Here is a 72,089-nt window from a genome sequence, read left to right as displayed (position 1 = left end):
TACACTCAGAGTCATTTTATTCTTCAGTTTCATGCACTCACAGAAAAAAAGAAAAAGCCAGTTTCACTCAAGAATGTCCTTGATGAAACTATAAAAATTTGCATAATTAAATCAACAATGAGTACTTCTGTTTTCAAGATTCTGTGTGAGAAAATGAGAAGTACAAAAAACATTTGTGTTGTATATTGTAGTACAATGCAAATCTGAAAGAAAACCACTGTATGAGTTGTTTTTTCTTTTAGTTCAACAGGTCAGTCCATCCTTTATTAGGGAAGTGTAATACCACCAAAATGACAGGGATGTTTGATGGTGCTTACAGGGGATCATGACAAGATCCTTTTAAAACAATTTTTTTCTTCTAGTTTTATTGAGATACAAATGAATACAGCACTGTAGGTGTATAGCACAATGATTTGACCTACATACATCATGAAATGATGATTACAATAAGTTTAGTGAACATCCATCATCTTGTATAAATATAAAATTAAATAGAGGGCTTCCCTGGTGGCACAGTGGTTAAGAATCCACCTGCCAATGCAGGGGACACAGGTTCGAGCACTGGTCCCAGAAGATCCCACATGCTGCAGAGCAACTAAGTCTGTGAGCCACAACTACTGAGCCTGCGTGCCACAACTACTGAGCTTGCGCACCACAACTACTGAGCCTGCACGCCACAACTACTGAGCCTGAGCTATAGAGCCCACGAGCCACAACTTCTGAGCCCACGTGCCACAACTACTGAAGCCCATGCACCTAGATCCCGTGCTCCACAACGAGAAGCCACTGCAATGAGAAGCCTGCACACCACAACAAAGAGTAGCCCCCACTTGCCGCAACTAGAGAAAGCCCGTGTGCAGCAGCGAAGACCCAACACAGCCAAAAATAAATAAATTTTTAAAAAAATTAAATAGAAAAAGAATTTTTTCCTAGTGATAAGCACTCTTTAGGGTTTTCTCTCTCAACAACTTTCATATACAACATAGAGCAGTGTTCATTATATCTATCATGTTGTATATTATATCCCTAGTAATTATTTATAACTGTAAGTCTGAGTTTTAAGTATTTTTTTTTAATAAAACAAGATGTTTACTTGATAGAATGACAGAAAAACTACAGTTATTCAGACTTGGGTATTTGTCAGTCATTCTCTTACAAATATATGATGTGAGCCTGCAACCTCTAGTAAAACAACTGCCAATATTTACTGCCAATAATAACGTTTGAGCTTTCAATTGAAAATCAGAATTTTGGAAAACTAATATTCACCATTATTAGCTTGACTGCTTCCAAATTCTTAAATACTATTCTGATGAGATCAGAAGTGATAACAAGTATGATTTCATAAAGTACTGTATAATGAAATATATCAGTGTTTGAAAGTTGTGAATAATGTAGTATGATTTCATAAAGTACTGCATAATGAAATATATCAGTGTTTGAAAGTTGTGAATAATGTAGTGTGAGCCAATATTTTCCAGACAACTCATCTCATTAATTGTGTTATAAGATCATTTATGTTTACAGGGGAAAGAGCTATTCACAGTACAAGATGACCGATGTATTTTAATGTAACAACAACATATAAAAAGTTTACTGATACAGTTTCAGATTTCACACTGGAGCTAAACTTTAATAAACAACCCCTTGTTAAGGTTTGGTGTAATAGTAAAAAAGAATATCCAAAGTTATCTGAAAAGATTACTAAAGCACTCTTTCCTTTTTTAACCCATGTCTGAGTGAGACCAGAATTTTTTAAGATACTTCAACCAGAACAGTACTGTTTTGAAAGCAGAAGCAGATATGAGGATCCAGCTATCCTATTAAGCCAGACATTAAAGACATTTACAAAACTGTAAAATAATGCCATCCTTTTCATGGATTTTTTTAATTTGGAAAATATAGTTATGGTTTCATAAATATACATTTCTGTAGTGGCTTTGTTACTGATATTTTAAACTAAAATTAGTAACTTTAAATATCTGTATTAATTTCTAATGTGGCAAATTTGAAGGAAAAACTAAGAACAAGCACTTGTGCTCCCAATAATTTTAAAGAGTGTAATGGGGCCAGAGACCAAACAGCTTAAAAACAGTCACTCTAAGTCTATACTTTCATCAGACACAAATTGACTGATTATAACAACCTCTTGAAGAGGTCTCCCTGCTCCCATTCTCATTCTAATCTACCCAGGCTATTATCAGATTGGCATTTGTAATCCACACAACTCATACTCACCAGTAAGGAACCTTTTAATAATGGCTCTCTATACCTATAGGTAAAAGCTCTAACTCTGTGACAAGGTTTAAAAGTCCATCTTGGGCTTCCCTGGTGGTGCAGTGGTTGAGAGTCCGCCTGCCGAGACAGGGGACACGGGTTTGTGCCCCGGTCCGGGAGGATCCCACATGCCGTGGAGCAGCTGGGCCCGTGAGCCATGGTCGCTGAGCCTGCGTGTCCAGAGCCCTGTGCTCTGCAACGTGAGAGGCCACAGCAGGGAGAGGCCCGCGTACCGCAAAAAAAAAAAAAAAAAAAAAAAAAGTCCATGTTGATCAAGTGCCTGACTACCTCTAATATTCACTGCAACTCTCCTCCTCCACCGCTAGACAGAATGGCCTGCCAAAAACTCCTGTCCCCCCCTCTCTCTCTCTTGCCCTCACAGCTATTTACCTGAAATAGCCTTTCTTGTCCCATCCACCATCCTACACATCTCACCACAGGCATTCACCTTCTCCACTTCAGGACTTTTACAAGTATCATCTACAGGAAGTCTTTCCTGCTATTCTTGATGCCTTCTTGCTTCCTAATAAGTTTCTGTCATAGTATCTCTAACCCTGTACCTACTGCACATGAACACACAGATCAATGTGTTCCCCATAATTTGGGGGAAGGAAACTTTGCCATCAATATTGCCATGAGTGGATTGTGGTTTTCAGTTGCTGTTATTCTTATGTAGCTGAATATGTGTATATAGGTATATATGTGTGTACATATATATGTAGTCATTTAGATACTGTCTTCAAGACACAAAACTGCTGTTCTTGCTCTATTCCACTCTATAAACCACAGTTCTGCTTCACCATCTGGCTCCCTATTAGACTCTGATGTTCAGCACATTTTTAAAGATAAACACTTCTCAGGCTTTTCTATGCCTTTGGTCAAATTCCAAAATGCTGAAATAGTTGTTCCTGTCCACTTAGTGTAGCCTTAGAGTTGCTTTTGGGGAGAGTATTTATGGATCTCCTCATTTGGTCACAGCCAAAAGTCCTACTCTCTGATACTTATTTTAAAATTATTATTGATTTGTTACCTTTTTAACATTGACGAAGTACTCAAGTGTGTTTAGGTCATTGCCATATTATCAATTGCATCACTGTATATAATCATTAAATGGTGCTCTTATGTGTGTAGTGCACATCCTGATAAGGCATGTCTGGGTGCTGCGAGCTTTGCATTGTGAGGTAGGCACCTGGCATGTCTTCTCTAGGGAGCATGTAAATAGTATCCTGTGCTTTGGAGTACAATTATGGTGAATTATATTATTATTTGAGTACAGCAGCAGATGAGGTCAAACACAAACATAAGGGAGTTCAGAATAGCCATAAAACTAATAAGGGAAATGAAAGGGGAGTTTTAAAAGGATATTTGGCAGAATCATATTAATTAAGAAATGAGTGGAGTAATTTCTTTTAATAAGTTAAGTAGAGGTTCTAGGAATTAGAATGTCCATACAACTCAATAGCAAAAAAAAAAAAAAAAAAATCTGATTGAAAACTAGGCAGAAGATCTCAATAGACATTTTACCAAACAAGATATACAGATGGCCAACAGGTACATGAAACAATGCTCAGCATCGCTAACCCCCGGGGAGATGCAAATCAAAACCACAGTGAGATATTATCTCACACCTGTTAGAATGGCTATTATCAAAAAGGTAAGAAATAACAAGCATTGGTGAGGGTGTGGAGAAAAGGGAACCCTCATGCACTGTTGTGGGGAATGTAGATTGGTGCAGCCACTATGGAAAACAGTATGGAATTTCCTCAAAAACTAAAAAATAGAACTGCCATACAATCTAGCGATTCCACTTCTGGGTATTTACCCAAAGAAAATGAAAACACTTATTTGAACAGATATCCGCATCCCCATATTCACTGAAGCATTATTTACAAAGCCAATATACAGAAACAACCTAAGTGTCCATCAGTGGATAAATGGGTAAAGAATATATGGTATATACATACAACAGAATACTATCCGGCCATAGAAAAGAATGAAATCTTGCCATTTGAAACACCATGGGTGGACCTTGAGGGCACTGTGCTAAGTGAAATAAGTCAGACAGAGAAAGACAAATACTGTATGATCTCATTTATATGTGGACTCTAAAAAACAAAACAAAACAAAACACCAAGCTTCCAGAGAAAAAATATTGATGGTTGCCAGAGGAGTTGGGGTGGGAGGTGGGAGGGGGAAATAGGTGAAGGGGGTCAAAAGTACAAACTTCCAGTTATAAAATAAGTCATAAGAATGTAATGTACAGCATTGTGACTACAGTTAATAGTACCATATTGCATATTTGAAAGTTGGTAAGAGAGTAAATCTTAAAAGTCCTCACATAAGAAAAGAAAAAAATTTTGTAACTATGTATGGCAACAGATGGTAACTAGACTTATTGTGGTGATCATTCTGCAATATCAAATCATTATATTGTATGTCTGAAACTAATATGTCTATTATACCTCAATAAAAAAATCCATTAATTCAGTTTAAAAAAAGAAATTAAAATGCCCATTTCTCTTTGCTATCACATGAAAAATATAATAGGACAGTCTGAGCATATATTGTTCATGCATCTAGAATCAATGCACCCCTGAAATACTGAAACCCATATATTACATACCTGCAGATTTTCGATGTATGATGCTTTAAAGAGAATAAAAACTGTACTACTGTTTAAATGGCTATTTGAGAATGAAGGAGGATTTCAGATCCAGATTTCCCAATAGAATGAGCAAAGACTGCTCCATGCAAACATCCTATAAGGTCATGCTAGGACTCAAAGATTTGATATAGAAAAGGAATGTTGTTATAGATTTTTCTAAATCAAAGCTATCTGTACCACATTCTCTATCTCACATAGCTATCTTCTCTATGAAGTATACCGGATATTTTCCTGTCCCCATTAATCAAGCTCTTAGTGTACCTTGATCCTCATCTATTTTCCAGGTTGTCCTGTAAACCCTAATGATTTACAGAGATCTTGGTGGGAACTCTCACTTCTGTGTCTAAACCAACTGAGAGAAGATAATGGTTTGATGACTCTGCTTTCACTGTAAAAACAACAGTGGACTATAGGCTTCAGCTTGAAGCTAAGGCTGAAATGTTTTTCTTCCTTTCTATGAAATGAATTGATGAAGCCATCGCATAGGGAAGGAACGGAACAGCTGGAGGGATACAGTCCCTACTTATTCCCAAGTATAAAAGAAGCCTTGTCCTAAGGATATATTAAGTAATTACAAGCAGCCTGAGCAAGAGTAAGTGAGAGCTAGAACAAAAGTGAGAGAGAGAGAAGAAATCAGAGAAGACTAGAAGAAAAAGGGCCATACCAGGATTGTGACCGTGAACTCATCATGCAAGTAGATATATTGTAATAGTAGACATAATTGGAATCAGTTCAACAGATTTTCCAACATATTTCCTTCCTCTTGGATATGGGTGGAAATTATACCCATTTTTCTGGATTAGGAATTGAAAATTCTCTCTCTTCAAGGGCCTAGGCAAGGGTCCAATATTTCAGGGAAATGCACAGAAGCAAAATCCATCTATCTCTGGAAGAAGGGAAGGAAAACTCTTGGCCTAAGATCCTGCATAAGTGTGCTATCACTGAGGGATAAGTTGAAATTCTCTTCCAACCAAGAAACATTATGCACAGAAGACACAGACATCATTCCATGATGGTTGCAGGAGAGCTGAGACAGCTAGACCCTTGAGGCCCAGGCTCACAGAGTCTAACACTGAGGCTAAACCAGGAGAACAGAGATACCCCTGTCTCCACTATGAGATTAGCACCTATTAGCAAACAACACTAGTTTACTGCTGGGGTCTGGGCAAGACTGAGGCGAGTGCTACTCTGTGTGGCTCAGGCACGGAAGGAGTGCTACTGTCATGGCAGCAGAAACAACTGAGAAAAACCCTCTGTTCCACAGACACCATAATACACAAAAGGGAATAGCAGCTCACCACTGGAAGAACTTGAAGTCTGCGGAAATTATAACAATGAAACCCAAATCCATCTCAAGTCCTGAATAGACTGATTCAATGCCACAAAGTTGTAGCCTGATTGAAGAGGAAACGAGCCCATTTCTGTGTGAAGACTGATTTGAAACACAAATATCACAATAAGGAAGAAAAAAAATATTTTTATTGAGTAAAATTTCTAATTGTACACAGAGATGTGATATATATTTTAAATTCATTTCAAGCAAATTTGCAGTACCCTATCCTCTTTCACAGGTCCTTAAGGGGCCAAAGATAATATGAATTTGCTTTGGAGTCATTCTGATGAGTATTTTCATAAAAGAAATGTTAATTATACATATCCAAAAAATTTTAAATCTACAGTCTATAATATATCATTTGTTGACCAGTATTTCTTTCTGTGTTTTTATAGTAACTTTGAAGTGTGATGTTTTGTTTCTGGTAGTACTTTATATTACATAATCTATACAAATCCATAAAAGAGTACCTGGTATAGGGTAAAGTTTCAATAAATGGTAGATATCTACTGTATTGTACAAGTTACTCTTAATTATATATTATATTCATACAATGCATTGATTGTATATGACTGTCTTAAATTCCATGAGGACAATGCTCCATCCATTATTATCACTATTTTATCCCCAGCATCCAACATAGTGCCTTGCACACAGAAAGCACTCAACTGTAAGGAATGAATGCATGCATGAATAACTATAGAGGTGATAAAACTCAACAATGATTGATCTCATCATTTAATTTTGGATGTCATAACATCTCACCACACTTTTCTTATCATAAAAATGAATAAGTCACTTAAACTCTCAATACAATATGAAGTCAATAGTAAATACACAGAGCTTTGCAAAGTATCTCTATGTTCTATTAAAATCTTATGATCTGGGACTCCCTCATTTGCCAAGATGGTATAGCCAACTTTCTCCCAGATCCTGTCCCTTACAACTAAAGATCTCTGGATGTACCATAACAAAGAAGCATAGGAAGTCTCTGAAAGGTTGAAAGAACAGGGTGAGCCACCTATGGACGTCAGGGCTTAAGGAACAACTTGGCAGTAAGTTCCTTGGCTTGTCTTATTGCCTCCCAAAAACATGGGACAGAGCACTGCATACCATCCAACCTGGAACTGCCAGCAGGCACAGAAAGATAATCCCCCGGAAAATCCTGGTCCCTCTAGCCAAAGGACCAAAACCAGAAAAACTTTTTGACAATACCCACCCTACTCCAGCCAAATATCAACAGAAAAAGAGTCCCTCTCCTTGACAGGAGAGAATCTTCAAGATGTAGGGCTAGGCAAAGATTTCTTAGACTTGACATAAAAAGCACAATCCATAAATGGAAAAAAGTGATATATTGGACTTATAAAAGTTAAAACTTTGGCTTTGTGAAAGACTCTCTGAAGAGGATGAAAAGCCAAGCTACCAACTGGTAGAAAAAGTTTGCAGACCACACATCCAACAAAGGGTTAATATCTAGAGTATATACAGAGCTCTCAAACCTCAACACTGGGTTGGAAAAAGCAACTCAGTTAGAAAATGAGCAAAAGGTATGAATAGATGTTTCATCAAAAAGGGTATACAGATGAATAATAAGCACACCATTAGGCATTAGGGGAGTGCAAATTAAAACTTCTTTGTTAATGTGTGTGTTCAAATCTTTTGCCCATTTTTGATTCCGTATTGTTTCTTTATTGTTGCATTGTGAGAGTTTTTTTTTGAGAGGTTTTGTTTTGTTTTCCATTCTGAAAATGTCCTTGACCAGATATGTGTCTTGCAACGATTTTCTCTCCTTCTGTAGCTTGTCTTTTCATTTACAGCGTCTTTTGAAAAGGTTTTTAATGTTTCTGCAGTCCAATTTACCATTTATTTTTCTTTGTGAATTGTGTTTGGATTTGTATTTGAGAAATCTTGATTTAATCCAGCATCAGAGTTGTTTCGATATTTTGTTATACATTTTTTATAAGTTTAAGTTTTTCAGTAAGTTTATTTTACATATATAAGGTATGAATTACAATCTTTTTCTCTTTTTTTTTTGGCCTAACCCCCCCATGCTCCCTGTGATGGAAGTTCAGAGTCCTAACCACTGGACCACTAGGGAATTCCTTACAATCCATTTTTAAAACATTTTTGTCTATTTCAGCATATGTGTGAAGGAATAATTTAGAGGTCTTATTTAAAAGCATTTAACTCTCTTCCACAGAACAAAACCTTTTCTTTTTGAATCTAAAATAACGTAAACCCATGAATGCAACAGACATCCGTTGTCCTGTAATAAGAAAAAATACTTTTTGTACTGAATCACCAAGTCCTCCATTAGCTTCATCAAACATTTCCATTATTTACTTAGTAGCCTCATTAGATTTCCTAAAGATAAATCAGGTTGGGATTTCTCTGCTCAACACTGAAAGTCTCTAATATCCACAATGTTTTGATATTTATCATCCTAAAATACATTGAGTGTTTAATAGAAACATATCTATGGTGCCATGCTTGTTTCATGATGTATGTACTTTAATTATGTTGCCCTACGTTAACTGTTTCCTTACTTTCCTTAATATAATGCAGCTGAGTCAGAACTCTGTTTCTGGCCTATTTTTTTTTTTCCCTAACATATCACAGAGTATTGAAGCAAATTCTCGGTTTCCTATGGGCAAGACTTTCCAATGATGTGGATTTCAGAGACATAAGCTCAGGAATTCAAGCATGTTCAATTTTCCAAAGCTACCTGGTAGCCAGAAGGAGAAGACAGATAAAAAGGGATATTGTAAAGATTGATTTTTATTCTGATTCATATTTCTGAGGCATGCATTTTCTTGTTGAAGCTGGTGGCTTAATACAGAAAGGCACCTGTTGCACTCTCTGCAGTGAAACCTTTGCTATTTTTAAGGGCTAATACCCCATCTGACTAAGGCCAATGAGTGAAACTTGAAGTATTAAGTCAAAACAGCATCTGATATGTACTACTACCAAAAAACTTAAGTATGAAGTTAATGGTATAACATTGAACAGACTTCATTACTGACAATGGAGGCTTTGAAGACAAGCAGTTCGTAAAAGATGTGGCAACTAGTTTGTGACACAGAGTTAATTTAATGGATGTTAAGCCTATGCTCTTTATTTCACCTGACTCTTCTAATAGCAGTGCCTTTAATCAATGTTTTGATTTTGATCTATTTATTTTGTTTCCTCTCTCAGTAGTTCAATTAAACAAACATTTTGTGTTAGGCAACACTGATCACAGACTAGAGGAGTACAAGGACTGTAGAGACTTTCATTGGGGGACAATGAAGTTTTCTGGGAGAAAGGAATTGAGTTTGGATTTGAAGTATGAGTTCTGGAGAAACATGCAAGTGTTTTGGCATTAAAGAGGACATTCCAGGCAAAGAAAACAGGAGCAACACACTGAAAAATTATAAAAATTTTCCATTATCTTAAATCATAAATTGTCATATATTTTTGTAGCTGGGAAGGACCTTGGAGGTCAATGATTCCATTGTCTACCAATCATGTGACATATCCCTGGAGTTGGCCCATGTGACCCTAGTTCCATGAAAACAAAAAAGAGGCAGATTATATTTCTTGGCTGTATATTGTGCTAAAGTTAAAATGTCAAAATCAGCGGTCTCTCCCAATCACTTTATTTTACATATAAGAAAGTAGCACAATGGCAGCTTTACGTACATACATATTTTAAACAGAACAGAAAACCGCATGCTATAAATTCCACTGTTAGGCTACGTTTACAAGATGTGCTGAAAGTCTAGGGAAAAGATCCATTTTCCAATAATACTTAAGAAAGGAAAAATAAAAGTCCTTTCAAGGTCAAGTGCTACTGTGAGAATAACAAGACTAATTTCCCAAGGTCATTTTATATAAAGGAAAAATATGGTTTATAAAACACAGTTCAAAACATTACAATTTCACCACCATCAAGAAAAGAAATAAAGATCTACGGACCAAATTAAAACCACTATGCTGAGGAAATACATTTCTGAATGTTATGATAGAAATAGATTTATTGTCAGTCTTTGGAAGTACATTCATTATCTATCTTTTGAAAGGCAATAAAGGGAGGGATACCTTCTAAGGGGACTAACAATGGAAGAAAACTTCACAACTAAAGATTGGAAACTGAAAGAATTCTCCTAAGTTATACAAATAATTAAGGTGACTGAGATATATGATTCTAGAAATTTTATCATGGAAACACACTGAGTTTCTTTTTCACTTATGAGGACCCTAGATTAAGTATTTCATTTTAATCAGTCAAATAAAATAACTGATTTTATTTCCTTCCAGATTTGGTTAGTGATTGGACTAAATTGCTCTCCATCAGGTCAAAATACATGCAATCCTTGCTACTCAGAGTTTCCCCTTCCTAATAAAGATCTACTTATTTTGCAATTATGAAAATGGTAGCCAGAAGCAAAGAAAAGTTTAAATTCATACTTTCTTTCAAATTGTGCAGAAGATATAAAATACTGGCTTTTGAACAATAAAGTTCTGTTATGTAGCCAGCTATGTGAAAAGGAGTGTTCCAGTTTAATAAATATTCTGGTTAACTTAGAAAACTATCAATAATAAATATACACTGAACTTTAAATATTCAGGGGTCTCTTTATTTTGTTTTCAAAGTTAAATTCCACTGGTATATACACCTGTTAAAAGACAGGTTTGTGCATCTTCCTGTTTACAAATTATACCTTAATAAAGTACTGAAAGCATTAAAAAAAAAAGTTAAATTCAGGAAACTATTTTTACCTATGTTAATCTAATTTTCACCAAAAAATGCACTGGAAGATCTTTTCAACAATGGCTTACTTTTCTTGCCATTTTCCATTATATATTTAAAGCACAGGAAACTATATTCAGTATCTTATAACAACCTATAATGGAATCAAATCTGAAAAAAATAACTGAATCACTTTGCTGTACACTTGAAACTAACACAATATTATAAATCAACCATATTTCAGTTAAACATTAAAAAATAAAAATCTCTATTGCAGTGTGAATTTGGCAGAGTACTATTTAAAAATCCAAGATATATTTTTCCAGTATATTGCTAAAGGATTTACCATATTTTTTTAATCTCACAGCTTTCCTGCTTTACCCTTAAAATAACTGTTTCGATATTTAATTTTCAATCTGTGCAAATTTGATACTTGCACCTGAACTTACACTTCTAACTGGGTTGGGTTCAAATTATAAAAAAAACTATAACATTAAGTTTAGTTTAATTAGCAAAAAGTTAAGCAAGCTCAGGTGACATTTATTATACCAAATCTTACATATAATAAGTACTCTAATTAGTTGAACTGATTATTTATTCAGAAAGGAATACTCCTAGAGATTTAATTATAGTGTAAAACTAAGTATTTTCAGATTTATGCTATATCAGAAAAGATGAACCTATCTTAATTCAAATATCATCCATTTACTATGTGCATATATTGGCATATACAGAAGGCTCTATGCATATATGAGCCTCGAATATTTTGGCTCAGAAAAGAGGCTATTTATAGCTGACACCTACATTCATGATTAAAATTATTTATAAAAGATTTGATTTTATCATCAGCTGTGGGAAAATGCCATAAGCGTACTAACTCCATTCGTATCATAATTATCTTTCCCTCCACTGATGACTTCTTTCTTAAGAGTTTTACTGTGACCTTATCAGTTACTACTTATATTTATTAGCTGTTTTCTTATCTCCCTGACCTCTACATCTGACTAGATTTAAACCTGTGCAAATTCAAAAAAAGTATCTTTATGCTTTAATATCCCAACAGACACACTTTACTCATGTTAACAATATGCAATTCAGCAATGCAGCAGTTTGGGAGGTAAGCTAATGCCTGATGAAACATTCATCACCTTATTATCTTCCTCTTCACTAATTCTGCTCTGCCATGTGTTTTACTTTATTCATCTCTTGTTCTATGTATTTTATTATCTAATATTCTTTGTTCAAAACTGAGATAAAATTGTAACTTAGTAGCAAGGTTTCTGAGACAAAACCCACTAAAGACAACTGAAAATATATAGGATAGGAAAGATTTTTTAAATTGTTCTAAAATTTAGAAGATAGATTTTTCTTTATTTTTTAAGTTTTTTAATATTCTTGTGAAAAATGCTTTGTTTTCTCTCTGATTAAACATAAATACAGTTTGAAGGAAAGAATGAAATAATTATTTAAGAAATATTTTTCGAAAGATGCACATAAAATAGTCCAGCATAAGGCAGTAAATCAAAGGACAGACACTTACAAATTAAATTGAAATCCTAATTATGATACCTTGCACTGCAAACATGCCAGGTTTTGTGAAGCTAATTAGTCTTCTAGATTGGAAAACAGTGTAATTGAGTCTATATGGTTATGAGAGATGAAATTGAAAACAATTGCATATTTCCTGACATCTATATTCCTAAATTGTCAAACATAATTTTTTTATTTTTGCAGGTAACTGACTTGTAATTTTTATAGTTATTGGAATATGTTCTTGCTTTGAGAACTTTTCATAATCCATATTCAAACAACTTCATTTCAAAGGCATCAGAATGTGTTACTGTTTTATCCCATTAGTTAGCTCCAATAATTTTTTTTTTTTTTTTACTAAAAAGGATACACTTTATGGATAAGCTAATAAAATATTTCATCACACTTTCTGATGGATGGCAACGATCTTGTTTTATTATAAAATCAATATAACTATTTCAGACATACCTAAAACAGGAGAGGGGACCCTTACATCAACAAATCTGAAATGACATTATAACATTATTCTATTATTGAAACTTTTGTATGGTATTTTATATAGCTGTATATATAGTTTTATATTATGTTTGTCACTTTCAAATATGAAAAATATGAGGATTTAAAAAAACTAAAAGAATATCACCTATTCAAAAAGACCCAGGAAAAAAGGGAATAAAATATTAGTACATGTTTTGAATTCACAGATGATCAAATTAAGTAATTTATGTGTGAAGAAAAATAGGGCAAAATTTGAGAGAGAAAGAGAGAGAGAGAAAAAGAGAGAGAAAATTGTTTGGTTAAATTGGCAAGTGAAATATTGTCAAGTACTGTTTGTTCAACTAATGGGTGAGTTGAACCTGTAAAATATCAGTCAGTTTCGGTCCAAAAAATTCCAAATCACAGCGGGAAATTTGAACAGATGTTTATTTTGCATTTTCCCTACCCATGTAGTGCATGTCCTGACTGACTCTGCCCCCACACAATCGCACAGAAACCCAAGCTGATGGGAGCTATGCTACCTTGTATTTTTTATCTGGAACATGAGGCCATTTTGTTCATTGTAACAGAAGAAAACAGAGAATTCCCCCAATTAAAAGCTCTATTCCAAAAGTAAAGCTTATCACTTCTTCTCACAGCCTATTGGACAGAATTCATTATCTGTCTCTGGCTTTCCATCAAGAAGCTGCAAAATATATTCATCTTTATATATCCAGAAGGAGAAGAAAATTAGATATTAGGGAGCACTAGTGTTGTGCACTGGATAAAAATAGAGGTATTTCTGTTATATTTCAGCTAATTAGCATTCTCTATCTTAATATTTAACTAGATTCAAGTACTTAAATTTTAATTTAGATTGCTTCATTTTAATGATGAATCCATTTCTTCAGCATCCTAAGTAATTTTCTTCTTTTATGAAATGTTATGATAAAATGATACTACTGAAATATATTTCTATTTGAATATGCTATTTCAGATATAGATTGTTCCTCTAAAGTTGTTGCTCTTCATTTTGTAACTATTTCGGAAAGGACAATTCTTATTGTAAGGCTAATTTAGTAAAAATAATGACTTGGGATCCAAACTTCAAAATTCTGCTGTATGACAATATGCAAAGAACTTTCCTGAGCTTCCCTGGTGGTGCAGTGATTGAGAGTCCGCCTGCCAATGCAGGAGACACAGGTTCGTGCCCCGGTCCAGGAAGATCCAACATGCCACGGAACAGCTGGGCCCGTGAGCCATGGCTGCTGAGCCTGCGCGTCCAGAGCCTGTGCTCCGCAACGGGAGAGGCCACAACAGTGAGAGGCCCGCGTAAAGAACTTTCCTTTCTGAACTTCATCAACAAAATGATAATAATATCTACTTTTTAGGCTGGTGATGTGTATTAAACAGAATAAAATGTTCAAATTGGCTCATGTTCTCTGGTATGCCAGAGTTAGTAAAAATCTATTTGAATTAAAATGTAATCAATCATACATTTTGATAATGGCCATATAAATTAGTATTACCTTTCAGAAAAATCAGATTTTACTTACATATCAAAATCCATTTATCATATGAGTGTATAATCGTATCAAAATTTTTAACTCAAAAGATATTCTGGCATAAATATCTTTATTTACACATTATTATCGTTTGTATGTGGAATCTTAAAAAGCCAAACTTTTAAAAACAGGAAGTAAAATGGGGTTACCAGGGGACAGGAGGTGGGAAAGACGGGACAGATGTTGTTTAAGAGTACAAACTTGCAACAACTAGTACAGAAGTCCTAGAGATCCAACGGATAGTACAGTGAATATAGACTACAATATTCTATTCTTATCAAACTTGCTAAGAAAGTAGAACTTAATTATTCCAAGCACTAAAAGGAAATGAGAATTATGTACCATGATGGAGGGACTAATTATTGCTACAATGGCAAGCATATTACAATATACAAGTGTATCAAATTAACATTGTACACCTTAAATTTACACAATGTTGTATGTTAAATATATTTACATTTTTTAAAATATAAAAAATAATGAAAAAGTGAAATGAAAAAGTAAATTATTACTCCATTCGAAAAATTCTATGCAGCTATTAAAATTATGAAAATTTAATTGAAAATATAAGGTTTGTTTATAGAGTAAACATTAAGTTGGAATTAACTGAAATATACAGCTGCATAGATATGGAAAAGATTTGGGAAGGAATTCAGAAAAAAAATAAATGTATTTAATGAGTCAGAGTGGTCGAATTGTAAATGAATTTTAGTTTTTTTAAGTGTCTTTTTGGTATGATGCTTGTATAATGAAATGATATAAAATACTTCATAATGTGTTGATAGTTCTGAGTATATTTGTTTGTTAGGCACTGATGAAAGTTTTATCAACTCTACCAGTACTTTCTATGAAGCATAGTGATGAAGACCCAATCAATAACATTTACTGAGTGATTACTATCTCAAGCACTTTAAATGTAGTATCTTAAAAGTGTTAACTTATTTAACATTTAATGTAACATAGTAAGGTTACTTCTATTATTACTCTATATGAATGAGAAAACTGAGCTGCAGACAGCTTCAGAGACATGTCCAAGGTTGCCAGGTTAGTAGGTGCTGGATCTGGGCATGAATACAGTATGTTCTCTTCACTACTGTGCACATTATTTCCCATAACTACTAAAAACAGAGTGACAGAAGTCTGTATTAAAAGGAAAAGTATCCAAAATAAAAATAAGAAGGATGAGGAGAAGGAAGAAGGAAAAGGAAAGGAAGGTACGGAGGAGAAACAGGAGATTCAAGAAATAGAAAAATATATTGATTAGATAGAAATCATAGTAAAACTATGATATTGTATGATTTCAATGGAGTATTATCCAATATAAAATGGAAAGTTATATTATTTAATGTATACTAAAATGTGTCTTTTTCTGGAAGATTTAATTCATAGTCATAGCTCATTTTATTGTGCTTTGCAGATATTGCATTTTTTACAAATTGAAGGTAGTGACAATCCTGCATGTAGCAAGCATTTGCTCACTTCGTATCTCTGTTTCACATTTTGATAATTCTCGCAAATTTCAAACCTTTTCATTATTATTACATTTGTTATCATGATCTGTGATCAGTGATCTTTGATGTTACCACTACAACTCATTGAAGGCTCAGATGATGTTTAGCATTTTTTAACAATAAATATTTGTTAAACAATAACTAAAGTATTTTTAAATTAAGGCATATACTTTTTTAGGCATAATGCTACTACACATTTACCATGCTACAGTATATTTTATATATAACTTTTATATGCACAGAAATTCATATGACTCACTTTATTGTGATATTCACTTTACTGCAAGAGCCTGGAACTGAACCCATAATATCTCCAAGGTATGCCTGTATTTAAGATTTGATATTGTTTCTTTCAGGAAAAAAGAAAATCTACCTCATTTAACTTAGTCCTAGTAACATCAGATTTAGTATTTCATCATTATTTTTTTAAATTTTAATGGTACATACACAATCTTTTTGAACGAGTCTCAGACTTCTAATTCTCACCGCCACATTGTAATGCAGACCGCAAATCTTATTTCTTGCTTACATTATTATAAATGCCTTCCAATTGCCCCGTCTGCCTCTATTTCCCCTTCACAACCCCACCATACACACAGACTATTGGTCTTGGTCTCTGTTTCTCTCTCGTCTCTCTTCATACACACACTCAACACAAGTTCATCCTGAACTCTTTCTGAAACACACTTTCAAATGGGTAATTTGCTACATGAAAAATTTTAATGTCTTTTTTATTTCTTGCTACATTAAGTAAAAATGTAATTTGGCATTTTTCATCTTTTGATCCTTACCCCTAAACCTAGAATCTCCTTCTACCTCCATTTTAGCTCTCTCAATGTCCAGCTAGAAATGAGGAAGCAGGTTTTGCCCAGTATATTAACTTCATCAGGCTGTGACAAGTAATAATTTGCATATTGCATATGCCAGATTGTGTCTTTTGTGCTTATTTTTATAGTAAAGAGAGTATCAAATAAGAAAAATACATTGCTGTGTCAGTTAGCAATTTCTTCATACTAAATGACCCAAAACGTAGTGGTTTAAATTATCTCATAATTCTGTGTTTAACTGGGTGCTTTTATAATGCAGATGATCTTGGATTGGGCTCTATTGAAACCTCTCTTGTCTACTGTCAGCTGCTCAGTCATGAGGTAGCTGGAGGATTTAATATGTCTTCACTCACATGTATGGCAATTGGCAAACCAGGTGCATTGGTTTCCCTCCACAGGTCTTCTCACTGTCCAGCAGGCCCTAGATTATTTACTTGGTGGTTTAAGTTTTCCACATCCAACAACAAAACAGCCTCAATGAGCCTCTCTGCCTCTGCCACTTTTACTAAAGTCCCCCCTGCCTAGGAAATCCCATGGCCAATCCAGATACAAGGGCTGATGAAGTTGGATCCACCTCTTGATAGAAGGTTGAGACAGTATTGTAATTTATGTCTGTCTGGAAATTTCTCCATTTCATCCAAGTTGTCAGTTTTTTGGCTAAAGATGTTCAAAACATCCCTTTATAATATAGGTGATATTATTATGGTGATTTACTCTATTTTCAAAGATTGGTATATTTTAACTCTATGGAAACAAAAGAATTATAATTAATCCCATTTATTATATTAACTGAAATTACTTTGTGGGACATAAAACAAAAAAGTACTGGAGCAGTTTTAAAGTAGTGTGGTAAAATATGTAATAAACACAAATAAGTCTGTATACAGATGTACACGTTATTCAAGATCACCATAAGTAGGGCTTCCCTGGTAGCGCCAGTGGTTGAGAGTCCGCCTGCCGATGCAGGGGACACGGGTTCGTGCCCCGGTCCAGGAAGATCCCACATGCTGTGGAGCGGCTAGGCCCATGAGCCATGGCCGCTGAGCCTGCGCATCTGGAGCCTCTGCTCCACAACGGGAGAGGTCACAACAGTGAGAGGCCCGCGTACCACAAAAAAAAAAAAAAAAAATCACCATAAGCTACTTCCAGGGTTACTATATAGTTAATAGGTTGAAATCTGATGAATGAATTCTGCTCTCACTACTAAGACTACATGCTGAGTGCTGAAGACACACAAAGACAGATACGACTGCTTCAGTGAAGCAGAGCTCTCTACCTGTAGCCCACATCCAAGAAATGTTTTATTAATGAATCCTTATTCAATTCAATCCACTTATTGTGACTCATTACTCATGTCCATGCACTGTTAGGAAGGAAGAATGACAGTTGGTTCAGAGTGCTATTAAGTTTAATGATTTTCTAAACCAGGATAAGAAAACATGGGGTACTGACAAGAAAGTCTGGTCAATTTTCTCATGTTCATCTCTATTTTATAATAAGATGGACCATTCATTATAGGTGCAGAGACATTTTTACACTGGCACAAAATTGCATAATTAAAAAAATCGTATCTTTTCCAAATTCTTATGAAGTGCCTCACTAGAAGCACACATACATGTGAACTCTTCCATCCCATTTTTTAAAATTTTTCATGATCAAAAGATGATATTCATTTTATATCTATATTTGTCCACACACATTTTATTTGTCTTTTCATACATATGTTGTATAATGCTTTTTACAGTTGTAGTTCGCAAGGTTATTTGCTTACGAAATTAACAGAAATAGACATGACGTACCAGATAACTGAACTCGTGCTATGTTGCTCAGGCTATGAATTCTTTTCTAAGGATGTTTTCTTTTAATATTTATTTATTTATTTGGTTTCACTGGGTCTTAGTTGTGGCAGGTGGGCTCCTTAGTTGCAGCTCGCCGACTCAGTTGTGGCATGTGAACTCTTAGTTGTGGCATGCATGTGGGAGCTAGTTCCCTGACCAGGAATCGAATCCCGGCCCCCTACATTGGGAGCACAGAGTCCCAATCACTGCACCACCAGGGAAGTCCCTCTAAGGATGATTTATGCATCTATGATTTTACAAAATACTAAGATACTATGATAAGAAAGTATATTTTATTAAAGACAATCTTTTGATTTACTGAACCATTATGAGTGTATAAACTATAGATATGGTCTGAATATTTGTATAGATAGAGAGAGATATAGACACACATGGGGGATTGGGGCAGAGGTGGAAGAATGGGTACACATGTCTGTGTAAAACATTTGCATACCCTTTAAGACAATGAAATAATTTTGTTTGATGAACTCAGACTAGCTGGGAACAAAGGATGTTATTTTTATATCCATATTCCATTTCCATAAAAATAAATTATTTTTGCATACTTTCAAAGATATTTGATATAGTTATGCTAAAAAACTGGACTTTTGTATGATTTCTATTCAAAGAAAAGTGTTTCAGTGAATCACATAAGTAAATTGATATGTGGTACTCTATTAGAAGAAAACCAATAGTCTAGTTAAACTTATTCACAGAATATAAGTCTGAATCTTCCTCACCATTCTTATCTACAGCTGACACCCTTCCCCTTGAGCTTAACGCTCTTGTCACCACTGTTTTAGGACTTATCTTTTGGTCATCTCATATGAATCTCAAATTCAAACTATCCATATAAGAGTTCTTCTGACCTACAAACACTGCCTCACTTGCTGTGCTCCCAGTCTGAGTTAATGACTTCACCATCAACATGCTCAGTGAAGATAGAAACCTCTATAGATGCTTAAAATCATCTGAGATTCCTCCCTATCTGAAAAATAAAGTACAAATTCCTTAAAATCAGCTCTGACCAGCATTCCCATCCATACAGATGCACATGCATTCTCTGTTTCAACCACATAATACCATCTGAAATCATTTCAGTAAGCCATGTACTCACTTCTTTGCCTTGGTGGGCAAAATACATTCATTATTTATTGGAGGTCTGCCATATTTCAGACATTGCTCAAGTAATTGAGATACACAAGTAAACAAAAAGAAAGCAAAAATAATTGCCTGCATGGAACTCATTAGGTTTAGTCTGGAGTTCAAGAGAAAGGTGTAGGCTGGAGATGTGAATTGGGTATCATCAGCATATACATATGTAAATACATAAGATGAAATGAAATAACTCAAGGGTATGAGTGCAGATGGAGAAAAGAAAAAGCATAGGCTTGAGGAAGAGAAAAGGAAGGGCCAGCAATAAGACTGGTAGGCTCAACAAATGGGAGGACAATAAGGCCAATAGATTGCTGGATGTGCAATTCAAGGATTATATGGAAATGAGATTATGAAGAGGTTACGTGTGTAAAGATTGACCTGGTCTAGGGGATAGGAGAGAGTGGCTAAGATAAGTGATGGCCAAGCTTTCTGCAGGAGAGCACTTAAAGGAAAAGAATGGCCAAAGGCTTGGCAGGATTATCTCTGTATATATTCAAATCACCAAGAAATAAGACATAAGTAGATTTGAAGAGAAAAACAATAAGAGAGAAAGTGAGTGCCTGGATATTTTTAGATGACAATACAATGATGAACAGTAGTGATGTACTGTAAGACAGTAAAAGAAAAAAAGTAATCAATATTGTTTGTTTCGGGGCAAGTAGAAGGAGAAAGATATGGAATTATCAATGACAGATATGGAATTATCAAGTAGAAGGACAGAGATATGGAATTATCAATTTCCAAAAGGAAATATACTCCAACTTTAAGCACAGATCTTAGAGGTGTGAAAGAAAAACAAGTACCACTTGAGATGGCTTCAGGAAGAAAAGCTTCATCAGGGAGATCCAGGTTTCTGTTCCAGTAAATGGTTAAGGAAATGCTCAGAAAAGAGGTTGACAATATAGGAGATTTTGCTATTGATGAACCATGAATTCTAAAGGGTTTTTTTTGGGGGGGGTGCGGGTAGAGGGGCTTGGGGTGACATTGAGACTAAAAAGGGCATGTGCAAGGTTAGATGACATTCAGGAGATGACCCAGGAAGTATGAGTAAGGCTGGGGCTTCCTGTGGTAATTGCAGAAATATCACGTATTCATTCAATCCTCACAGATCAAGTTATACAGTTTAAGCAAAAATGTGATTGTTGCGGGGCATGATGCAGTGAGTATCCCAGTGCACAGGGGCAACGATCCTGTCAGAGGCTAAACGGACCTGCTCTGACCATGCAGGACCATGTAGATGGAATTAAAGAGCTCATGGGAAATTTGTTTGACTCTTAAGTAGATACATACTTCTGATGAAAGTTTAAAGGCTTGGGGAATACTCCCCATCTTTGAAGGCCTAGTTGAAATGTCAACCTTTCTATCTTCTCTGATCACCATAAGGGAGCAGACTTCTTGTTTCCTTAGCACTCCGTTTATCCAACTATCACCATATGTGCCTTCCTGGCTTTCCTACTAGAGTGTGAGAGACTCTTTGGTGACAAAACAGTTTATTTTAATATTCACAGTATCTAACATAGGTTCTGGCATACATACAGTACTCAGGAAGGTGCCAGAGTTGGTGGATGAAAGCATAATTTCTAAATCAGGACTTTTCAAACTGTAATGTGCACATAGATCACACTGGGATGTCTGGGTGGGGCCCAAGGTTGTTTGTATTTAACAAGAGCTCAGGTGTCGCTGCTGCTGCTGGTCCTTAACCACACTGTGAATTGCTAGGTTCTAAAGTATCAAATGGTAGGCACTTAGACATTACAACTTTTATTATAATACACTGCTCCCTGGGTCATTAAACAAAAAGTATCCCGTTTTGCTGATTTGTTATCAATAGACTTTTTTCTTACCTTTTAAATTTTGCTTTGCTACAATCTTTACTAAACCTTTATATTTAATGTTGAACTCCAGGTAAAATTACATTATAGTCCCCAGGAGATTGATTCAGGGAAACTAACCATATGAAGTTTTCTGAAGAAGAGCAAAGTAGTGGCTAGAAGTCTATTTGAATAATACCTTCTGATAAACTGGTGTTTTGTCCTTAGTGGTCAAGGGCACACAGGATCTGAAGAACTGGTCTAATGTGAAAGCATTTAACCTTGCATCTCAGGACCCAAGACGCCATTTGGACCAGGAGCTTTCACTAGGCTGTGGCTTTGCTAAGTAAGATGGTCATTTTGTTAAACAGTTTAGTTTCTTAGTAGTGGTATCTTATTAAATATACAGTACAGATTTGTGTTTAGAGGACATTCACTGTTAATATCTTGTAAACAATATTTTGAACATTTTCTGGGAAAAGTGATCTAAGATCTTACCTAGTTGAACTCATTCAGGGATAAAGTACAGGAATGTTGATTTTCAGAGTGGGAAAATAATCCTATTCCATAACAACATTGAATCCAGTCTGTTTCTAGACTGAATATAAAGCAGATTTATTAGTTAATCTGATTTGGAATTAACTTTGTGAATTTAGAGTTTCTTACATTTATGTTAAGGAAAAAAAAGCAATATTTTTTCTAAAAGTAACACATTTTTTTAGTCATAAATATATATGTATATATTTTTCTGCATTAATTTTAATTCAATAAAAGTATAATAAAATCAGGGAAAGGGTATGATATCAAGCCTTTTGTGATAAAACTAAAAAAATAAACATTTTATACATTTGCTTACAAACTTGAAGATACATATACTGATGAAAATTTCACTGAAGTAACACCACATTATTGACATCATATCTTTAGAAATGTGTCAACTTGTTAATCACTACATTTCAACCTGCTAGGACACAGGATTTTATGCAATTGCTTAGCTCTGCAGAGCTTTTAGAGCCTGATGTTTCCACAATTCCTGTTTATAGAATATTATAGAAACCTAGTTAAAGCTTTATATGTACTCACAAAATAGAAAAATCTTGAAGCATTAGATAGTAAGAAATTTGCAGTGGTAATGGAAACCAAACTCCTTTATCACTTCACTCAATTAGGTTTGATAGATGGATTTTATAATTAAAACTACGGTTTAGGATTTCCTTTCTTATATGACTTTCAAAGTAAAGACATTTAAAATCTCCATTAGAAAAACTAGCAATTTTAAGGATATGTATCTATTAGCTGAACAGTTGGTGCTAGATGATCTTTCTGATTAACTACTTGTAAATTATGAAGTAAAAATTTTGAAATATATAAACCAAATTTATATACTGAAGATTTCCCACAGTGTTAAGTTTTAAAAATATACTAATACTGGAAATGAAATACAGATTATATAAAGATAAAACTTTGTTTTAAAAATATCTTTGGCTGTACAGAAATATTGATATATAATGTAGCCATCTCCATACTCTAAACAAGTTATTATTCTTCGAATGAAGTTAAAAAGAAGTCAGCGTAATTTCTTATGATCATTTAAAAATTCATTTATCCAGTAAACACAAAAAATATAAAAGTATCAAAGAGTGCTTAGGCCTTGTATTTTTTTTTCAAGCAAATGTTTAAATATTACATGCTGGAAAATAGTTCTTCCAGATTTATTTAAGAAATAGTTTATGTTAAATAAGTTGGTGGGGAGAGGTAATCAGTAGGCAGGTAGCCTTTCACTAGAGTAAAGATATAGCCAGTTATTTTAGTAAAATCAGTTTATGGCTTGGCTAGAGGTACCCATCGAAATCAAGAAGAAAGCATTCTTCTTTTCCCAAGAAAGAGTCGCTATTTACTTATTTTCCTCCAATTTATTAAACTTAATCCCTGACTACAGCCTATAGTATTTCCACCCTATCTGAACAGCAGATTTTACTGTCCTTATTCAAAATCCACCTTTCATTTTATTTGATCAAATTACTTATAATTTTGTATAATTCTCACTTCTCAAACTTCTGATCTGGAACCAAAAAAACTTCATTCTCATGATATGTGCTTTATGAAGCACTTAATGAAGATAAAATCTTCTGTCTCCAAACTTATCTTTCTTTTATTTAGGAGGAAAAAGAGCACTTTCATTTCTTCAGATAAATTTTAGCACATGGGCTTCAACCCCCTTCGATTTTTTTGCTCCAAAAAATGGTACAGCCACATTCATTTTCTCCTTTATTCTCTTTTGCTAATAGTTTCCTATTTAAAGATATCATTTATATATTTTCATATATATAATATATAGATCATGCATATCTTATAAGATACCTATTATTATATCTTATATATCTTATATCCATCTTATATATAGTATATGATATATAATTATCACATAATACATATATATCTTAAGAATTAAAACAAAATCAAAGAATTCTATCTTGACTTTAATGCTTTTTCTAATTTATGTCCCTGACCCAAAAATTATATTTGACCTATATTTAGTTTATATATTTTATTCTTTCTTTATTCAAGCCCCTAATTACTTTAATCCCTATGGAATTATGAAGCATACATTTTCAGAGATCATAAGAACAGTTTCTTTTTCACATAGGCCACTTTCAGACTCTTTTCCTGTCTATTTCTTCCCTTACCATTGAATTTACAACCTTTGGTATTAAATTTTGTTCTCCAGCCCAGCCTTCTTAAATGTCTCTCTGGCTTTTTTAACACTCCAATGTCCTGAACTTCCTACCTTTTCTGTTGATACTTTTCTTTCCCTCATATCCTATTTTCCTTTAAAATGTAAATTCAATAAATCTCAAACTAAACTCATTTATTTTTCAATACCAAACTACTTCTTTGTTTCAGTATCAATTTTTCTATTATGAAAATATGAAAAACTTGATGTCAACAAATTTGAAAATTTATGTTTAATAGACCAATTCATGCAGCATCAATAAGATAAATGGCTAACTTCACACAAGAAAATGGCTGAAATCCCACAAGAAACAATGTAGACAAGAAGGAACTGGAATGGTTTCCCACTAAAATCTGGAGCAAAGCAAGGGTATCCTATTGGTAACTTCTATTAGATATTGTACTAAAGGGCCTAGGTAGTGGAAAATATTGTTTTAAGTTAATAAATTAAAGGCATAAGACCAGAAAGATAAAAGGAAAAATGTCTTCATTTGCAGGTAACATGATCCAGTATGTAGAAAATCCAAAGGGTGAAAAAATGACTAGAACTAATAAATGAGTTTAACAGATTCACAAGATACAAGAGCAATATTCAAAATCTATTTATCTTTATATACTAGCAGTAAACAATCTAAAATAAAATTAGAAAATTGTTCTATTAATATTAGCATCAGAAAGAATAAACTATTTTGGAATGAATTTAATAAAAGAAGCATAAGACTTATGTATTGAAAATTATAAACCATTGTGAAGAGGAAGATATAAATAGATGGAGAGACATTCCATGTTCATTGACTGGAAGACTCAATATTGTCACAATGGCAATTACCACCAAGTTGATCTATAAATTCAATGCAATCTCTATCAAAATCTCCACAGGCTTATTTATAGAAATTGAAAACTTCACCCTAAAATGCATATTGTAAAGCAAAATAACTAGAATAGCTAAAATACATCATAAAAAACACATTTGAAAAATTACAGTATTTGATTTCAACTTATTTTTTTTAACATCTTTATTGGAGTATAATTGCTTTACAATGGTGTATTAGTTTCTGCTTTATAACAAAGTGAATCAGCTATACACATACATATATCCCCACATCTCCTCCCTCTTGCGTCTCCCTCCCACCCTCCCTATCCCACCCCTCTAGGTGGTCACAAAGCACCACAGTAATGAAGACAGTGTATAATCAGGGCATGGACAAGCATACAGATCAGTGGGCTGGAATTGAGAGTCCATAAATAAACCCCTACTTTAAAGTCATTTATTTTCAACAAAGATGCCGAACAATTTAAAGGGGAAAGGGTATTCTTTTGCAAATGATGCTGGGGCAACTGGATATTCATATGCAAGAAAGAAAAAAAGGAGAAGGAAAAGAAGATAGACCCTTACGCACACCATACACAAAATTTAACTCAAAATGAATCATAAACCCAGAAATTCTACTTCTAAGAGTCTACCCAAGATAACTTTTTTCAATGTGCACACAAAGACACATATGCAAATGTCCACAGCAACGTTAACTTTTTGTAAGAATCTGAACTGGAAACAATTCAAATGGCTGTTAAGTGATGAGTTGGAGGGGAAAAAAGAGGAATATGTCCATAAAATTAAAAATTTAGTAATTGAAAGGAAAGAAATACTGATACATGCTACAACATGGATGAACCTCAAAAACATATTCTAAGTAAAAGAACTGAGATTCAAAATAATATTATTACATGTTTCTTTTTATATGAAATGTTTAGAAAAGGCAAGTTTATAGAAACAGCAGAGGAGTGATTTTCCTATGGCTGAGAATGGGAGTCAGATTAATTGTAAACAGATATGAGACCACTTTCAGGATGATTAAAATGTAGCAAATAACCAACCACTTGGATTTGTCTCAGAAGAAAATGTTTCCCCAGATGTGGGACTTTCAGTGTTAATTTACTAAAGTTATTGAATTGTACACCTACAACAACAGAAGCTTATAATATGTAAATTAATAAACAGCTAAATAGGGCTTCCCGGTGGCACAGTGGCTGAGAGTCTGCCGCCGATGCAGGGGACACGGGTTTGTGCCCCGGTCCGGGAAGATCCCACATGCCATGGAGCGGCTAGGCCCATGAGCCATGGCCGCTGAGCCTGCGTGTCTGGAGCCTGTGCTCCTCAACGGGAGAGGCCACAACAGTGAGAGGCCTGCGTACCGCAAAAAAACAAAAAAAAAAACAAAAAAACAGCTAAATAAAGCTGTTTAAATAACAGAATAATAAAAATACTAGATATACTTCACAAGTAGTGTTTTGATTACTAAGGTAAACATACAAGTTTAAGATATATATTGGGAAACTGTAAATGTCAAAAAAAGGGAAAAAGTTTCTTAATTTACTGAAAAACAAATTATAAACAAAATTTTATATTTTTTATTGTATTCATTTCTGAAGGTTAGAAAATTGTGTATAAAATTTTCAAAGAAAAGGCAAATTTACTGTTTAGGTTATGAAAAAATAAAAATGAACTTTTCAGTCCAATGATAAATTAAAGACATTACTGTTTGTAGGGCAAGTTGACAGTTAAGAGACTCTCTCTAGATTTACCCATCTTCCTGGCTGGGGATATACATTTTGTTAAAAAAAAAAAAAGTGTTGAAATTTTAACTTCCTTTTTTTCTATGTAAATATAACATGTACAAAGCAGAATTGGCCTTAGTGAGCCATTTTATTAATGGCTTATCAATGAAAATATTGATAAGCATCAATAATGTTTATCAATGAAAATATTTTCTTCTTTAATATAAAAGCAAACAATGATATTTTTAAATAGTTTTATTTTATTCCTTAATGAGGAGAGGTTAGAGGATGTAAGCATACTTCATTTCCCACTACTCTACACATCTCTAAGAGATTATGAAGAATTATAGCCAGAGGCATTTCACAGTTTTAGGATACCAGAAGGAAAGCATGTGCATCTCCACCAGAACTTTATTCTAACCTCCCAGAGCAGAGCTTAATTAGTGCCCTTTTTCAAGGAATCCCTTTTTTCCCAACCACAGGGATACTAAAATAACCACCCAATAAAAAGTAGAAGTGGGGGGACTTCCCTGGTGGCGCAGTGGATGGGAATCCATGCTCCCAATGCAGGAGGCCCAGGTTGAGTCCCTAGTTGGGGAACTGGATCCCGCGTGCATGCTGCAACTAAGAGTTCGCATGCCACAACTGGGGAGCCCACCTGCTGCAACTAAGGAGCCGGTGAACTGCAACTAAGACCAAGTGCAGCCAAATAAATAAATAATTAAAAAAAAAAAAGTAGAGGGGGAATTAGAGGAGAGAAAGGAGTTAGACCAACTACTTCTCATCCCTACTACCTCCAGAATGAGATTGAAGAGGCTGTAGAAACACCTAAATAGGTTAGGGAGAACCTAGTAGAGTCTGAAAACATTTCTAGAGGATTGAGAAACTTGCAAATCTATTTGTGAGTCTCTGCATCCAGCCTAGCACTGGAGTATCCCTGAGCTTACAGTTCAGAAAAAGCTGAGAGAGTCACTGACATTAATAGAGACAAAAGAAAAAAACAATTTCCTTTGCTAAGATTTCTTTTGGCTAGAAACATGGAAGACAGAACAGTCTGTAACACTGAATGCTTACCAAAAAGCTGTACTATAAATGGATTAATCCAAATGACATTCTTTAAAGTAATGGATAAATTTATTTCCTTCCACTCTCCCCCTAACCTGCCTTCAGCAAGATTAAATCTTGAAAGAAAGAAAGAGGGGAGACAGGGGGAACTAGCTCTAGAAAGTAAAGATGATATATTTTTTGATATTTGAATATTATGTACAAATTTTCAACTACAAAATTTTTCAAGTCTTAGAACACGTGCTGCAATGCTTTTAAGAAGTTTTTTTTCTGTAAAGGAGAAAAGAGAACATGGTAGTAGAAGCAGGAGGGGTTAAGGCATTTATTTTCTTTTGCTGATAACATTATGATTTTTCTCTTTTAAGTCATATATTGCCTAAGTCAATAAATTCCTTCCCCAAACAAGTATTTACTTTTAGTGGTTAAAAATTCTTATCTTTCCAACTTACATATTTTTCTCTCTGTTACTTTTTATGGTATCCCTGGCTAAATCTCTCTCCCATTCCTCCCTTAAACTGTATCAACTATAGTATAAACTTTCATGGGAAATTTTTATTAAACAGGATATTCTAACAAAAGACTCATTTATAGTTTGACATAACTCAGAAAAAAATCTCTGAGGAGATGAGTGAATGTATGTTCCTATTTTGCATCACAAGGTGCATGGGAAAAGATAAGATGGGGTCAAACTGGGTCTTCTCCAGACTTCTAGAAAGTTCACTGGCAATATGTAGAACCCTGTGAAACTGGTAGTGAAGAATCAGACCCAAAGTTATTTTGCATTTCTTGCCTAACCTATAGACAAACATGCACCTGTGTTTTTCTTCTCTCTTAGCCTAACATTAATTTATAGTTACTATGTTTCTGTTCCTTTTGACATTTGATAGTTCCTTTCTTTAACCAGATAGAAATTCTTAAAAGCACACCCAGTAACGTTTGTCCTTCTCCAGATATACATGTTACAAAAAGCTGAGCTAAAAAGATGTCGTGTTTTAAAATTTGTTTTTAACTGAGTTAAACATTCATTTGTATTCTCTGAACTGGAATTATGCACCTATTCATTCAAATTAAACTGCACATATTGAAGCAAATCAGTGAGGTAAAACTTAACATTATGAAACATACTATGAAAATGCCTAAAATTTTCTGTGACCTAAAAAATACTCTCCTAAAGTCAGCAATCAACAGATTAGTTGTAAAAATACTCAAAAATCTCTCATTTTAATGAGGGTAATATGCTATACTGCCTTTAGGAACTAGTGGCAGTTTTGTTCATTATTTTATCAGTTGTATCAAGAGACATATTTACCTCAAATTTCATTCAAGTCATGTTATGTGTCTTCACTATTATAAGAAATTCAGGATAAAATATCTGTGCCTTGTCAAAAAAAATAAGGATTGAACACTCTAATGTATCATAGTGTAATCTATATACTTCATGGTATTGCCTGTGTCTGATGGAACTTTGAAGAGTCAAATAACTAACAGGTAAAAATATGCTGTAAATAACACACCGATAAATGCCCATGGGAAGAAAAGAAAACCTGAAGAACAGGGTAGAATTCAATTATTTTCTCTTCTAATGAGTAGGCTGTCATCAATGATATTACAAAGGAGACAGAATTCTAACTCAACAGGACTAATATACAAGCTGACTGACACAAACATCCATAATGCAAAACAAACTGCTTCAGACAGATTTATGCAGTAGCTAGAATGTCTATTTCGAGCGTCTTCAGCTTTTATCTTCTGTATACTGTATGTTAGAATGCAGATCTTGCTACTATATTTCCAATTCAACAAACGACAGATAACAGGGTTCACTATTTTTAAATGCAAGTTAAAGAGCAAACAAAATGAAGCAAACCAGAGACCTATATTATGCATTTAGATAGTAATAAACTGTTGTGTTGCAAATGCAAGTAAATACAAGGATGATTAAATTAAAGAAGGGCAACTTCTGGGCACTTAAATACTTGTGTGTTTAAGAATGAAGGCATTCTCCTATGTAATCAAAGTACAATTATCAAAATCAGAAAATTTAATGTTGATACAATGCCATTATCTAATCTGTAGTCCATAGATAAATTTCACACACTGTTGCAAAAACGTCTATTATAATTTTTTTTCCCAGTCTGAAATCCCACCCAGGATTATACATTAAATGTTGTTGTCATGTTTCTTCAGTCTACTTTATCTGGAGTAATCTTTTAGCCTTTTTTGTAATAAATGACCTTAATATTTTTAAAAAGTACAAATAAATAATTTTATTGAGTGTCCCTCAATTTGGGCTTAAGTGATATTTCCTCTTGTTCAGATTTAGGTTTTTCTTTTTGGCAGGAATACAGAGAAGTGATGTTGCATCTCTGTCAGTTTGTCCCAAAATTGGTTCCCCCATCCTACCACCATAAAGTTACTACTTTTCCCTTTGTAATTAACATGTAACTGGTAGGAGATACTCTGTGATTCTATAAAAATCCTATTCATAATTAAATATTCACCCACTAGTTACAGTATCAAGATGAGTCTTGCTTGAATTATTGTACTGACAGTCACCAAATGGTGAATTTTATATATTTGACAAGATGTAGCTTTGTTCCAGTAAAGAGCTATTATTACATTTCATTTCCATAGTTCTTATTTTTCCGAAGTGCTACCAGTGGACAGATTCTGCGACCATAAATAAACATATTGTACTAATATCTATAACGCATATAAAGAGTATTTTCCTAAAAGCAGTCTCTTTAACAACAAAATTTAAAGAAAGGTGCTTTTTGTTTTTCCTTCTCAAGTGATTTTATTTCATCCTGAGGTTGGCACATCCTGAGGTTTAAATATTTATTTAAAGATAAATAGTATTTTTAGCATATGCTTTTGCTGCCAACATTTTCTACTTTCTAGTAACATGTTTATTTCATTTTTTGCAGATTGTTTTCAAAGACCACATTCTCCTTTGCCCACAAAGCTACAAACATTTTCATATGTATCTAGAATCACTTCCGATGTTTTCACTTAACTCAAAATACATGTTATTACCAATAATGATATTAAGCCTACAAATGATAGCTTCTTGCACTGATATGAAACCTGCTATAAATCAGTAAAAGATTTTTCCATATTTGCAGCAATTCTGGAACATAAGCAAGGTAAAAACTAGCTTTCCTTCTTTCATATAAAACAAAGATAAGGTTATTGCTGACATGGAATTGAGAGCTGATAGAGTAAATGCAAAGCTTAAAATTGATGGAAATATTTCAATAGGAAATATTTCCTAAGGAAAAGGTCCAAATCCAATGAAGAAACTTACATACTGCCATTTTAAAACTAAGTAGTCAATATGAAAAGCAATTTGCAAAAAAAAAAAAAAAAGTTGCTCAGGTCATTTAAAAGCAAAGATTTGTGTTCATTCAGGAAATGAAATATTTTGCTTCACATTCTAATCATGCACTAAAAACCCTAATGATTTTCTACTTGAAATTTATGGAATTTCAAACTATTAGAGAAGCCCAACATACAATAATTTACTATCATTATTTTACTTGTGTTTTCCATGAATTGTTATCACTACTCTATTTGGTCTGAGCACAAGTTATAATAGGAAAAATATCCAAGTATGTTATAATCACTTATTATTGAACTGAAAAAGTCATGTTCTCCTCAGCAACATTATTCTGGGATATCTATCCATGAGTTCATTTTGATCAGATATCTATAGATCTAGAACAGATTTCTATCTTATACCAAAAGATTTCTGTCTAAAATTCAGTTAAGCATAGATCTCTTTGACAAAGTAGTTACATACACACACACCACACATTATTTTCTAATATGGCACCTATGTTCCCTGCCTATGATCAATTATTACAAACTATTTCATTTCCTTATATGTAAACTTATGTACTGATCATGATCCTCATTAGAATATAAATTTTAAAATGGTAAAAATTGTGTCTACTCTATTTACCACTTCTTTCTACCACCTAGTACAATGTCCTGACACCTTTTGGTGTTCAATAAATGAATTCAATGAATTCACTAAAATAAAGTCAAACTTTTGTGGAAAATGTTGTAGGCTAATTCTGTATCATGCAAAAGTCACTTCAGTGCATTAGCTAATACGTTTAATCCCTTAGATTGCTTAGGTCAGATGCTGTTCTGTTTTTAAATATCCATAAGTCATTTTTTTTAAAGTGCTTGAGACCTGCATGATATTTCATTTGCATTGTCCCACCTCGTGGGACATGTTACTGGCCAAAAAAGATAGAGCCTGAATTAAAATAATACCAAACATAACTATAATAAGGTCTATCAGATCCATAACTGAATCTCCCGTGACCCCTCAGGTACCTTCTCCACTATTTCAAATTGTGGATAGCATCCACGTCAGTTAAGGCAATTTCAGTGATTCCTTAAAGAATTTATTTATTTATTTAATCATTCATTCAGTCTTTCTTTCTTGGCTGAATCCAAGTTGAGTGAAGAGCTTCCTAATCATTCAGCATTATTCTTCTCTGGTTCCTTTGTATCTAGTCTGTTATTACACTTTCTAGCCCTCCTGAATGCTTGTGCCAACAGCTATCTACCCACAAACTTGTGAACTGCTTTGAATCCACCTCTACTCCCTTTGTTTCAAATTTCCTTGTACTCCATCAGTGTCCTTCATTTTATTTTACTTTTTTCATGCCTTAGATCCCTTCCTTCACATTATGATCAGGGAAAAAATGCACTATTCACCATGGCTTGAAGTAGAACTCCCCTAGCTACCTGCTTCTGGTAGTTGCCACTCAACTATGCATTCACAGGGCTGGAGGTGGCCAACTCTGTCCCTGGCCTGTTCCCGCAGGAAGGGCAGCGGGCTGCGGTCACAGCGCCACCCTTCTGGCTGGTGCTCATAATAGACGTAAGTAAGTCAGAACAGTAAATCAAAGGCTTACATTCAAACCAGTTAGTTGATTAGTAAGTTGTCTTCTATATTTCAAAAGACTATCAGAAATTCAATAATTGGTACTCAGTGTTTTATGTCACATGTTTAACTGTCCAAGTCTTGATGGAATAAACACAGGAAAATGAACTAATACTGAAAAAAATGCAGACTGATAAAGAAAGAATAGCATGATATATTACAGTTTTTAAAGGAAAGTTACAAATAATAGAAGAGAGACCAGCTACCTCAAAAAAGGGGAAATGGATTGAAGAAAGTTTGTAACAGGAAACAATGAGGATGCTGTAATTTAGGTTAAAATAATAGACATCAACATTAACTCACGACCCTTTAAAAATTAATTATCTGTCTGTAAAGAGGCCTGGAAGCTCCTGAGATCACTGTTCCTGCCACCAGTACTCATATAAGGTTCCCAGAGCATCCAAATATGGGCCTTTAATACTGTCTTTAATGCAGACGTAGAGAATGGACTTGAGGACACGGGGAGGGGGAAGGGTAAGCTGGGACGAAGTGAGAGAGTGGCATGGACATACATACACTGCCAAATGTAAAACAGATAGCTAGTGGGAAGCAGCAGCATAGCACAGGGAGATCAGCTCGGTGCTTTGTGACCACCTAGAGGGGTGGGATAGGGAGGGTGGGAGGGAGACGCAAGAGGGAGGAGATATGGGGATGTATGTATATGTGTAGCTGATTCACTTTGTTATACAGCAGAAACTAACACACCATTGTAAAGCAATTATACTCCAATAAAGATGTTTAAAAAAATGAAAAAAAAATACTGTCTTTAAGTTTTAATTATTAAAGTTAACAGATGTAGATGGTATGCAGCAATATTAAGTGTGCTATTAAAAATAATACATACATTATAAATTATAATTTTATAGAATTAAGATATAATAATGTTAGACTATTTCAACACCTAAAAAAGTTGAGTCAAATGATGGTGGGTACCTACTTACATGCTGTCTTTGGTTTATATGCTCCCAGGTAACAAAGTCCTAGTTGTGAACATTTTTTTATCTACATGAGATGATGGATGTTTAAACTTACAGCAATCATCATTTCACAATATATGTAAGTCAAGTCATTGTTCCGTACATCTTAAACCTACACGGTCCTGTATGTCAAAGACCTCTCAATAAAATGAAAAAAATCCTAGCTGTGAAGCAGATGCCCCAAATAAAGGGCATTTTCCAACCACCTGGAGCTTCATGAATTTCACCCACAGAATACTGTCTCCACTTGAGCTGGCACCACCCATCGCCAAGACCCACTGCCCTAAGTTGTTCTCCCTTCCATCAGCTCCAGATAGAAGCCGATCAGCTCATCAGATTTTTAGTTTCTCAGAATCCAGCCCCTCACTTGGTGAGCACCAACAGGCATGGTGTGCTTTCCACACTCCAAGACTTTCTCTAGTTCCTTCCCAACTTAGGCTAAACAGACACCCACCCACACACACTACCCTAAACGTAGTATGCCTAATAAGCTCAACATAATGGGATGAGGTCCAGGACATTTAATGGCAGTGGTGGTTGTGGGGAACTCCCTGGGGAATTAGGCTGAGGGCACAGAGTGACAAAGTACAACTGTCTCATATGATGATTCATTTCTACTTCAACATTTTTATTTACCTGCCTTGCATAAGTTACTCAATTATTTTATATTTTAAAACTTTACTTCTGAACACAATAGGTTTACTATGAGGCTTGTGTGTCAAGGCAAATAGTTAACAGTTATTCCATGTTATCTTCTAACCCATAATTATTTCTTTAACATCTCACTACAAATTTAATAATTATACTTTGTGATACAATTAAACACCTTACACTGAAGAAAACAAGGGGAAAATGTTCTATCATTCATTCAGAAAACAATAATGAGATAGCAATTTGGGTATGGTTTATTCCAGCCAAATTTGAATTTCAGATAAACAATGAATAATTTTTAATATAAGAATGTCTCAAATATTGCATGCAACATACTAAAATTATCTGTTGTTTATCTGAAATTCAAGTTTGGCTGGGTGTCCTGTATTTTATCTGGCAACCCTAAATTAGTGTAAAGATCGGCATGAAACTGACATGACTGTATTATACAGGAATATTACACCTTTACTGAAGAATACAAGAAATCTAATCTACACATTCAAAAATGCTTTTTCCCCAAGCAGAAACAGAGGCTCTATGAACTTGTAAACTGACATTTGAAAGCTTGATATTTTGACTTCTAGCATGGAAAGCACCTCGAGAAAATATCACTGAAGGGTTGTGATCACTAACAAGGTCTGTTTTATAGTGAAAATTCAGTAAGGCAGAGAGATAGTGTATTTTGTTGTTTTTTGTGAAGGTTAAAAACACATTATTTAATGTGTCACTTAATATATGCTTAATAACATATTGGAGTTACTAATGAAAAAGAGAGGGAAGGACTCATAACAGTGGACTGAAAAACATGTGGCAAAGATAAGGACCATGACCCTTGTGGTTTATGATGAGGAGCATTTTAACTTTCTTAGTACCAAAAGGTTATCAGAACATTTCCAAAAGAAAAATATGAATAGCATTCTACATACTGAATATAACTTTTACAGTAACTCTTACTCAAGAAAAGCAGTTAACTACACAAAATATTCACTACCACACGACCATCATCTTCACTGTCATTACCCCTGGACATTTCTTGAGCTCATATGAGCTCCTGAAGCTCAGGGTCAAAGCCCATACTGTCCAGCACTCTGCTTCCCAGAGCACTTTGCTCATTGCATAATGTCAGTGAACAATCTGCCTATTTAATGCAAATTAATTACACTGCACCCTGACAAAGCATACTGGACGCTATCATTCACAAGGGGAAAAGTACTTGGCACAAATCTGATGGCAGATAAGCAGAAGAACCAAACCATACTTCACAGCTGTTATTGTATATGCCTGGACACCAGTAAACTACAGAATGGGAAAACCACTGATGTGCTTATCATATGTGTTTCTTATGCATTTTTATCAGAAAGAAATAGAAAATGGCAAATAAAGACATCATAACCCCCAAGTAGTCTATGTGTACATGATATGACTTAAAGTCAAGATGTAGAACTAGTGTTGAACCATTGAACATACTCCTTACAAATGAGTTCCTCCTACACTAAACAATTAGCTTTTTGTATTGTCTACACTTAGATAACATTAGACCCTTGCCATCTTCCCGATGAGGAGAAATTATGTTTTTTAAACAAGATATTTAAGAAATATCATATTTCCACAAGGAAGTTTATATTTTCTATATCTTTATTTCCACTGATAATAGAATATATTTCTAGAATATTAGATGATTTAGAAAAACATCTATTCTTCCTGTCTCTTGTTTATGGATGGTAATAACAGTGGATTATTTTTCACAATAGTTCTGATTGTTATATTGTTCAAATTTATGAGTTAAGAAAGCCTCTTCAATGAAGATTTATTAACACAAAGTGTTCAAGTGAAGTGTTATGTTTGGAATTTTGATATTTCTGAAATGTGAATTCATCGTTGTTTTATAAAAGGTAAAGTACTGTTCAAGGCTCCATTGTGCTTAACCCAGTAAGCACTTCACATTTCAGCTTGACAAGACAAACAAACCTTCTAACGTAAAGTTCAGAACCTTTATATAAAATCCTTTAGGAGCAAAACTAAATACCAAATCTTCAGAACACATTTTTTTCTGGTATTAGCAGAGGTATCAAAGGCATGACCACAATGTAAAATACTGACCTCACCAGATCACTTAATTACATGAATGCAAGCAAATCAAGGCCGGGACCTTGGTAAACCATCAATCAGGCATGAATGAAATCACAAGAATGGCAAGTCTTCTTAAATTATAATTCATATTTAAATATTGTGAAAAATTAAGTGGTTCATTTAGCTTTTACGCATTAGAATGCATGTGTAAATCTGTGCAATTAGAAAGACAAAAAAGTTCAATGTTCAATTCTGAAAGAAGAATTTCTGCAGCAAAAGGTCACTAATGGGAGATTGTCACGTCCCTCAAGTGGGCTGGGGCAGAAAAAGGTACAGTAATTCCCCTATATATGAACCTTCAAGTTGCAAACTTTCAAAGATGCAAACGTGCGTTAGCATGTCCAATCACGTTAAGGCGTGAGTGAAACTGCAGCTTGCCCTCTGTCTCCTATTGCTGACGATCCTTCAGCTCTATATCTCCCACCTCCTCTCCCTCCTCCAGTAAGTAACTCTTCTTGCCTGTTCACTCGATGCCAGCCCCTGTGTGCCAGCTGTTGTACGGTACTACTGTACTTTTCAAGGTACTGTACTGTAAGATTAAAAATGTTTTATCTTTTGTATTTGTTTTTTATGTATTATTTGTATGAAAAGTATTATAAACCTATTACAGTACAGTACTATATAGCTGATTGTGTTAGTTGGGTACCTAGGCTAACTTTGTTGGACTTATGAACAAATTGGACTTACAAATGCACTCTTGGAATGGAACTTGTTCGTATGTAGGGGACTTACTGTATTCATTTTCTATTGCTGTTATAATAAATTACAACAAACTTAGTGGCTTAAACAATGCAAATTTACTATTTTACAGCTCTGCAGGAGTCTTATGGAGCAAAAACCAAGGTATTGGCAGAGCCATGTCTTTTCTAGAGGTCCTACGGGAGGATCCACTTCCTGTTCATTTGGGACACTGACAGAATTCAGTCCCTCATAGTTGTAGGACTGAGATCCCCGATTCCTTGGTATTTGTGAGCTGCGGGCCTTTCCAGCTTCTAGGAACTGCCCCTATTTCTTCGTTTATGGTCCCCTTTCACATTTTCAAAGCCAGCAACGGTAAGTCTAATGCTTTGCGTTGCTGCTGCTTCTCCCATCTCATCTCTGTAACCCAGTCAGGAAGGGTGTTCTGCTTTAAGGACTCAAGGGATTGAATTGGGACTACCTAGATAATCCAGGATAATCTTCCCACCTGAAAGTCAGTACCCTTAATCACATCTGTAATGTCCCTTTTGCCATGTAAAGGTGACATATTCACAAGTTCTGGGTTTTAAGACATGCCATTTTGGGGTGGAGGAAGGGCATTATTCTGCCTACTAAAACCATCATATATAAAAACATTTTGAAGGGATGTCTCATGATTGTACATAGTTGTATAAAATAAACAACATAGTCATTTTTACAGAGTAAGCAGTTATAGTATCGTTATCCTATAAGAGATTTTAGGATCCTAAAACATGTCAATCAGTTTGGCACATGCAATGATATATATTGGTGTTGATTAAAAGGAAAAAATATGTTATGACTCAGAACTGTTTCTGAGATTTCTGAATAGGACAAATTATAAATGGCAGCCTTAATAAAATCTTCTAACAACAATCAAAAACATCTCTAATAATCACCTTTAGGAATATTCACAGCAGTATTCAGTAAAGTCTGTTGAACATCAGTGTAATTATTACTCATCTAAAAATCATATTTCTTATGAGCTAAACTTCCTTTAGCGTTTTCAACCATGCTCACTGGGTTCTTTCCCCGAAATACTTGCATTGGCACCCAATCATTGTTTTGCATAGGTTTCAGGGACAGTGTCTTCCTTCTCAACTAGGCTATAAATTTAGAGGGTAAGAACTGTCATACAGGTGTTTTTTGTATCCCTCTTCCACAGTCTCCCACTCATAGCCTTCTTCAACGATTACCACATGCTATGCAATAAATATATTGATTTTGCTTTCTCTAGTACTGAGGTACATGTATCCATTCCATTCCGGGGTATATATTACCCTGCCTATTTGTACATTATGAAAAAAATTATTTTGGAAGTTATTTAGAAAGATTTCCCCTGGGAACAAAGCTACGTATTCTTGGCATATATGGATTGGCTACACTGACACCTGAGTGTGAAACTTGAGAACATTAGGCTCAATTACATGTTTACACATGTCTAGTGAATATAATCACCATGTCTGAAGCATCTATTTTTAAAACACCTAGGCTTCTAGTAAATAGTAGGTGTGAAATTAAGATAACTTGTTGGTATTCCTAATTATATATTTCACCTGAAATTTTTAATAGTAGGGTGTAAGTGTGAACAGATTTGATTATACAATCATCCTGTTACTGCGGAAATTTGGCTAAAAAGTTTGACATCTTTTGGAAAGATGGATTTAATACATACTATTTCTTTTATATTTGTTGCCTTCTTCACTACCTGCTTGGAATAAACCTGCTAAGTGTGTTATTTAGAAAGTAAAGCACAAAATTTCTTGTTTAAAGAGATAACAAGACTAGAAAGCCATGAAGGTTATTCACAGTTGCCAAGCTGATAAATGAGACTAAACAGAAAATAGACCCAAAGTATAGGAATCAATTGAGGTTTCCTAGTAAGACATTTGCTATAATTATAATGTCATCCTTGATAAATTGAGTCTTTTATTCCTTATCTATAAGCTGTCTAGTACTTTCCCCAAAGAAGACAAAACTGCTAATTAAATGGTGCATTTTGTTTAAAAAATCAGTTTTTATATCACAAATTTATTTAGACATCTACTTTACACCTGTAAATATGTTATTTAAAGAATATATTGTGGCAATGGCACTTTTATATTCACGAATAGTTTTTACGATATTTTAAATACTTTATAATGAATGTTTATACATATTTGCCTACTACTGTTTTATAAACGAAAGAGGATGCTATTTTCTTTCAATAATTAATGTAAAGTATCACTTAGTTAACATTTGTGGTGATAGTGAATTATTAAGAGTCTTGGTACCATCAAAAAATCATATTTGTTAACATCACTGCCAAATCTCATCAGAAAATCGTTTATTGGGAAGCTATCAAGCTCAGGGTGGCAGATTCAAATTTTCCAAAATTCTAATTTTCCCTTGAAAGATAAACTTTTTGCCTTTGACTACAATACTGCCAGTTATCTTTCCTTTCAGTGACAGTCTCACTTTGTTTATTTTTAAGGAAATCAAGTCAATGTGTGAATAACCATAGTTACTTGTCAGATACTCTTTCAGATAAACATAGCGTAGCATACTATGAAGTAAGTGGCTAGTTCATATTACAACTATAACAATCTCACAAGTGTTTCTCTTAGAGATGTTACCATACTTTGGTCTGCAGAAGTGCTTTATTTAAAATATGAATATTTATTGAAATATTTATATTTACTAAAATATTAGAAATATGACCATTCAAATGAAAAGATTTAATGGAATTTATAATGTTTACTGCTTCAAGAAGACATCCTTAAGTGAAATTGCTTTTTTTTTTTCAAACTGTGTGGTGGTAAAGATTATATGAATATGAGTGCAACTGAGGGCCAGTGCCTTCATTCATGTCAAGAAGCCAGGCATTTTACCTTCTATTGTTTTTGTAACATCAGTCTAAATGTCAACATAAAAACAAACAAATAATATTATAGTATTATGAAAATTGTTTTGATTTTCTGGACTCCTTACAGAGTGTCAGGTCCCCCAGAAGGTCAGGGACCATATAGTGAGGGCTGCTGGTATTGTTAAAGCTGATTTTGTATATTTGTGTGTGTGTGTGTATATGTATATATATTTATGTTTAAATTTCTGACCGACAGATACAGATATCTCTTTTCTAATGTTCAAAAAGCATTTACTAAAACTGATCCTATAGTGATATATAAATTTCAATAAACACGCAAAAGCAGAATTAAAGAGCACATACACTGACCAGGATGCAATTAACAAGTGTTTCTAACAAAAAAAATCAACCTCAAATAATCCAAAACATTGAAAATGCTTTTTAAAAAGTTTTAAAAATGTTTCTTAAAAGCTTACAAATGAATGCCATCAAAATTGATCAGAAACTATTTAGAAATTAATCAATATACATTTGTATATATGTATATATACACTTAATATATGGTATTTAATATATGAATGGTACCTATAATACATGTTATCCTAATACATGTTATTTCACAAAGCCACACTCAGAATAAAACTAATGGCCTCAACTGTTTTAATCAAGAAACAGGAATTAATGCACTGAACATTCAACTTAAACCCTAAACAGAAAAAATTTAAACGAGTTTCATTTTTAAATGTCATTAAACTAGTGGTGTTCATTTTAAAATGAAAAAAAGGTCAAATATTGGTAAATTTAGCAACATAATTTATTCTGCTATATATTACTCAAGTATTATGTCCTTGCAACACATATTTGATAATGACTCCAGTTATTATCCAATTATGCCACAAAAAATTTTGGTAATTTTGGAAGAGACACACACATATATAATATATATATATTATTATGGTAATAAGAGACAAAGTATTGACATTACTGACAAAATCAGGAAATATGAAAAATCAAAAATGTTTATCAACATTCTCATTCAAGTTTGTTTTCTAAGGCCTAGCTAAAGTAATAAAAACAGAGAGAAAAACAGATATGAAGAGCTGAAATATGAATATTAGCATTATATACATATGATAATTTATCAGAAAATGATACAGAACTACATGATGTAAAAGCAAAACCTATTCCACGTAACAGAAATCACTCACCAGAAAACAGAAACATAATACCATTTTAAGGAAATAAACACCCCTGTGTGTGTGTGTTTGCCTGTGTGTCTATATTTATATCAGCACAAAGAAAATAGTTGTGGAAGGATGCACACTGGGATAATGAAACCATACAGGGACAATGAGAAGGTTAGAGAAGATTGCAAACTTATTTTTTCATTATGTAAGTATATGTAAATCTTTGTTAGTATGAAACATGTATTACTGATTTTAATTGTTGAAAAATATAAAACATTTTAAGTTTTATAAATAAAATTCATAAATTTTATGTAAAACAATAAATTAAACAAGCTAAAATATCATTATGCTTTTAAACTTAACAAATACTTTATAGGCAACAACTAAATACACAAAAATATCTACAAAAAACAGAAGAGGAGACTCGGTGAAATGGGGGAAAAATATTCATGTACCAGGGTAGGAAAACCCAATTTTATAAATACGATAGTTCACCTATTAAATACCTCAGTTTGGGATTTGACAAATTTATATTAATACATCTTGGAATAGAAAAGAGAATGTCACCAAGAATTCTTTGGAGAAAGAAAGGTAAAGAGAGAAATTACTTTTGCTACAAAATACTAAGTAAGATCTTTAAATCTATTTTTATTTAAAATATTTTCCTGGATTACATAGACATTTTTAAACTATTAGAATTGAAATTCCACATAATACTAATTTTTATTACAATATAACAATGTAACATTCCAAATTGAGCTAACATAAAGCACTAGATTGTCAAATGAGACTCAAGCAAATCAGAAATCTTCCCCAGTACAAAGTTCTACTAATAATTTCAAGGATAAAAGGAATCAAGTGGCACAGATATCTCTCGGTAATGTATGCAGATTATTTCACACAGCAGAGTGTGTTTATGTCATGAAACATCTCCATTTTACACATCAGAGAGTTGTACAGCTTATATGACATTCTCCAAGGGGCATGCCTCATAAATCCATAGGGTATAGGTTTATTTACCATAAGCAATCATATACCTAGAACACCCTCAAGGTGCATTCCATAGATTGGGACTTCTCTCCTAGAAAGTATTATTTGTCCATTTACCAGAATGTGTTATTTATGGTGAAATTATACTAAGTCATCTTTCTTTCTCTTGAAGTACTGTAACCAAGCAGGACTCTATGAGGTCTTCCCAGAAGAGACCCCCCACCCATGTCCTCTGTCTGCCGTTTGTCTGTAGAAAAACTTTAGTCAAAGAATAAGTTTAGTCAGAGAAGTGAGAAAATTCAGAAAGAAAGGAAAACAGTCAAGCAAAACAAAACAATAATACTTTAGCCAGTAAACAAAGTCAAGGACTTTAAGTTCTTCCTCAAGGACTATAGATAATATTCTGAGCCATGTTCATTAAGCTGTTTTGCAGATACTGAAACCCCCACTAGGCAGTTAACTGTATGCTGCCCACAAGCACAGAAACCCCAGACCAGTTGGAACCAGAGGGTTGCTGATGCTGACTCCTGATTACCTCACCACCAACCAATCAGAAGAATGTTAATGAGCTGACCATGCCCTGCTCCTTGAACACCATAAGACCCTCACTCCAGGGTGGGACACAGTCTTGAGAGCAATAGCCTGCTGTGGCCTCCTTTGCCTGGCAAAGCAATAAAGCTATCTTTTTCTACTTCACTCAAAACTCTGTCTCCATGTTTCAACTTGGTGCTGGTGTACAGAGGCCAAGTTTCAGCAACAGTATCTCGCCCAACTCCTTAATAAGAAAAGAAGTGGATCACAGGCTAACTGCTTTAACTCCATGCTCAAGATTTTTCTGGGGGCTTCCCTGGTGGCACAGTGGTTAAAAATCCACCTGCCAATGTAGGGAACACGGGTTCAAGCCCTGGTCCAGGAAGATCCCACATGTCACGGAGCAACTAAGTCCGTGTGCCACAGCTACTGAGCCTGTGCTCTAGAGCCTGCGAGCCACAACTACTGAGCCCGTGTGCCACAACTACTGAAACCCGCATGCCAAGAGCCCATGCTCCACAACAAGAGAAGCCATCACAATGAGAAGCCTGCACACCGCAACAAAAAGTAGCCCCTGCTCACTGCAACTAGAGAAAGCCTGCACACAGCAACAAAGACCCAACGCACACAAAAATAAATTAATTAATTTTTAAAATAAAAAAAGATTTTTCTATGTGGTCTCTCTAATTTTAGCTTTTTCATAGCATGGTAATCTATAGAAAATAATACTTCTTACCTAATAGTTGAAGGCTTCAAGAGTCAGTATTCTAGAGCACAAAGCAGAAGTAGCAGCAAATTTTATGAACTAGCCCCAAAAGTCACATAGTGTCACTTCTGTTATACTTTATTGGTTAAAACAATAATTAATAAATATATATATATATATATATATATATATATATATATATATATATATATACACACACACACATATCCCACCCAGTTACAAGAGGAGAGTACATAAAAAACTTCTGTGGCCAACTTTGGAAAATATAGTCGCCCCACGTCTCACCCAACTTCTAAAATAACTCACACCCTTCCCACACAACTATACAATACTGTCACAGGCACAGGACAGTCACTATAGGTACACATTAAAAAGAAATGTTACTCTTTCTATTTAAGAATTTTCATGATTGTGTGATAAATTTTTAGCCTGCTAGTAACGATTACCATTATTTTTGAAAATTTGGACATGCCGATAGGCAGAGGACTGTAAAGACTGCTATGACTATAAAGGACTTTACAACTCTTGATCCCTTGTTTTTTAAAATATTCTACATGCAAGTATAAATAATCCATTAATTAGACATCATTGTAAGTAAATACAGCTCTTGCCAAAACCTTAATACACCGTTTGCCAAGCACCATACCCTGGCTTTAAAAGAGAGGAACTGGTCTGAAAGCACACTTCAAAAATGCTTAGAAAATGACGTAACATTGGTCTTTAATCCAAGCAATTGGTAAATTAGCAAATGTACTGAGTTAAGTAAAGTACAAGTTAGCATAACTTTTAAATCAGGGAAGTAAAGTGTTATCAGGAACTTGCAGTTATCAGATTTCAGAAGGCAGAGATGTGGGAACTCTTACACTTGGATGAATTCTGCCCTGAACATCCATCCACATTCACCAGTATTTTCACTGGGGAGTCCAGACATATAAATATAAATTGAATCCTGAGCTTCTTACAATCTATGGTCATCTGACATGTTGACAGGAAACAAAATTCTATCAAGAACCAATTGATGGGAGACCTTTAGGAACCAAGATGGCAGAGTAGAAAGATGTGCTCTCACTCCCTCTTGCGAGAACACCAGAATCACAACTAGCTGCTGGACAATCATCGACAGGAAGACATTGGAACTCACCAAAAAAGAAACCCCACATCCAAAGACAAAGGAGAAGCCACAATGAGACGGTAGGAGGGGCGCAATCACAGTAAAATCAAATCCCATAACTGCTGGGTGGGTGACTCACAGACTGGAGAACACTTATACCACAGAAGTCCACCCACTGGCGTGAAGGTTCTGAGCCCCACGTCAGGTTCCCAACCTGGGGGTCCAGCAAAGGGAGGAGGAATTCCTAGAGAATCAGATTTGAAGGCTAGTGGGATCTGATTGCAGGACTTCAACAGAACGGGGGAAACAGAGACTCCACTCTTGCAGGGCACACACAAAGTAGTGTGCGCACTGGGACCCAGGGGAAGGAGCAGTGACCCCACAGGAGACTGAACCAGACCTACCTGCTGGTGTTGGAGGGTCTCCTGCAGAGGTGGGGGGTGGCTGTGTCTCACCATGAGGACAAGGACACTGGCAGCAGAAGTTCTGGGAAGAACTCCATGGTGTGAGCACTCCCAGAGTCCACCATTAGCCCCACCAAAGAGCCCCGGATAGGCTCCAGTGTTGGGTTGCCTCAGACCAAACAACCAACAGGGAGGGCACCAAGCCCCACCCATCAATAGTCAAGTGGATTAAAGTTTTACTGAGCTCTGCCAACCTGAGCAACAGTCAGCTCTATCCACCACCAGTCCCTCCCATCAGGAAACTTGCACAAGCCTCTTAGATAGCCTCATCCACTAGAGAGCAGACAGCAGAAGCAAGAATAACTACAATCCTGCAGCCTGTGGAACAAAAACCACATTCACAGAAAGATAGACAAGATGAAAAGACAGATGACAATGTATCAGATGAAGGAACAAGATAAAACCCCAGAAAAACAACTAAACAAAGTGGAGATAGGCAACCTTCCTGAAAAAGAATTCAGAATAATGATAGTGAAGATGATCCAGGACCTAAGAAAAAGAATGGAGGCAAAGATCGAGAAGATGCAAGAAATGTTTAACACAGACCTAAAAGAATTAAAGAACAAACAGAGATGAACAATACAATAAATGAAATGAAAACTACACTAGAAGGAATCAGTAGCAGAATAACTGAGGCAGAAGAATGGAGAAGTGACCCGGAAGACAAAATGGTGGAATTCAGTGCTGCGGAACAGAATAAAAAGAAAAAAGAATGAAAAGAAATGAATACAGTCTAAGAGACCTCTGGGACAACATTAAACGCAACAACATTCGCATTATAGGGGTCCCAGAAGGAGAAGAGGGAGAGAAAGGACCAGAGAAAATATTTGAAGAGATAGTAGTCGAAAACTTCCCTAACATGGGAAAGGAAATAGCCACCCAAGTCCAGGAAGCTCAGAGTCCCATACAGGATAAACCCGAGGAGAAACATGCTGACACACATAGTAATCAAATGGGCAAAAATTAAAGACAAAGAAAAATTATTGAAAGTAGCAAGGGAAAAACGACAAATAACATACAAGGGAACTCCCAAAAGGTTAACAGATGATTTCTCAGCAGAAACTCTACAAGCCAAAAGGGAGTGGCATGACATATTTAAAGGGATGAAAGGGAAGAACCTACAACCAAGATTATTCTGACCCACAAGGATCTCATTCAGATTTGATGGAGAAATCAAAAGCTTTACAGACAAGCAAAAGCTAATAGAATTCAGCACCACCAAACCAGCTGTACAACAAATGCTTAAGGAACTTCTCTAAGTGGGAAACAAAAGAGAAGAAAAGGATCTACAAAAAAAACCCCAAAACAATTAAGAAAGTGGCAATAGGAACATACATATCAATAATTACTTTAAACATGAAGGGATTAAATGCTCCAACCAAAAGACACAGGCTCGCTGAATGGATACAAAAACAAGACCCATCTATATGCTATCTACAAGAGACCCACTCAGACCTAGGGACACATATAGATTGAAAGTGAGGGGATGGAAAAAGATATTCCATGCAAATGGAAATCAAAAGAAAGCTGGAGTAGCAATACTCATATCAGATAAAATAGACTTTAAAATAAAGAATGTTACAAGAGCCAAGAAAGGACACTACACAATGATCAAGGGATCAAACCAAGAAGATATAACAATTATAAATATATATGCACCCAACATAGGAGCATCTCAATACATAAGGCAACTGCTAACAGCTATAAAAGAGGAAATGGACAGTAACACAATAATAGTGGGGGACTTTAACACCTCACTTACACCAATGGACAGATCATCCAAAATGAAAATAAATAAGGAAACAGAAGCTTTAAATGAAACAATAGACCAGATAGATTTAATTGATATTTATAGGACATTCTATCCAAAAACAGCAGATTACACTTGTTCTCAAGTGCACAGGGAACGTTCTCCAGGATAGATAATATCTTGGGCCACAAATCAAGCCACAGTAAATTCAAGAAAATTGAAATCATATCAAGCATCTTTTCTGACCACAATGCTATGAGATTAGAAATGAATTACAGAGACAAAAACGTTAAAAACAGAAACACATGGAGGCTAAACAATACATTACTAAATAACCAAGAGATCACTGAAGAAATCAAAGAGGAAATCAAAAAATAACTAGAGACAAATGACAATGAAAACATGACAATCCAAAACCTATGGAATGCAGCAAAGGCAGTTCTAAAAGGGAAGCTTATAAGCTATACAAGGCTACCTGAAGAAACAAGAAAAATCTCAAATAAACAATCTAACCTTACACCTGAAGGAACTAGAGAAAGAAGAACAAACAAAACCTAAAGTTAGCAGAAGGAAAGAAATCTTAAAAAACAGAGCAGAAATAAATGAAATAGAAGCAAAAAAAATAGCAAAGATCAATAAAACTAAAAGCTGGTTCTTTGAGAAGATAAACAAAATTGATAAACCATTAGCCAGACACATCAAGAAAAAGAGGGAAAGGACTCAAATCAATAAAATTAGAAATGAAAAAGGAGAAGTTACAACAGACACCACAGAAAATACAAAGCATCCTAAGAGACTACTACAAGGAACACTATGCCAATAAAATGGACAACCTGGAAGAAATGGACAAATTCTTAGAAAGGTATAACCTTCCAAGACTGAACCAGGAAGAAACAGAAAATATGAACAGACCCATCACAAGTAATGAAATTGAAACTGTGATTAAAAATCTTCCAACAAACAAAAGTCCAGGACCAGATGGCTTCACAGGTGAATTCTGTCAAACATTTAGAGAAGAGCTAACACCCATCTTTCTCAAACTCTTCCAAAAAACTGCAGAGGAAGGAACACTCCCAAGCTCATTCTATGAGGCCACCATCACCCGGATACCAAAACCACACAAAGATACTACAAAAAATGAAAATTACAGACCAATATGACTGATGAATATAGATGCAAAAATCCTGAACAAAGTACTAGCAAACAAAATCCGACAACACATTAAAAAGATCATACACCGTGATCAAGTGGGGTTTATCCCAGGGATGCAAGGATTCTTCAATATATGCAAATCAAACAATGTGATACATCATATTAACAAATTGAAGAATAACCATATGATCATCTCAATAGATGCAGAAAAAGCTTTCGACAAAATTCAACACCCATTTATGATAAAAACTCTCCAGAGGGTTGGCACAGAGGGAACCTACCTCAACATAATAAAGGCCATATACGACAAACCCACAGCCAACATCATTCTCAATGGTGAAAAACTGAAAGCATTTCCTCTAAGATCAGGAATAAGACAAGGATGTCCACTCTCACCACTATTATTCAACATATTTTGGAAGTCCTAGCCACGGCCATTAGAGAAGAAAAAAAAAATAAAAGGAATACAAATTGGAAAAGAAGTAAAACTGTCACTGTTTGCATATGACATGATACTGTACATAGAGAATCCTAAAAATGCCACCAGAAAACTACTAGAGCTAATCAATGAATTTGGTAAAGTTGCAGGATACAAAATTAATGCACAGAAATCTCTTGCATTTGTATACACTAATGATGAAAAATCTGAAAGAGAAATTATGGAAACAGTCCCATTTACCATTGCAACAAAAGAATAAAATACCTAGGAATAAACCTACCTAGGGAGACAAAAGACCTGTATGCAGAAAACTATAAGACACTGATGAAAGAAATTAAAGATGATACCAACAGATGGAGAGATATACCATGTTCTTGGATTGGAAAAATTAATATTGTGAAAATGACTCTACTACCCAAAGCAATCTACAGATTCAATGCAATCCCTATCAAATTACCAATGACATTTTTTACGGAACTAAAACAAATCATCTTAAAATTTGTATGGAGTCAGTAAAGACCCCGAATAGCCAAAGCAGTCTTGAGGGAAAAAAACGGAGCTGGAGGAATCAGACTCCCTGACTTCAGACTATACTACAAAGCTACAGTAATCAAGATAATATGGTACTGACACAAAAACAGAAACACAGATCAATGGAACAGCACAGAAAGCCCAGAGATAAACCCCCACACATACGGTTACCTTATCTTTAATAAAGGAGGCAAGAATATACAATGGAGAAAAGGCAGCCACTTCAACAAGTGGTGCTGGGAAAACTGGACAGCTACATGTAAAAGAATGAAATTAGAACTCTCCCTAACACCATACACAAAAATAAACTCCAAATTGATTAAAGACCTAAATGTAAGGCCAGACACTGTAAAACTGTTAGAGGAAAGCATAGGCATAACACTCTATGACCTAAATCACAGCAAGATCCTTTTTGACCAACCTCCTAGAGAAATGAAAATAAAAACAATAATAAACATATGGGACCTAATGAAACGTAAAAGCTTTTGCAGAGCAATGGAAACCATAAACAATACGAAAAGGCAACCCTCAGAATGGGAGAAAATATTTGCAAACGAATCAATTGACAAATGATTAATCTCCAAAATATATAAACAGCTCATGCAGCTTAATTTAAAAAAAAACAAATCAACCCAGTCCAAAAATGAGAAGAAGACCTAAGTAGACATTTCTCCAAAGAAGACATACAGACGGCCAATAAGCACATGAAAAGCTGCTCAGCATCACTAATTATTAGAGAAATGCAACTCAAAACTACAATGAGGTATCACCTCACACCAGTTAGAATGGGCATCATCAGAAAATCTACAAACAACAAGTGCTGGAGAGGGTGTTGAGAAAAGGGAACCCTCTTGCACTGTTGGTGGGAATGTAAATTGATACAGCCACTATGGAGAACAGTATGGAGGTTCCTTAAAAAACTACAAATAGAACTTCCATATGATCCAGCAATCTCACTACTGGGCATATTCCCAGAGAAAACCAGAATTCAAAAGGACACATGCACCTCAGTGTTCACTGCAGCACTATTTACAATAGCCAGTCATGGAAGCAACCTAAATGCCCATCAACAGACGAATGGATAAAGAAGATATGGTACATATATACAGTGGAATATTACTCAGCCATAAAAAGGAATGAAATTGGGTCATTTGTGGAGATGTGGATGGATCTAGAGACTTTCATACAGAGTGAAGTAAGTCAGAAAGAGAAAAACAAATATCGTATATTAACGCATATGTGTGGAATCTAGAAAAATGTTACAGATGAACCAGTTTGCAGGGCAGAAATTGAGACACAGATGTAGAGAACAAACATATGGATGCCAAGGGGGGGAAAGCGGTGGGGTGGATGGGGTTGGTGTTGTGATGAATTGGGTGACTGGGATTGACACGTATACCCTGATGTGTATAAAATTGATGACTAATAAGGACCTGCTGTATAAAAAAACAAATGAAATAAAATTCAAAAAAAAAGAAAAAAAAACAACCAACGGACTTCACCCAGGTTTAGGGCAACAAAAACAACACATTATTGTAAAGCAACTATACTCCAAAAAAATTAAAACAAAAACAAAAATCCCAGGCTTCCCTGGTGGTGCAGTGGTTGAGAGTCTGCCTGATAATGCAGGGGACATGGGTTCAAGACCTGGTCTGGGAGGATCCCACATGCCGCGGAGCAGCTGGACCTGTGAGCCACAACTACTGAGCCTGCGCATCTGGAGCCTGTGCTCCGCAACAACAGAGGCCACGATAGTGAGAGGCCCGCGCACCGCGATGAAGAGTGGCCCCCACTTGCCACAACTAGAGAAAGCCCTCGCACAGAAACAAAGACCCAACACAGCAAAAATAAATAAAGAAATGCTCCTTTCAACAATCCTTTATAAAAAAAAAAAAAATCCCACATCAACCAACTTACAACATATGTGGGCTTTTGTTTTTATATTTGAGCTAGAGACCTTCATCTAGGTACCAAAGACTCAACCAAGGAGTATTTTTAGAGCGGTATGAGGATCAATTATGTACTTAGAAGCTAAGGTCAGCTCCCTTTATTTTCACTTCATTCTGTCTTCTCTCAATGGGATAAACATGTCAACTGCAGTCAGCAGGGAAACACGAGAGTTAGCGTTACATCTGAGCTTAGAGTTCCACACAGGGAGTAGAGAAGGTGGAAAAGGTTTACAGGGTATGATGAGTCAGTCGAGTTTGACTCACTGTGTTTGAGATAATAGACCATAGATGATGGTGACTATAAATTACTTTAGAAGAGTTCATTTTAGTTACTGTGATGTTTTAGCTACCAACCTAGGGTAGTCATTTACCAATGATTGAGAATTCACTCTCCAAGGATGCTCAGATATTTTTCAACAGAAAGGGCTATTCTAGAGGCTGCTACAAAAGTTTCAGCCCTCCTCCCTTCCTTGATGGGTTGGTTTGGTAATTTAAACAATAAATTTTAGAAATGTGTTTTCACTGGTAAAAGTAAATCCTTGAATTAGCACAGTATATGTTTTAATAAAAGTACTTTCATTTTTAAAATCACTATTATGTATCACACTGTGCATACACTGCTGTATCTTACCAAAACATTAGTCTGGGATTAGTTAGAAATGAGAAAAATAGAATGGCCTCTCATCATAAATAGGTTGAAAGCACTGCTCTAAAGTGTAGCTACATCTGCCTCTAGGGACCTTTTCTCTGCAAGGAGTGGTCAGATTATCTAAAATGGCAGAAAACTACAACTATGAGTGTGGACAACAGATCAGATGAACTGCTTTGTTCTTGTCTACGAAGAATCTCTCTATGTGGGGTGGAAGCTTTCCCTGTGACCTGACAGAGGGTTGTTGGGGCTGTCATTCAGGGCAAACAGTTGTTTGTGACCAAAGCGGCTTAGATCATTGCCCAACATCATCTGAAAAAAAATTCGTATGGAGCTTTCCGGAGAGGTCAAGCTGGAAGAAGAGTATCACCAACACAGAAGGAAATTTTTGAAACCTAATGTGCAATTAAGATTATGTGGGTGGCCAAAGGGGGAAAGTGGAGGGGGGGATGAATTGGGAGACTGGGATTGACAGGTGTACACTAATATGTATAAAATAGATAACTAATAAGAACCTGCTGTATTCAAAAATAAAAGAACGTTCAAAAAAATAAGATAAATAAAAAGAACTCCGTCTATCTAAAAAAATAAAAATAAGATTATGCAAGTGGTTGGATTTAGAACTGCAAACTGTTGAGGAAAGAACACAGAATAAAAACCACCTCAGCTCAACCTTTTGACAAATAATGTTATAAAAATTATTGTATTATATTCAGTTATTACATGAGCAAATCATTTTTATTTTTCTTCATATCCCTATTTCAATGTGTGTGGACACTTACTTTGGATTGAATCATTAGAACACTAACTAATATTGTAAATATTGGTTTACTTTAAAATCTTAAAAAGAACTATGAATAGCTCAGGGCAGAATCACATTTTGTCTGTCTTTGTGCTGGCTCATTTCTTTAGTCAGTATCTAATTCAAAGTCTGGCTTATAACAAGCAATCATCAATTATATAATAAATAAACATATGTACATTTAGTTGTGAATATGTATATATGGGTATATATATATTTATCTATATACATCATTCTAGTTGTATTAATTATGCCAATTTGGATTATTTAAAGGACTTAAGAAGCTCTGTAAAAGTTTTTTCCCCTAGTTTTGTTGAGCTATAATTGACATACAACATTGTGTAAGTTTAAGATGTACAAGGTGACTATTTGATAGATGTGTATATTGCAAAGTGATTACCACAATAGGGTTAGTTTACACATCCATCACCTCACATAACTACAGTTTTTCATCTGTGATAAGAACACTTAAGGTCTACTCTCCTAGCATCTTTCAAATATACGATACAACATTAACTATTGTCACCATACTGGACGTTACATCTCCAGAATTTACTCATCTCATAACTGAAAGTTTGTACCCTTTAATCAACATCTCCCAATTTTTCTTACCCCTCTGCCCCCAGAAACCAGCAATCTACTCTCTGTTTCTGAGTTTGACTTTTTTTTAGATTCCACATATAGGAATGTACAGTATTTGTCTTTCTCTGTATAACTTATTTCATTTCACATGATGCCCTCAAGGTCCATTCATAGTGTCACAAATGGCAGAATTTTCTTATTTTTATGGCTGAATAATATTCCATTGTGTATATATTCCACATTTTCTTTATCCATTTATCTGTTGATGGACATTTAGGTTGCTTCCACATCTTGACTACTGTAAATAGTGCTGCAGTGAACATGGGAATGCAGATACCTATTTAAGATAGTGACTTCACTTTCTTCGGATATATACCCAGAAGCAGGATTATTAGATCAGATGGTAGTTCTATTTTTAGTTTTTTGAGGAACCTTCATAGTGGCTGTACCAATTTACATTCCCATCAACAGTGCACAAGAGTTCTCTTTTCTCCACATTCTTGCCAAAAGTTAAATGTTAAAGTTTAAAGATATAATAAAAGAGAAAGAAACCACAGGAAAACATCTGAGAAGTCTGGTTCTTCTACGCATGGCTATCAAAGTCCTTCCTCAAACTCACAGGAAGTGCTTCATCTTCATAGCATGAACCACCAAGATATGAGTGAGATACACTGATCTCAGTAAAATATAAGTGTCATCCAAGGAGAAGACTTTTATACCTCTCTTGTCAGGTAGACAAAACTAGTTTGCATGACCAGTTTCAATAATAGAAACTAAGACTCCAAACAGAAACCAAATGTAATCCATTGATCTTCACATTTTCTATAAAACATGCTGACAAACTGCTCCCTGGTATATACTGATAGATTGCTCCCTGGTGCATTCTGTACCCTAATGCAGAAATACCTCAATCACTAGTTAGAATACTCCATTCAGCTTTGGCTAAGGGTTAACATCATGTCCTCATTCCAGTCTTCAGGGATTAGAACAGGGTTGTGAGAGATCAGATTCAGATGAAATAAACCTTGTATTTACACATTATGTGCATGTTGTATGAGGGAAGGGGAGGGAAAGGCATGATGGATTCTCATAGTAATCCAAAAGAATTTCACTGCAAAAGAATCAGGCTCTAACAGAATCTCACTTAGTAGACCCAATTATATTTCCGTGAAAACTGAGGCATCGTGGTCTTAATCATAGTTCAGAAACAAAAAAAAACAATGCTTGTCATTTCCCTGACCTCATATGGAAGCTGAACAATCTATAATTTTTTTAAAACTCTACCTTGCCGAAGGTAAATCTTTTTTTAAAAGTTGATTTTATAATAAAAGCAATGAATGGCCAATATGACTATTATATTAAGCTGAGATGCGACAAACAGTGACTTAATTTAGTGGAGCAGTAGGTCAGCAACAAAAAAGTCTTCCCAACTAGTCTCCTGCTCTTATAAATGTCTTCCACGTGTAGATCCCTGATGCTCTTGCCGTTTTGCAACTGTGGAACAAAGTGCAAGTTACTTAACCTCTTGTGCTCCAGTTTTTTCATCTTTGTATAATGGGGATAAAAATAGTACCTTTCTCAGTGTTTTATGGAAACTAAATTAGTTCATAAAATATTTAAAACCTTGTGCCCAACACAAAGTATGTGCTTAAGAGTATTAGATGAAGTTATTGCTTGTAGCAGTTGTATGCAATATAATGCTTTTGAGGGTTCTCATACATTTTCATTATTTCCTAATAATGCTTTATAATAGTCAGGAGTTGTTTTTTATGTTTTTGTTCATTTATTTATCCAGTTTCTTCAAAATTCTCGGCCAAAGCTCCAAGGGCTTCATAGTTCATTTAATCAGCATATGTTTTAGCATTAGTTAATATAGGTGTGTTCTATTTCTTTTTTATAGCCTCAGGCTGATCAGATCTAGCGTCTTACTCTTAGTTCTTAAAAAAGAGGTCTAATTTTTTCCTGAGGTATAAATTTTAATAGTTTGCATCCCACATCTCTTGAAAAAGATCAGGACTTCTAAGAACATTAAATAACAAATCCCATTATCTTAACACAGTTATTTCCAAGATTAAATAGGCATGGCATTAACCACTACATTGCACATATTCTTTTCATGCACTGACTACTAAAGGTTTTCAGCATTGCCCAAAGTATTTTTAACTCCCTGGATACGTACAGCATTTCAGAAACTTACAGGAGGCCCTGAACATACGAGAGAACAAAATAAAAAATGAGCCTGCCTATACTATCTCATTTTAGAGAGGAAAACAAGTATCGATGAGACAAAAACTCAATATTCATGGTTTTCAAATAAGGTAAAGTAAAAAATCTTTCCTTTTAAAAATCATAAAACACCATAATTGAAAGGGACCTCCAAGGTGACCTATAAATTAAGAAACTTTAAGACAGATGTTACAATCTGAGATCCGAGACCTTACTATAGCCTACATTTCCCTGAAAAGGAAATTTATAAAAATGACTCATATCGTAAAATAGTTAATGCATTTCCAGCTCCAATCAATGAGCAGACTTACCTACACAATCAGACTCAATCACTGCACTTTAAATTCTGTGGAACAAAGTTTTATAATTCTCAGACAACATCATCCTCATCATGAGGCATGTTTCTCAAGCAGCACTTCATATAATATCCTTCATCACATGACAGACAGACAGACAGACACACACACACAGATGTAAAATGGAAGCATTGGCATTTCTAAATGAGCATGTGGGGAAATCACAGGAGATTTTAGAATGTTTTGGGCCCTGGGAACCTGTTATGCTTGGTTTCCAGCTGTGCCACACTGGTGCCTGCTTTTCACAGTAAGATGTTATACACAGCAGGAGAACTAGACAAAAAGGGTTTTAATAATCAGTAATGGCCCAAATTCAGAGACGTTAGATTCTGCAAACCTTGGAAACAATCAAGGATTGTTTCCTTGGGATTTCCGTTTATTTTCAGCTTTTTAAAACAATTGTTAGAAGACAACTGAGCTATTAATGACTAATTTCCAGCTCCCACTAAGTATTACATGGGAATATAAGGGATGATAGGCATTCAGACAGTTCACACTGTTTGGCAGTTTACACTATTTCTACAAACAAACACTTCTTTACATTATTCTTCACAAATATGAAACAAAATATGCAGAGAGATAGGAAAAAAAGTGCTATATCTGTAAGATGTCAGAAAACAGAAAATTTTAATTTGATGCATTTCATTTTACAGATATATAGTATATATAACATTGCAGAAATTATAGAACGTAAACTACTGCTACTACGAAACCTACCAGTGTTTGCTTTTCAAAATACATTGCTTAAAAAAATGAAAAATCAGCATATACGTGTATGTTTAGATGTATGCATGTATATATGTGTGTATATATACATATTTTATATATATTTATGTCAGTATTAAAGAAGTTTCATAAACACTTAAAACTTTAAAAAAGAGGGTACTTTTCCATGCTAAGTTTTGAAATAACAATGTGGAAAAACTGAAGTTTTAAAAACGTTAGCTGTCAAAGAAATGAAAAACAGGATCAAAGTACTGAACATGCATGTACATTTTCATTTCTTTAAAGGAGTAACAAAAAGACTACCTAGTTTTATTAAATCTGGAAGTCGTAGAGAACTTCAATCTTACTGAATTCAACTGAAAATCTACTTGAATTCTCCCTATTACAACTTATCAAAATGGTGGTCTAGTTTTTACTATTTAAGTAAGTCTCATCACAGAAATCTCACTACTAAATACACAATCAAAAAGCCAACAGAGACTGTAAGATGTCTGGACTCCACACATCTTCCTCTAACTTTCTGAGGAAATTACTCTTCACAGAATGAGCAGGCCTTCTGAGCCTGAATGCATCTCCCCAGGCATCTTTTCAAAACCTCAAGTTTCTTTGAGACCCAGAGGTGCATTTTAAAAATTCAAAGGGATTTTGCATTAGACTCTAAAATGTATCCCTATTTGTGATAATATAATGTTTATTATCACTCTCTCTCTGAGAAAACGATTAGTCTCTCAATTTCTAAAAATCTGTACTAAATCAAAGAGCAACAAACATACCAGCTTGGCCCAATATTGTATCTTTCCTTGGCGTTGTGGTGTTTCCAGAAACAGGCTCACAAATAGCATGCATATAAAGGGCAAATGTATCTGCATACATGAATCATTAAGTACTTACCTGCATGTAAGGACTATTTCAGAGCAGAATGCTATTTTTGCGGAAATTTTGAATTGTATTTCTTCGTGTTGAGAGATCAAGTTGTTTTGTATTTTGTAGAAGACTGAAACATTGATTCACCTGTCAGTCTTGTATCTATTTCATGGAATTTTTCATGAAGTAGGTGCCTGATATTAAATCTTTAATATTTTTAAATCATGAATGCTGTGATTTTCATAAGAAAAATGACCTAAATTTCTCAAAGGATATATACATAAATCCTCAGTCTTTTTACATAACCCTTAGACTTTGTTTTCTCTAAAGCAATCTTGTCATGAGATACTGAAACATTCAGTCTTGCATTGTAGTTGACCCTTGAGTGTGTCCAGCCTTGAAAATACATATGATAATTGAAGTACTTCCTGGATCATTCTTTATCATTAAAAGGATGACTGCCCTCATTCACCACATTAAGATTTACAGTTTGTTATAGCGTCATTTTTACCTATGTGAAAAAATTTTAAACAAGCCATTTTTAATTCAGTTCATAAAATTCTGCAATTACTCAAACTAAGTCAGAATATATCTGTTTAATAATGCAAGCTTATAAAAGCACATCTTATTAAAGACTTTTAAAAACTGTGTATTCAAACAAACTTTTTAAATTTAATTCAGAATTTTACTACTCATGAGAATTCAATAAAAGTCAAGATGAAACTCTTTGAAAGTGTTGGTAAATATTTGGTGCTAACAGATGCACTGAGGGGGCACAGTGACCTTCAGATGAACCAGCCACCTGCCAGTGTGCATTTCTCTTCCTAATCAATACTCACACACACACAAATTTATTTTTCCAGGTATGTCTACATTAATTATTGTATCATCAAATACTTTGAAAATTAACATGTATTCCTAGACATTATTAACAAGGTTGCAAAAAGATAAATCAGCAGTATTCCTAATATTTATATTCTCATACAATTCTTCGAAAAATATCTGGATTAACCTCGGAAATTTTCAAGTTTATCTCCTAAGTAAAAAAAAATGCATTATTTGAAATTTTTGTACACTAAGCCATCATTTTTGGCTTGACTGCCTTTTTCTGGCTCAAAGAGATATGTTTACCACACAGCAGGACTTCCAAATTTTTTTCCATTAAATGAGATTTTTGTCTCAAGGCAATTCTAGAACAGACCCTAAATAATGTTTCAAACAACTCTGACTTGCTGATAATGTGTTCTATTTATTGCAATAGTTCCTAGCCAAGACTTTTCTATTACTGGTTGCAAGAAAAGTTCTTATTTTTCTTTAAAAATGCTCCAAATACTTTTTAAATGTAACTACAAGAATTCTGATGTCGTGTAGTGGGGTGCTCTCCAACTGATATCAAGAATTAGGCTCAATTATAGCTTCACAAAAAACCAGAACAATTTTAAACCAGTCTCTAAATTGGCCCTATTCTTTTTAGATTTGTTATTCTTCTCTGTTTTGTTCACTGTAGGGAATCTCAGCATCACATCTAAGACAGCCCTTGACCTTTGCAAGTTGTTCTAAAAAGCCTTCTCAGTCCCCTTTGCTTGCTCTTCCCCTCCACCCCATTTAAAAAAATTAACTGACAGGACTATGACAATCTCATCTGACATCATGCATACAACATAGTTTTATGAATGTAAGCATTTAATTATCTTTAAATGAATACTTAGGAAATGACATGTAGGATCCTTAAGATTGCTTTCCAGCTCCACTGCCTGGGAAATACATGGTAAGAAGAGGGTAAGAAAATGACTTGCATAGTAATTTTACTCTGCAGTATAAGAAAGATTATTTGCAGTTAAGACTTAACTCTTAACATTTCAAGTTATGTCTTCATAAAGCTTTTGGGGAAAAGTTATATAACTGACTTCCCAGTATGTTTTGAATTTAAAATGAAAATAGAATGTAGATCTCTCCAATTTAAATCTTCTCTCATATTATTATTTCCATTTCATTTTTAATTTAGTTTATGAAAAATAGATCTTTCCCTTTTTATCTCAGTTTTCAGCCATTTACATTCTTTATTCAGTCTATCCATTGATATTATTATTAGACACACACACACACACACACACACACACACACACACACATATACACAGAGTCCTTGGATGAATTAAAGAAAATCTCACAGAACTGTATCAGCCCAGTGTGGTGATGACTTAACCCTGGAAGAAAACAACACTTGCTTTCTTCTTTATCACTGAATTCTCAGACAATTATAATAGGAAAATAAGTCTAGTTCCCTGGTAAAGATTATCTCAAGGCTGTACCTAGTATGACTATTTCTAATGGCCAAGGCAAATATCACAGACTGCAGCTTCTAGGTGTTGGCTCCTCTGGTAAGATGAGGCCAGGAGACGCTCTCCTCAGCTCCTTGCCTGGGTGTGCAAGTCAGGCTCTAGGGCCAGCAGAAATCCTCGTTTGAGGGTCCCACCGAGTTCCCCAGTCAGAGTGCTGCACCTGAGCAGAGTGGCTGATGAGACTACTGCTCGGGCATTGCAGAAAGCCTTCTTGGAATCTGACATATTATCACTTTGAGACCGCCGGCCAGCTGTTCCTGACTTGGCCACATAAAGGCTCAGACTGTCCCAGTCTCTGAACTGAAGAGAACCAACACTATTAGCATATCTCTCACCACCATGAATGCAAGGTATTTCAATGAAGAGTATCAGGGGGACATCTACAAATCCCAGACTGGCATGTACAAGTTCTGAGGGGTGCTGGAATAACCCAATGTATCTGGGTGACCTTTGCACACAGCTGAAACAGAGCTACAACGGGGCAGTAGCTGACACACAACTCATAGCCCATCTTCTCCAGCCGTGTGGCTAATAGGGTATTGGTGCTCCAACCGGCTGTCAGGCCTGAGCCTCTGAGGTGGGAGAGCCAAATTCAGGACATTGGTCCACCAGAGACCTCATGGCCCCTAGTAATAATCAACGAGAGCTCTCCCAGAGATCTCCATCTCAATGCTAACACCCAGCTCCACTCAATGTCCAGCAAGCTCCAGTGCTGAACACTCCATGCCACACAACTAGCAAGACAAGAACACAAACCTACCCATTAGCAGAGAGGCTGTCCAAAATCATACTAAGTTCACAGATATCCCAAAGCACACCACCAGACGTGGTCATGCCCACCAGAAAGAAAAGATCCAGCCTCATCCACCAGAACACAGGCACTAGTCCTGTCCACCAGGAAGCCTACACAACCCACTGAAGCAAACTAACCCACTGGGGGCAGATACCCAAAACAACAGGAACTAAGAACGTGCAGCCTGTGAAAAGGAGATCCCCAAACACAGTAAGGTAAGCAAAATGAGAAGACAGAGAAATACAGAGCAGATGAAGGAGCAAGGGAAAAACTCACCAGACCAAACAAATGAAGAGGAAATAGGCAGTCTACCTGAAAAAGAATTCAGAGTAATGATAGTAAAGATGATCCAAAATCTTTCAAACAAAATGGAGAAAACACAAGAAGCGTTTAACAAGGACGTAGAAGAACTAAAGAGCAAACAAACAATGATGAACAACACAACAAATGAAATTTAAAATTCTCTACAAGGGATCAATAGCAGAAAAACTGAGGCAGAAGAATGGATAAGTGACCTGGAAGATAAAATGGTGTAAATAACTGCCACAGAGCAGAATAAAGAAAAAAGAATGAAAAGAATTGAGGACAGTCTCAGGGACCTCTGGGACAACATTAAATGCACCAACATTCAAATTATAGGGGCCATAGAAGAAGAAGAGAAAAAGGGACTGAGAAAATACTTGAAGAGATTACAGTTGAAAACTTCCCTAACATGGGAAAGGAAATAGCCAACCAAGTCCAGGAAGTGCAGAGAGTCCCATACAGGATAAATCCAAGGAGAAACATGCTAAGACACATATTAATCAAACTATCAAAAATTGAAAACAAAGAAAAAATATTAAAAGCAGCAAGGGAAAAGCAACAAATAACATACAAGGGACTCCCCATAAGGTTAACAGCTAATCTTTCAGCAGAAACTCTGCAAGCCAGAACGGAATAGCAAGGCATATTTAAAGTGATGAAAGGGAAAAACATACAAATAACATTACTCTACCCAGTGAGGATCTCATTCAGATTCGATGGAGAAATTACAACCTTTACAGACAAGCAAAAGCTAAGAGTATACAACACCACCAAAACAGCTTTACAACAAATGCTAAAGGAACTTCTCTAGGCAGGAAACACAAGAGAAAGAAAAGACGTACAAAAACAAACCCTAAACAATTAAGAAAATGATAATAAGAACATACATATGAACAACTGCCTTAAATGTAAATGGATTAAATGCTCCAACCAAACAACACAGACTGGCTGAATGGATACAAAAACAAGACCCGTATATATGCTGCCTACAAGAGACCCACTTCAGACCTAGGGACACATACAGACTGAAAGTGAGGGGATGGAAAAAGATATTCTATGCAAACGGATATCAAAAGAAAGCTGGAGTAGCAAATCTCATATCAGACAAAATAGACTTTAAAATAAAGACATTACAAGATAAAAAGAAGGACACTACATAGTGATCAAGGGATCAATCCAAGAAGATATAAAAATTGTAAATATTTATGCACCCCACATAGGAGCACCTCAATACATAGGCAAATGCTAACATCCATAAAAGGGGAAATCGACAGTAACACAATAATAGTAGGGGACTTTAACACCCCACTTTCACCAATGGACAGATCATCCAAATGAAAATAAATAAGGAAACAAGCTTTAAATGGTACATTAAACAAGATGGACTTAATTGATATTTATAGGACATTCCATCCAAAAACAACAGAATATACATTCTTCTCAAGTGCTCATGGAACACTCTCTAGGATAGATCATAACTTGGGTCACAAATCAAGCCTTGGTAAATTTAACAAAACTGAAATCGTATCAAGTATCATTTCTGACCACAACACTATGAGACTACATATCAATTACAGGAAAAAATCTGTAAAAAATACAAACACATGGAGGCGAAACAATACACTATTTAATAACCAAGAGATCACTGAAGAAATCAAAGAGGAAATCAAAAAATACCTAGAAACAAATGACAATGAAAACATGACAACCCAAAACCTATGGGATGCAGCAAAAGCAGTTCTAAGCGGTTAGTTTATAGCAATACAATCCTAACTTAAGAAACAAGAACCATTTCAAATAAACAACCTAACCTTGCACCTAAAGCAATTAGAGAAAGAAGAAGAAAAAAACCTTTCAAAGTTAGCAGAAGGAAAGAAATCATAAAGATCAGATCAGAAATAATGAAAAAGAAAAGAAGGAAACAATAGCAAAGATCCATAAAACTAAAAGGTGGTTCTTTGAGAAGATAAACAAAATTGTTAAACCATTACCCAGACTCATAAAAGAAAAAAGGAGAAGACTCAAATCAACAGAATTAGAAATGAAAAAGGAGAAGTAACAACTGAAATTGAAGAAATACAAAGGATCATGAGAGACTACTACAAGCAACTATATGCCAACAAAATGGACAACCTGGAAGAAATGGACACATTCTTAGAAAAGCACAACCTTCCAAGACCAAACCAGAAAGAAATAGAAAATATAAACACACCAATCACAAGCACTGAAATTGAGACTGTGATTAAAAATCTTCCAATAGGGCAGAAGACCTAAATAGACGTTTCTCCAAGGAAGATATACAAGCTGCCAACAAACACATGAAAGAATGCTCAACATCATTAATCATTAGAGAAATGCAAATCAAAACTACAATGAGATATCATCTCACACCAGTCAGAATGGCCATCATTAAAAAACCTAGAAACAAAAAATGCTGGAGAGGGTGTGGAGAAAAGGGAACCCTCTTGCACTGTTGGTGGGAATGTAAATTGATACAGCCACTGTGGAGAAGAGTATGGAGGTTCCTTAAAAAACTACAAATAGAACTACCATATGACCCAGCAATCCCACTACTGGGCATATACCCTGAGAAAACCAAAATTCAAAAAGAGTCATGTACCAAAATGTTCATTGCAGCTCTATTTACAATAGCCCGGAGATGGAAACAACCTAAGTGCCCATCATCGGATGAATGGATAAAAAAGATGTGGCACATATATACAAGAAAAAGAAACGAAATTGAGCTATTTGTAATGAGGTGGATAGACCTAGAGTCTGTCATACAGAGTGAAGTAAGTCAGAAAGAGAGAGACAAATACCGTATGCTAACACATATATATGGAATCTAAAAAAAAAAAAAGAAAGAAAGAAAAAGAAAAAGAAGGTCATGAAGAACCTAGGGGTAAGACGGGAATAAAAACACAGACCTACTAGAGAATGGACTTGAGGATATGGGGAGGGGGGAAGAGTAAGGTGTGACAAAGCGAGAGAGAGGCATGGACATAGATATACTACCAAACGTAAAATAGATAGCTAGTGGGAAGCAGCCGCATAGCACAGGGAGATCAGCTCGGTGCTTTGTGACCACCTGGAGGGGTGGGATAGGGAGGGTGGGAGGGAGGGAGACGCAAGAGGGAAGAGATATGGGAACATATGTATATGTATAACTGATTCATTTCGTTGTAAAGCAGAAACTAACACACACACACACACAAAGAAGAAAGCGGAAACAGACATTATTAGAATGCAGTCACATCCATTTGTTTATGTATTATCTATGGCTGCCTTTGCTCTACAACTGCAGGGCTCAGTAACTAAAACAGAAACTATGATTCACAAAGTTATAAATATTTACTATCTGACTTTTTATAGATAAAGCTTGCTGAACCCTGCCTACACAAATAGAAGAAGAAATTTCTTTATTTACTAGTGAGCATGAGGAGGGGCTTTGGATCTATGATTCAAGATTTCTACAGTAATACAGGATTGCACTTATTGTATCAAATAAAGTCATGAATTTCTATGGAGTCTCTTACTGAGATACCAACCCCTCTCTTTGTCTTTTTATTTTTTGTAATTTTGGGCAGGGTGTGAGTGATGTAATATGTAGTGACATGGGATCAATATGTGTATTAGATCAGAAACAGTGACCTAGAGCACAAATTAATGAGATTACAGGGGCTGAAGGAAATGAGTAAATCCACTTGCCTTCACTGTTCATGTCCATTTCAGGAAGACCTTGAAGGTTCAGGCAAATGCACTCCAAAAGCAACATGCCAATAGGACATTTGCAGATTGTTTCCTATCATTAAATCTCCCAGATCCTGTCTGTACTTCATTGGGATTAAAAAAGTATAAAAAATAAATAAATAAATAAATAAAATAACATATGTAAGCCCACAAATATAGAGGCCTACAACTAATGTAGTTGATATAAAGCTGTTCCTATATCCATATATACTATATAAAAGACAAAATTAAGATCTTATCTTGCAAATAATAAAATTCTATTGCTCTACTCATATGTTATTGTTTTCAATGTTTGTGTCATTTGTCTAACTGAAGTGATTACATGATTTCAATGGCTATGTATTATTCTCTTGTATAGCTGCATCAGAGTTGGTTAAAATATTCTTTTTTGTTTTTTTTTTAAATTTTGTCTGTATTGCAAATAAATCTGTTATGAAAAAAAAAAAATCTTCCAATAAACAAAAGGCCAGGACCAGATGGCTTCACTGGAAAATTGTATCAAACATTTAGAGAAGAGCTAACACCTATCCTTCTCAAACTCTTCCAAAGTATAGCAGAGGGAGGAACACTCCCAAACTCATTCTATGAGGCCACCATCAGCCTGATACCAAAACCAGACAAAGATGTCACAAAAAAAGAAAACTACAGGCCAATATCACTAATGAACGTAGACGCAATAATCCTCAACAAAATACAAGCAAACAGAATCCAACAGCACATTAAAAGGATCATACACCATGATCAAGTGGGGTTTATCCCAGGAATGCAAGGATTCTTCAATATACACAAATCAATCAATGTGATAAACCATATTAACAAACTGAAGGGATACGATCATCTCAATAGATGCAAAAAAAGCTTTCAACAAAATTCAACACCCATTTATGATAAAAACCCTCCAGAAAGTAGGCACAGAGGGAACTTACCTCAACATAATAAAGGCCATATATGACAAACCCACAGCCAACATCATTCTCAATGGTGAAAAACTGAAACCATTTCCCCTAAGATCAGGAAGAAGGCAACTGTGCCCACTCTCACCCCTATTATTCAACATAGTTTTGGAAGTTTTAGCCACAGCAATCAGAAAAGAAAAAGAAGTAAAAGGAATCCAAATCAGAAAAGAAGAAGTAAAACTGTCACTGTTTGCAGATGACATGATACTATGCATAGAGAACCCTAAAGATGCTACCAGAAAACTACTAGAGCTCATCAATGAATTTGGTAAAGTAGCTGGACACAAAATTAATGCACAGAAATCTCTTGCCTTCCTATACACTAATGATGAAAAATCTAAAAGAGAAATTAAGGAAACACTCCCATTTACTATTGCAACAAAAACAATAAAATACCTAGGAATAAACCTACCTAAGGAGACAAAAGACCTGTATGCAGAAAACTATAAGACACTGATGAAAGAAATTAAAGTTGATACAAATAGATGGAGAGATATACCATGTTCTTGAATTGGAAGGATCAACACTGTGAAAATGACTATACTACCCAAAGCAATCTACAGATTCAATGCAATCCCTATCAAACTACCAATGGCATTTTTCACAGAAGTAGAAGAAAAAAATTCACAATTTGTATGGAAACACAAAAGACCCCGAATAGCCAAAGCAATCTTGAGAAAGAAAAACGGAGCTGGATGAATCAGACTCCTGGACTTCAGACTATATTACAAAGCTACAGTAATCAAGATGGTATGGTACTGGCACAAAAACAGAAATATAGATCAATGGAACAGGATAGAAAGCTCAGAGATAAACCCATGCACCTATGGTCACCTTATCTTTGATAAAGGAGGCAAGAATATACAGTGGAGAAAAGACAGCCTCTTCAATAAGTGGTGCTGGGAAAACTGGACAGGTACATATAAAAGAATGAAATTAGAACACTCCCTAACACCATACACAAAAATAAACTCAAAATGAATTAAAGACCTAAAGGTAAGGCCAGACACTATAAAACTCTTAGAGGAAAACATAGGCAGAACACTCTTTGACATAAATCACAGCAAGATCATTTTTGACCCACCTCCTAGAGAAATAGAAATAAATACAAAAATAAACAAATGGGACCTAATGAAACTTAAAAGCTTTTGCACAGCAAAGGAAACCATAAGCAAGATGAAAAGACAACCCTCAAAATGGGAGAAAATTTTGCAAACAAAGCAACTGACAAAGGATTAATCTCCAAAATTTACAAGCAATTTATGCAGCTCAATATGAAAAAATCAAACAACCCAATCCAAAAATGGGCAGAAGACCTAAATAGACATTTCTCCAAAGAAGATATACAGATTGCCAACAAACACATGAAAGGATGCTCAACATCACTAATCATTAGAGAAATGCAAATCAAAACTACAATGAGGTATCCCATCACACTAGTCAGAATGGCCATCATCAAAAAGTCTACAAAGAATAAATGCTGGAGAGGGTGTGGGAAAGGGGAACCCTCTTGCACTGTTAGTGGGAATGTAAATCGATACAACCACTATGGAGAACAGTATGGAGGTCCCTTAAAAAACAAAAAATAGAGCTACCATATGATCCAGCAATCCCACTCCTGTGCATATATCCAGAGAAAACCATAATTAGAAAAGATACATGCATCACAATGTTCATTGCAGCACTATTTACAATAGCCAGGACATGGAAGCAAACTGAGTGTCCATCGACGGATGAATGGATAAAGATGTGGCACATATATACAATGGAATGTTACTCACTCATAACAAGAAATGAAATTGAGTTATTTGTAGTGAGGTGGATGGACCTAGAGTCTGTCATACAGAGTGAAGTAAGTCAGAAGGAGAAAAACAAATACCATATGCTAATACATATATATGGAATCCAAAAAAAAGGAAAAAAACAAAGGTTCTGAAGAACCTAGGGGCAGGACAGGAATAAAGATGCAGACGTAGAGAATGGACTGACTTGAGGACACGGGGAGGGGGAAGGGTAAGCTGGGATGAAGTGAGAGAGTGGCATGGACCTATATACACTACCAAATGTAGAATGGATGGCTGGTGGGAAGCAGCTAGCATAGCACAGGAAGATCAGCTCAGTGCTTTGTGACCACCTAGAGGGGTGGGATAGGGAGGGTGGAAGGGAGACACAAGAGGGAGGGCATATGGGGATATGTGTATGTGTATGGCTGATTCACTTTGTTATACAGCATAAGCTAACACACCATTGTAGAGCAACTGTACTCTGAAAAAGATGTTGAGAAAAAAAGAAACAAATATCACAGGCTTATTTAATACCAAGTTATGCAAATCTCAATCATAAATGTTTTGCATGTTTTGTTTGAAACCAGGTCATTCCTCCTGGAAAAGCTCTTTCCACTCAGAGGGAGAGGTATGGCTTTCAGAATCACACTTGGAATTTTATTCCTGTAGTGATTATGTCACACTCTGAAGATAGCTTCCCTCCCTAGATGCTCTCCAATAATATGCCTTCTTTGGGAGCATTAAAGCCGCAAGGCCTCTAGACTGAAAGCTCACTTCTCAATTCTAATTCCTCAGACAGCCATTTGTTAAATGTAGAGATCCATGATTTAATAGTCACTGTTGGTACTGTCCCTCAAAGCACCTCTTTGGAGGAAATAATGGCTACTCCATTACTCAAGAAAAATAGTTTAAAATTATTCCAACTCAACACCTTCTTTTGGAGTTGGCAAAGGTTTATTTGTAGTAATAGGAAGTACAGCAGTAAATAAATTATAGGATACATGGTAATGGAAAGAAGACTCATTCTTCATTCCCATGAAGAATTAGCATAAGAAAAGTATTGTTACAACTTAACTATATATTATTCATCTGTATTTTTCTACCTTAAACTTGGTAAGTCCTTAACTATCATTAGTTTTTAGTCACCAGAAGCCTCAGATAATCTATGGCACTTGCCCATGAAGATCTATCCATAGGCAGCAACTAATGGCTAAAATTTATTTCATATTGGCAGATGCTGGCATGAGAAAACATTGCTAGGTTCTTCCTGTCCTGAGCAGCATTCCAGATCATCAGTCTTGACAACGGGAACTGCACCTGCTTCCCCTAATTCCACAGTATGTGTTGTACTAAATGCTCAGCATGCTTGTTGTTGAAACTTTAATTATTAAGCTACCATTCAGAAACCCCAACCAGGAAGGCCTGGTGAGCTCAGGCTGCAAACTTCAGAGAAAGGGGAAATAAATCAGTTAAATTAAAGCACAGGATTGTTACTATTTAGGACACATGCTTTAATATAACAAGGTTGATTTCTCTCTTTCAACATCCTGCTAGAGTCTGTACAACACAACTTGAGGGTACAAAGAAGTGAACTCTGATGAAAAAGATAAAGTTAACTCACATAAAATATGCATACTACCTCCTGATGGTGTCCTGAACCAACATATTAAAAGCAAGAGTAGTAGGGGCTTACTGCAAGGGTATATATATTAAGGGCTTCCAATTATGACCTGGATGTTGTGAAAAACAGCTATGACACTAGGGAGGTACTTAGAAGTTTGCAGAATAAACAGAACTTGAGAGTTCCCCCCAGATTTTGCTTTATGAAACAAACAAAAACAAAAATGTAAGAGTGGGGAAAGCAGACATCAGAATTGCAACTGTTCTGAAACCCAGAGTGATATAATCAGCCAGGGTTTTCAGGGAAGGAAGGGCAGTGAGTGTATCATCAATCACAATCTTTTTTAGAAGAAGATAGTTTGTATATTAAATAGAATGGAGTAGTGTTATTGATAAGAAAATGTATGAGCTACAGATAGAAGGAGCCAGAGACTGATAACCTTGCATTTCACTACACCCACGAGACATCATTATATATTAAACTAACTGCAATGTGATTTAAAATTCTAGTTGAGAATTTTGTTTCCAGGGTATAATTTCATCTTCCATTAAGCAATAAGAAATATGATCACTTTCGGAATGACCAGTGAATACCATGATGTCATCGGTTTTCCAAAATTATTAATAAAATAGAACATAAACAGGAAACTCTGCTATAGGTTTATGATATTTATGAACAATTCTCAAAAATATCATTTCCTATAATGGCACCAACAAAGAAAAAGTAGAATACTATGTAAGGTAATTACTAAACATGTTTTAAGGCACTGGAAAACATAAACTGAAAACAAAAATAATAGGATAGGATAATAATTCTGTCTGGAATGTGCTATACGCCCAAATCTGAGGTCACCATAGTGAGCTGACCATTCTCTTGGGGATGAAATCAGCGCATACTCTCTTCACTTGCATAGATCTACTGCAACTTGGCAGCCAGATAATAACAGGTTTCCCCATATGGGAAGGTCACATATTCTCATTTTTAAACCTGAATTTTCTCACTTTTGTGTGTGTGTGTGTGCATTTAAATTTGCAGAACTCCAGGTTCAAGAAGAGATGAAATATAATACTTCAATAACTCCACAGGGCTATACACTAGCTAAAAATCTGGGTTAACTTCCTTAATCTTAGTCATCTATAAAATGAGTTAAAAGTATAAACTGATATTTCTGTGTTAGTCAGAAATGTTTTTGTGTTTTGCTTTGGGCTTCTGTTAGTTTTGTTTTGGGTTTGGTTTTGCTTTTTGTATGAATTTTTTTGTTTTACTCTACTTTGGTTTACTAATTCCTATTTCTGATAATACATCTTTTGTTCTGTTTTCCTTTGAAAGGGTAATCACTCCTCTTTATTCTCATTGCATATAGTTAGGGACAGGTGAGAGCTGAAATATACCATCCCTCCATCCCTCAATTCTCCCACTCCTATCAAGTACAGGGTTCATAACACAGACCTGACCAACCACTACCTTCTAATTTCTTGGCTAAAACTATTAGGTCAGTGAAGGGATGGAGCCAAATTGACCTGATAAGAGTGAAACTTGGAGATTTTGCTGGAATTATTGAAAAGAAGCATTGTCTTTATGTTGAAACAGTTAGCTAGTAGAATATATGAATGAGACTCCAGGTGACTTTATCATACATACATTCATGGTAAAAACCTACATGACCATGAAGCACAACAAAGGAGGACACAGCAGAGCAATGGAAAGAGTTGCACAATTTCGAATGATGATCTTATTTGAAATCTTAGATCCCATCATGCTTTAAATTAACGAGATTCACTCCCTTGAACATCCTAGTTTCATGAACCAAAATATTCTCCTTCCAATATGTAATTTGAGTTAAGGTTTTATCATCTGTAACTGTAATAGTCCCAACTGATTCTTTAAAACTTGGATAAATTAATTCCATTAATTCTATCCCTTGCATTGCTTAGTCTTTGGACACACAAAAATGAAATGATACTATGAACTAGTTCATCACTCACTTATTTAAACAAAGCTTTGAGGATAAAATTGAAGTTATTTCCATATTTTAAATTTATTAATTTTAAAGTGATTTTATTTGTAGCTCTTTAACAGCTTGACCTTGCAGTAAGTTACCTAGAGAAACCTCACCACTCCTTAAGTCAGCTGCACACCACACACAAAACAACTTAGTATTCTTTTTTCTAGTAGTCGACACTGTGATTGGCATTTTTATTTTAAATTCTAATGAGCCTTCTAGGCTGACTCAGCTACACATCATTTTCTTTTCATATAAACATTTAGCTTATTATTTGTTTATCCAGTTTTCTCTGCATGAAGTTCTCTCATTTATCTATCACATTATTCCATGTGTGTCACTTTTTTCATGTTCCAGCTCAAGATCTACCTACTTTACTAATTATTTAACAAGCCCTTACACTGACCATTATTTTGATTTACACAGAAGCTGCATTCATCAGGAAAACAGAAAGTTCACAAAAGTCAAAGTTCAACCGAAGAGGAAACATAATTTTGTGTGATTTTTGTTTGTACTGTTTTACTTTGTTTTGAAATGACAATATACCTATGCTTGATTCTAAAAGTACTGGACCCTGAAGTAACTAAAAATGTAAGGTAGAAATATGCAATTATTGATGGAACGAAAGTACAACAGAAGAGTAGACAGAAATAAATATAGAAAGATATTGTTCAAAGATCAGATAGACGGAGATGCAGCTGAATAAAGAAGATCTAGATAAATGTGTAAGAAAAGGTTAACAGGAGGTTAAGGTGTGTATTTGATGGCCTCTTTCATTCAGTGACTATTTTATAGATGAAGGAAGTGAGGTTTTGAGAGTTAAAACAATTTCTAAAGTCACGCTGTTGGTACCCAGCAGAAGGATGCTATTCCATTTCCCCAAACCATACTACCTCTATGAAATGGAAGGCACAGGAGGAAAGGGTTGGAGAAACAGGAAGCTTGAAGAAAGAGGAATTGCCCTATGGTATTGCACGTAGGAAATAAAAGATTCAATCAACAATGATTAAACATATGAGTCTTATTGGCATTAAGAGGCAAATTAAGATTATGTTTCAAACTAAAATTGACCCGTGAACAACGTGGGTTTTAACTATGTGGATCCACTTACAACACAGATTATTTCAATAGTAAGTACTACA

This window comes from Phocoena sinus, chromosome 3 (assembly GCF_008692025.1).
Source record: "Phocoena sinus isolate mPhoSin1 chromosome 3, mPhoSin1.pri, whole genome shotgun sequence".
Lineage (NCBI taxonomy): Eukaryota > Metazoa > Chordata > Mammalia > Artiodactyla > Phocoenidae > Phocoena > Phocoena sinus.
Note: the sequence above shows the minus strand (reverse complement) of the source record.